Raw genomic sequence first — 61,220 nt, forward strand, 5'->3', positions numbered from 1 at the left:
TATATAGGAAATGTATTAAGCATGCAGGTAGATATCACAACTAAGTGACCTATACTGCGTTTTCTCTCAAATCTTAACTTATGATTTCGACCTGTAAGGTCAGACTATATTGCTCTTGAAGGCCCGTAACGAATTATCTCTATAAGCGTACAAGAGACACAAAGGTAGGTAACACTACTCCCACTGAGGACCATTTCCAACGACGCCAAAATTATGGGTTCTCAATTTCTGCTGGTACTTAGGGTTGCTCAGAAATTTTGGCACCAAGTCCTGTGTATGTTAGCACCAGGTCGAAGATCTCGAAATGGGGTTTTTGGATAACGAGGTGGATATTAAGACAAACTTACACTGGCCATTAATTTAAATACAACCTCTTGAGCTTCCTCGAATAAAAATATCACTTCTTCAACAGTGTCGATTATGGTAGCGTCCTGACTTACAGCCTTACTCATCCGCGTTGTAAGACTGTTTCGCAGCTGGTGGTCAATATTAAGCTCGCAAGGTGAGCCAGAAGCAAGGAAAGCATGATAGATTCTATACGCTTGAGCTATACTATCATTGATGCCGGCCTTTGTCGTCATATTGAGTTCCTTACGGGCAGCGCGCGTAGCCACCTTACTATTCCGTATGAACTCATCCACGTCTTGGTAGAATGTCAGGTTCTCCTCGCAATATGTGTCTCGGGATTGCTCGCGAAAGAGAAGTCGCACTGACGGATCTGTCAGGATTTTGTCAAGCCGTTGCGTGTTGGAATCCATGAAGATACTGTTCCGTTGGTAGCTAGTATAGTGCTCCGTCTCTGGAGACTGTCGTGGTGAACTTGAGCCATTGATGAGGCGTTTTGATCGTTGCGTTAATTGATAGAAAGCATGCTTGCTGAAATGGAAGATATTGTTCCCAGCGGCTGAGTTCTGGAAAGTATATGCCCTGTCCTTGGTCACACGATCTATTAGGTTGTAGTCCATGAAACGAGTGGCAACCGCAACGGCTTCGCGCTCTTCCATAATGGTGGTATAGTTCATTAGCCAGTCGATTATAGCCTTGCCGGGGAAAGTATCGTTGTAGATCTTTCCATTGGCCTTGAGGTCCGCAGAAGGCTTGACCTCAGTGATACTGTCCCTATATTCGAGTATCGAGCTTGAATCAGCAGCTGCCACGCTTGACATAGCATTACAGCTATCGGCACCGATGAGTCGACGAAAGACGATCTCAATAGTGCCTTGATCATAGTGAAGTTTGTCAGTTTGTAAGTCTCGTTCAAGGAGAACAAGCCGCGTCGCTTTAAGATTAACAAGTTCAGAAACTTGCTTTTTCTGGATGCCATTTCTTGCGCAGAAACGGTCTAGTATAGTGATTCCCTTCGGTGTTAGTTGCCAAACAGATCCTTTTATGGTATACACCTGCTGGTGCTTACCATCGGCCGATTCAATAAGCCGGGCGTCAACGAAGCATTGACAGATAGAGCGAGCCACTTCCTTAGACATTGAGAATGTGATGGCGGTGGTTGTGTTGATAATACGAGAAGAATCCTTAGGATCGGGTAGGCGATTGGATTGAGTGAATTTGAGATACATAAGGTTGCTGATAGCGTTTTGGGAGAGGAAAGTGTACTCAACCTTTGTCAACCGGACACGGTGGGCCGAGAGAGGGAGAAGGCTGACAATGAGCGTAGAGAAGATATCTTTAAAGTCCTGTTAGACATTCAGCTAATAGTCAATATCTCAGCGAGAAATGGGTTTTGAGAACCGTCATAGCAGTGATGACCTTGTTTATACTTGGCCACAGTATGACAGACAGGTGTGTTAAGCGACGCAGAGAGTCATGATATATACCTTATCGAACGGTCGGCCATCATCTCCCATACGAAGCAAATGCAACGATGACTGATGCATCTTGATATTGCTGGGAGATTTGATAAGAAGCAAGAGATTTGAGGGCGATGGTAGACACAACAAGGTTGCTTTGCTGTGTGAAATTCGCTAGAGGGAAGAGACTGGCGGATGTTTGTTACTCAGAGAGTAGTACTTCTTTGTCCCCAGCCCTTCAACAAGGTTCTAGATCTGTTGAATACCGCAAGGGCGCTGTTGGACAGGTGAGGTCGTACAGTCGTTGGCTTCGCGATGCACGCAATGACCTTTTGGATACGACTCAGCGAACACGAGGTGACGTAAAGACAGGAACGGGGTAACGGCCACCGCGGAGACGTCTAGTAACATCAGCGGGAATGAGCAGAGCGAAACCGTCGGCTGAAAGGGCAAAGAATAGTACAAGGTTGCGCTATCGACAGGTAGACGGGTACATGATGGTTTAAATGAAATATGCAGCTGCATCTTATAAGGGAAAAGCTTCTGTGATTAGCCTCAACGTTTTTCTGTAACGTCTTGCGCAAAACCAACACTTTGACCCCGCCGCCTCATCGAGCGCACGGCTAGTGGCAAGGCTGGGTGCTATACCTGCAGCCACAGTTTTGAAAGTTACCCACGTTGCCACTTTACAACCTGGTTCCTGTCTCGCCGGGTGGGTTGCAATGAAATTCACACACCAAAGACTTGTAACAGAAATACGTAACTAGTGACGCGAGTAGTGCTGGACTGAAGACGATGAGCATTTCTGCCACTAACTAGAGTCTCACATGTGCGGAGTATTTTGAGGCCCCACTGTCTCGCGCCCTAATCCCGATACATGTCCTTGTCTTGTCACGGAAAATTACGTCCGGGATCTTAGACTAAATTATACGAAACATGAATACTTAGCCATGCTTAGCTTAGCGTATGTAGGAAAGATGTCTACTAGACCAGGGTGCGCCCTCACTCCGCCTTTAGTGTGCGCATGACGGAAACGCAGCTTAAGCGTAGTCTGAGAGTGAAATGTTAATTTCCACCGGCTCCATGGACAATGAAGAGCTGTTCTAAAACAGTAATAAACAGGAATTGCTCTCCGCTGCCTTCTTGTTATGTCTAATAAAATAAAGCCATACTTAATAGTTAAGAAGCTAAAGAAAATATGCCTCTGCTCCTATACCTAAGGTATATCTATTTTATAACGGTGGGTTTTCCAACTATAGTAAACTAAGCCGTGCTAGGTTTATTATTAGCAGATTACATAGGGCATAGTACTAAGCTTATCGTAGTGTTACGTGTCTTAATGGTAGATTCAATGCGTATTAGGCTTGATCAATATAAAGAAGTTTTATTAATAGCTAGTAAGCTAGAATCTATAAAAGTGCAAATAAATGTGTTCTATATACTAAAGGTGGTTCTTAGGCGATTACAGTTATAGTCGTGATCCTGACGAGGGGATCACGGTCTGGTTCGTGATCCTTTATAGGCGATCACGGTTGAGAGCGTGATTGTCCTGAATCTTCTAATAATAGGTTGAAAAAAGTGGGGTACACGTGACGTAACCGCGGGGGTCGTAACACAATGTCTCCTCTCCGTTGGGTCTTGTCCTCAAGACCTGCATATCACCTGTTAGGCTAATCTCGTCTTGGTAGGTTATAACTTAAACCTATATTAATTTTCCTAGGATACTAATACGATATTAGGTCGCATAATGAAATATTTATCTAAAAAATCTAAGAAACTAATTATCCTGCAAGAGGTAATTAAAACTTTATTTAAGTCTAGTAATAAGGTATCTAAGAGAAGGGATATAACTAAAGATTATGCTTTATTATATCGTTTTATAACTAAGAATAGTCTTCCTACTGCAATACTATATATATATTATTTTAAAAATAAGAAGGAGTGTTATTTCGATGATATTAAGAAGTCTAATTGCTATCTTAAGTATATTTATTGAGGTCATTCTTATAATAGTATTTATATTATATCTTCCTATATATACTTTATTCTTTCTTCTTAGTATTTACTAATCTTTAATAGTAAATTATTTAGTAAATTAACAGGAGAAGTTAAAGGCTTAAGAAGAAGAAGCTAGTAATAAGGTATTAATTCTTTATAAGGAGCTTATAGAGTTATAATTTTCTCTAGCTGAGGCAGTAAGTTAGTTATAACGGATTTATAAGATTAAGAAGAAGGTAAAAAAACAAGGTACTAAGTTATTTAAGCAGGGAATATAAGAGCTAGATAAAAAAGATAATATTCTTCCTGCTTTATAGTCTTATAAGGAGTAAATAGTAAATAACCTTTAATTATTAGGTATTCCTAATAATATTAACTAGGCATTCTTAGGCCTTAGTAATAAGTTTAATAATATTAGGCCTTTAAGAAGTTCTAGGGTTAGTAGAAGTTCTTTAGGAGTTATTAGGCATTAATAAGGTATTTTAGGGGTTTCTATATATTTTTACTTTCTAGGTAGTTTTTCTATTTTATAAGGTACTCTCTCTAATTATTTCTTATATAGGTTTCTTTAATAATTTCTACTTTATAGACTTCTAGTCCTAAGATTTCTTATAATTTATTACCTATTTTAACTTATATTATATTTACTACTAATTTAAGTAATAAAATATAAAAGACTAAATAAAGCTTAACTTTTAATAGTAAATCTAATTTATAACTATTTTCTAAGATTTTTTATAATACCTTATAAGGTCTAATAAATTTATAATTTAATTTATAAGTTAGTTAGTTTATTTTAATATTTTTTATAGCTAAGTAGATTATATCTCCTTCTAAAAAGGTTAATTTTTTTAACTATTTTAGGTTATAATAGTTTTTTATATATTTTCTAATAAATTTAAGTTTTATTTTTATTTCCTTATATAGATTTTTAAGGTTATTACTTTTAAGTATAATAGCTAAATTAACTGATTTTTCTTATTATATATTATAATATATATTTAATATAAAACCGAAATTAGTATAAATTAGTATAAGTTTTATACTTTTATTATATATAGTATTATATGCAAGTTAGGCTATTAATAGTTTTTTAACTTAATTATTTTATTTATAATTAATATAATACTATAAGTACTATTTAAGTACTTAATCTATCTATTTAATTTATTTATTAACTTATAGTTAAAAGGCTATTATAAGTTAATAATTTAGTCTAAGTTATACTATAAGTAATTACTAAAATATTACTATAAATATAAGTCTTCTATTAAAAAGGATTTCTATAGGTAACTTATATATACTAATAATATATTAGTAAAAGATATATAAGAGTTCTTTTATATTTATTACTTCTCTATAGGGTAGGTAATATAAGAATTTTATAAGTTAATTAATAATAACTATAATACTATTATAGAAGATTCTAATTAAGGGTTCTTTTAATAAAGATAATTTAATTATAAAGTCTATTATAATTAAGTCCTAAGGTTATTATATTACTAGCAGTAATTATAATTATCTATAAGGTTTATATCTTTAAGCTTTTATTCTTAAGTATAAGTTATATTATTTAATAATATTTTTTATATCTTTCCTTTTAAACTTATATTCCACCTGGATTCATTTTGCCCGTGAGTGATATAAAGTCCGTAATGAATAGAACTCCAATGCTCTTGAGCTTTGTAGTCTGCCGCAATGGATTGCGTAATCCGCGGAAGGATTATAAGCCAAGACATATAGAGACTTTTATTGATTGGAGGGTCCTTTCTGGGCGGAGCAGTTCATACAGTTGCTCACTGGCAAACCGTGGTTTGTTATTCCTCTTCCTGCCTCACCCTGTGTGTGTTACTGATCTTTCCGCATTTTCTCCACAATATCAATATGAGGGAAGATATTTACTTCTTTATGCCACTGCATGCAGGCATTAGTGACCAATAGTCAGATCACAGAGTTGGACAAGAAAACCCTCCGTTTATTGTAAAATTCATGCCGAGTGGGTGTGACTGGCCGCTTCCGGTCGGTGGGGAAACCCTCCGGTACTTTCCCAGTTACCCGTTGGCTCGAGCCCGGGGGGCCAAGTTAATGATTCGTCTTTTACTTAAACATACTCATGATATATTAAATCTTATAAATATACATTTGTGCCCTCTTGGATAGCTTAAACTTGTTGTTTATCATGACTCCATAGTGAACTCCCTGATCAGCAAGTGGGAGAGCAAGCGTTCCATAACACCCATTTGTAGCATTGGTGCTCAGTTCAATAGACGCTAGCTTCCTGCCGTGTAAGTCCATAGAGATCTTAGTTGGCGCCCAAGAGATGTTACTCGGTATCCAGGAGAACATCACAGTTGACTTATCTGAAAAGATCACAGTAACGTTTAAAACACCGTCAAGCATCGGACCTGAGTTAGTTGTGGGTCCCAGGTTATCTGTCCGTTGCCACACTGGAAAATCCAATGTCGAAACCTCCTTCGGCTTGGAGAATGTTTGCACTATCATCTGCCAGTTGCGGATGCGGCAGTCGAGTTGATAAGGCACCGGCGGTTCAGGAGAGGAGGTAATGTTTTTGACTAGTGGGATATTTACAATGACTGGGCATGTAAAGTTTTTGATCGTATGGTCTTCGTTAAATTCGATAGGGAAGAATGAGGTACTAGATGCTGCTTGATGATTGTCTGCATGCCAGATTTGCCCATTAAGAACGTGATTGGTAGGGCTCGTCCTGTGGGCAAGATTTCCAGCTAGGACTATTGGACCCTTTGCCGAAGGCAGCACGTTGGCACCTTTATTCTGGCCACCGCAGCCGTCAAGGCTAATATAGCCACCATCTGTATACGGCCCCAGAGGGTCCTTGGCGTAGAGGTAGTATATATAGCCAGGACAGTTTTGGCAGGTATATGAATATGTCTGATACCAGTATGAGTCATGGTAAAAGAACCCGCACGCCTCGAGATTAAGGCCTTGCTTGTGGAGGTCTTTTGCTGAGCGAATCAATGCCGATGTGCTGTTGGACCCGACTGTTGACGTCAGGTTTGGCGCCAGCTTCTGCACATAAATATCCTAGACCGGAACAGAGTGGCCTGTGGCTTGATTCTTGGTGACGTTACTCCAAGTGTCAGTGAGAATGTAATGCGCACCGTCAGGGCCCACAGCGACGTCAAAGTCGTGTGTTAGGTGTTCCCCTGTCATCAGAGAAGGTGGCTCACTCCATGGACCACCGGGAGCCTTGGAAGTCGCATAGTAAAAGTTGGACTGATCGTTTCCCCCCATAAAGAGGACATAGTTCCCCGTCGAGTTACTGTACCTAACGAGAGGTTTGGTTACGTTTGCAACATCGATCGCTGGCTGGTAGAAGTCGACCAGTTGCCAGTTGACAAGATCAGGGGACTTGTATGACTTTATGCCGCAGTTGCCATCCTCCCCGTAGTCTCCTCGCGGGTAACTCGGAATAGCCGGCCAATTCATACCACTCACTCTGCCGTAGCTGAGCAGCGAGCCTCCGCAGGCCCAAGTGGCAGCATACATCCAGTATGTACCTTCCCAGTAGCTCAAATGTGCCTCTAGCTGCTGTCGTCCATTTCCATCGGTAGTGATAGGACAGGTAGCCTTACCATAATGCGGGAGGAGAGGATGGGTAGGAAGGCCATCGTCGTTCTCCAGGATGTCCTGTTCAGCGAAGTTGATATAGGTGGCATAGGCAACAGAGGTATCTGAGTCAACAGGCCTTTTCAGAGCCCGGGCTGGAACGTGAAAAAAAGTTAACAAAGCAACTGACAAAAGTTTAAGTGACATCTTGTTACAGTGGATGAATCTTACATTTGTGTTGACTCGGGGTAGAGATGGAATATGTTATATATTTTACGAAGACGTGGTTTCACCTGCCAATTACACCATACAGACCTGCAATCAATAAAATATCCATCCTAAACCCCCTCATCGTGCCAGTGTTTTACGCTATGCATGCCGCTGTTGATGCCGATGGTTGTCTGTAACCCCGATTGCCGCCTAACGCATGGATTCCGCAGCTCGGCCTTTGGTTCGGGTCGGTGTTTATTCCTCATGATTGGCTGACATACGAAACTACTCCAGTCCTTGTAGCCCCACTCCTTTGACAAGAAGATCACAACGCTTTTATTAGTCAGAACATAGAGTCCAAAGAGGTAAGAAATGCATAATAAAAAGCATTTTATATCTTTAAATTTTAAACACCCTAAGATATCAAACTCTGGTGATCGACATTGATACATTTATATAGAAACAAGAGTTGTGTAATCTTTTCCTTTTACTATTAGTATAGTTTAGGTGTCTTACAAAATCATTCCCTGATTGAGCAGATTTTTATCTTCAAAGCAAAGCGTAATGACGTGCCGCATCAGTACCGGGGTTGCTGACATCAAAGTCGAACCGATCAGGTATTTTAAGACCTTCCCTAGCATAATTCGAAGATAGATATCTGACAACAGGAGCACCATCCCTCCAGAGCCACAAATTACCGGTAGACTTCTGCCAACTCTCCAATGCATCACGCATCGACTTCAGTATTTCAGCATACTCTGGATTACCTGCGAGGTTGGCGACTTCTCTAGGGTCGTTCTCACAAGGTCGAACAACTCTTCTGGTGGACGACAGATATAATCGCGAAGTCGTCGTGGCCCGATCATGGGTTCTTTATCGCCGCTTGCGTTACGCATGCCTTCCCACGAGCGCGAAGCATAGAGGTCCATGGCAAATGGAAAATCCAGCTTCCAGCATATGTTGCGGTGATACTTGAAGCGGCGGTTCCGCATGAACCTTGTAGGCCAGTAGTTTGTGATCTCGTGGAACGTGTGAGAACCAAACACGCGATCCCATCCTGGTTGGGACCGTGAACAACCAGCTATGGAGAGTATGGACCTGCCTTTTCGTTGAACAAATCCAGCCTGCGAGGGCATGTTGGAATATCCGGCCCAATCAAGGAATGTGGGGAGAATATCAACGTATGAGACGAGGTTGGGGTTGGCGTTTCCGGGGATTGTGAAGCCAGGTGCACGCATCAAAAAGGGCAACCTGACACCGGCTTCAAATAAGGTAGTTTTGGAGTTGACAAATGGAGGTCCATTATCACTCAGGAACAGCACCAGAGTATCGTCCGCCAGACCGTTTCTCTCCAGAGCCCTCAGGACCATGCCGACACCTTGATCCATCCGGTGTATAGACCTGTAGTACTCGGCGAACTCTTCACGGACTTCGGGGATATCGCTCAGAAATGATGGAACATTGACGTCTTCAGGTTCAAAGATTTTATCATTAAGACGGGGAGAGCGTCTGTCATTTCACTATCCACGCTTTGCACAGGTTGCTCTGTCCCAAGGTTCCCAGATGACGCTGACATCTCCGTCTCTAACTTACACAGAGAATAAAACGACGAGAACTGGTAATTGCGACGCACTACGCACAGCCTTATAATACATAAACAAATCTACCTAAAAATATTATCATTAACCCCTGAGATCTGCATTATAGCCGCTTTGATATTTTACCTTTCTTGCATTATATAATCTATAATTAATTATATTTACCTAAAGAGAGTATAGAGTAAATAATATTAGCTTATAGTAAAGAGGGAAATATTAATAGTCGCATAAAAACCGGTCTTAGATGCGTTACTTTAATGTGTTTCTAGTAACTTAGCTCTTAGAAAAGCCTTTCTAATCTCTGCTGAGAGAGGAAGAAGGAAAAGAATTAGACCTGTTTAGCAAAGTGGGCGATCCTGCCCTTTTATACTTGGCAATCCGTCTCAGTATGTATACCTCATCACCTGTCCTGGGGCCCCACACCACCAGTAGAGTGCCAGACACTTTATCCGACCAGAAAAAACCGGGAACCCTTTCATTCTGGCTCGTCCAGATGCTTCAACCTCCTATACAGGTAATATTAGGACACTCAGTCCCACCTTCATTCGTTCTTGGTTATCATCACATGGACTACTCTTCCGCTTCTGCCTGATTATAAATGCTTAGGCAATGCTAAATAGGATAACTATATACATGCAGTCGGAAATCAACCCTATCAGAACAAGTTAAGCTTGCTATCTACTGCCCGCAGCCCCATGCCTTTTGCAGAGTTTATTTACTATATCAGCATAGACTAGGGTATTAAAGGGCCTCATTCCAAAGACACAGGCAACCACACGCTACAGAAATTAGGAAGCGATAATAAGGTAAGGCACGCAGTGTAAGCATCAACTGGCCAATTAACTCAAGATAACACGCAAGAACAGCCATTTGGGAAGTTAGGAAGTGCAATACTCACCTAGTTGCGCACAAGTAAGCGCAAGAATAAAGTTCTAATTAACATCAAATTAATTATGCAAAGCGTGGATTAGCCACGACGAGAATTCTACCATTGATTGATTAGAAGCGCCTCAAATTGAAGTTGGTGGTGAAATTAACCCAGCCAATTACGCAGTGGGTTTGATCTGACCAACCAGAGAGGATTGTGTCTCTCAAGATGACCCAAGCGCGAGTTAAAGACGAAAAGGTCGCGCTAAGATAAGCATGATCTGGATGATGCACGTGCGATAAGATATGGAGATATCTTAACATAGTTGTACCTAATGCATCTCGAGTTGCTTGACCAGCTTTGGGACCCATTTTCCATCCGACGAACAAGAGCGTAACAGGCGGAGCAACCTGCTCCTCTCTAATTGGCTAACCAAAACTCAGTCAATCTTAAGAAACGAGATCTAAACAATTGATTGGTGGTCCTCCGGTCCAGGAGATCTTCACGAAGATTTAGCTGTACTCACCTTACATTTAATTGCCAGACACCTAGATGGTGTACAGACATCATAACGAGACATCAATCCAGTACACTGTAAAAATCCCAATCAACTCGGAATGCCCATTATAACAAAAACAGTGCCATGCATCTTCCAAAGTACTCCAAATACAGTATTGCATGTTCTAAGGCAGAGGAATTGACGTCAGGAATCTGCTTATCCGCGCAATTCTATTCGCCCACTTTTTTATCTTTGGTCTATCAATGCATAGGTTTGCATTACAGTGGCTCTTCTCACCTACAACCCACTGTAGGTTCAGCGCCCAGCGTCAGACTGAACCGTATGCTGAAGTCCAGCTGTTATTGGCACTTCAACCTACCCATGCTGGGAATGTTCCCCTTTGCTTTGAGGAATCCCGATGTCAGATCAAGCAAAAGACGCAAATGGTGGAGAAACATGATATCGAAAACCCACATTAGTCACTACCTGTTTTATTAAGCTCATCTTTCTTCTCACCTCATTGTGGTATATCATATATGCAACGTCCCATGAGAGATGTTGCGAAACTGCTCCGTATAGCCATCAGCAATTGCTCTTTGTGGCGTAAGCTTGTGGCACTCAGATATCAGCTGGGCTGTACTCCACAGCTTAGTAGTATATTATGAATGAGCAGAGACGATTCAAGGGACATATGGATAAGTTGCTACATCAGAGGAATTCACCACAATGATAGCGGCACCATCCCGCCTTTTGCTTTAGAGACAAAATTCCCAACAAAGATACGGGTGGTCAGTGTGCCAAAGATATTCAATACCTCGCCGCGATGCCTGTCTGTATAAATATCGCGCTCTTGTGCTCCAAACTTCTTGCTCGAAAGACTTGCTGAATAGGAAGTTAGGTATTTGAGCCCTCTCGTCGCAGTCTGGACTGGGTGTTGTAATGAACGGGAATGACATTCAATTACTTAGACGTTTCGCCGAACGAAGTGTGTCAAGAGAAATTGTTGGAGCCAAGGATGATCCCAAGTCTCAGTCATTTATGACGTCTTAGTGAGCTACGTTCCTTGGACAAAATTGCCTAAATTGCGCTGTTAGTGATGGAAGTGACCGAAAAGCAGGGATTGGGGAACGTACTATATATCATCGTATCGCTCAGAATGATACTATTCCAGTACCTTGTCAGCACGACGTTTGCCAGTGAAGCTCAAGCCGCCAATCCGCTTGCGACACCTTGGCTCTCTTCGTGATAGCCTAGAAAAGGATGAAGGGCATACATTCAGGCATCTTGTGAGAGAGGGAGGGCAAAGACCAGGCACGTCTTGTGAACAAGCCTCTAGAAAGCATCAGGGCCCCGAACTTCTATTTCTTCCAATGCCAGACAAGGATATCTAACAAGGAGAAGACACTGAAACTGTGACGACCAGCTAATTCGCACTAAAGTAAGCAAATAAATAAGATTTAAGAGACCTTAAAAAGGTTAAGTTAAATTAGTTAAGTTAAGGCTAATTTATACTAGCCTTATATTAGATAAGGGAAATCAAGCTGAGATATGTACAGTCAGGTTAATCTGACCTGGGGGTTTCCTGACAGAAGCATACCGGCACATCAACTTACCAAATACATCCTTCTGAAGGCTTCGTTGTAGGTTTCTTCTCAAGCTATGCGTTTTTATATCTCACCTTCATCGGCTAACTGAGGTCCATTAGAAACATCAGCCTCATACGTATCTACCTATGGAAAGAAAGCTCCAGCTTCGGCATCATCAGACTTGCCGTATGAAAACAGAATCAGTCGGACAAGGTGTCGTCCCATACATCACCACCCACCCCAAATTGACGCAGCATCGAGATCCTAGTTGCACACGGACGCTACCGGAAGCCCATGGGCAACTGGGCGCTTCCTTCCTGAACTTTGTGCTTTCCATCTCTAGCCTCTGGTTCTATTCTCCACTGGTGTGGATTGGGGGCTGACAATACCGAGCAGTCTCGATGACTCAGTCTATAAAGGTGATTACTGTCAAATATGAGCACCCAAGGGCAGAAAAGAGCCAGGTAACTGTGGTTAGTACAGTAGAAGACAGTACATCGGATCCCGATATACTCAAGGGATCACAAACCCTAGTTCTAGTGTTCGAGAATGAGAGCGTCTGACTCATTTTCATGACAGACAGCCTCATCTCATAGTCAGCCAAGTGCACTCGTAGCGCAAGCTTTGACCGCCGGTAGGTTGAATATGACGAGCTGAGACCAAAGATACACAGCCAGTGGTGCTATAGTAGGAAGGACATAGTTGGGCTGAAAGTGTTACTACTCCTCGCCTCCAAATAACCACCGCGACTAAGAAATGTCGCGTTTTCCGGGGGCTTGTTCCGCCATGGATGCCAGAATCCTTCTTCTGGTACCATGAGCACATCCATATCAAAAAGCTGGTACCCGCAGAGCCGAGAGCACCAAGCCCACACGACGTTAATAATCTCCAGATCCTATGGTATAGTGGCTTTGGGAACCGCATCACTAACGTAAGAACCGAGGTCTGATCTCTTTTTACCAGGGACAGTCTCGTCCCCAGTCCGTCCAGTGTCACGAATTGAGCTTGACTTCGTGGACTGACAGCAAGCCTGCACATTTATTTCTTACATGAACTGATGCGTTGCTCTTGTACTCGATTGCGCGCTGTGAAGGTTCAGGGGATGTTGCTACTGTGTTCTCCCTAACAGGACAGTGCCATCACGTCGCACAGAGTGTTTGTGGCTTCGACGGCGGAACTTGACCGAAGTCTTATTTATCGAACTCCACATGGCTATCGCAATGCGAAACAAAGAGTTCTCCCAAGTGTTGATATCTCGAGGAGCAAACGTTGATCGCGTACTCCGCGAGCATACTCTCCTCACAATGGTCATCGAACTGTTTATCTAGAAACCGCTTGTGAGCCCCTGGCCTGATGTGACTGTTGTTTTCATGAACGAAATATAGTTAGTTTTGACAAATTCCAGAACAGGTCAGTCTCAATCCAATGCTAGGGCCTGATTGCAGCTGAGGACAGGGCGTTACCTATAAGGAATCCCTAACCCAAGGCGAAAAAAGAGTGGCAGTCCGAGATATGACAAACAGAACAGACTAACAATGGAAGACGAGGAGGTTCACGTGTGATTGCGCCACGCTGATGTCATTTGCTGACGGTGATGGCCGCAATGCCGGAAAATCTACGGCTCAGATCAGCCCGACTAAGCTTAGTTTTAGCGCGATCTCCCCATCTCAAGATACTCACTCACGCTCAGCCATTTCATCTCAACTATTTTAAGATATCTTAAAACCCCACTCCCATCTCTGTTCAGTCCAATCAGCGTTATAAACATCACAGCAATGCGAGCCTTTATCCCACGGCGAAGACCACCTGATATGTTCGCCGATGACGTTCAGAATTTCATACATGGCTTGCGCAAAAAGATGGCGTCTGATCGCTTGCGGATTGGCCTCGACCCGACGGACTCCGATGGCGGATATGAAGGCCGAACTGCTTCAGTATCTCTTTTCAACTTTGCTTTGTAGTAGATACATTACATAAGGCAGGACACCTCGTATCAAAATATTCTGGGGGGTTCGCGACTTTCGTTAGATCTTGCAATACCTAACCTGCTGGATCGGATGCATTAAAGTCCCTCTAAACTATCCTGTCCACACAAAAGAAATCATGAAAGCAACTTAAAATTTGGTGGCTTGGTAGACGATACCAAGGTCGCTAAGTGTGAGTATTGGGTTCTTGTCCAAGTCGGATTATCTTTTTCCTCTTGGTAGACAGAAGGCTATTTTGTTCTGCCCAGAAGCGGCAAACCTGTCGGTTGATATCTGTTCAGGGTTTGCCCAAAGCTTCTTGATATCTAGGTTCTCATAGTGACTTCAAGCGGGCTGTCAAATTCGTTATGATAGAGATTGATAAGCCAGATTCAGAATTGATGCGCTGCTGTTGTTGCCTTGCGTGACCGCGTAACCAAGCACTAATCAGAAATCCAAGTCAACCCCTATCAAACTCAAGTCTACACCAACATTGGTCCGTTTCTCGAAATTTGATTCTCCCACTTATGTAAAGGAGAAACTGGAGAGATGGAGATTGCCAGGGCTTAATTGTTTTCAAGTTACAAGATCTGAGGGTTTTCTTATCACCGCTGCATGCAGGAGGATGACTACTTAGATACACAGTGTGGGTGGACCAATGAACAACTGACAAGTGTTTCAACATAACTGAGGGGAACTCACACTAAGTAAGTGACTCTGAACTGAAAAGTTGCCTAGTTTCCCCTAAATGAAGACACAATCTGTCTGTAAATTGCGCCCTTTTTTAACTATCTTCCCTAACATAATTATTATCCTGATAATGGAGCTCGTATCGAACAAGGCGTAAGTATCCTACCTATAAATAGTAGAATTACCACCACGATGCTGACCAGCGTCGCTAGCGTTGCGACCTCAAAACCGTTTAGATTTCTGATCGGCCCTCATCAAACAGAATACACTATTCACTCAAGTCTTGTCGCACACCAGTCACCAGCTCTTGCTGCCATGGTGAATGGAAAATCCCAAGAGTCACGAGAATATTCTGTCAAATGGGACGACGTAGATGAGATGGTCTTCAACAGTTTCTGGCAGTTTGTCTATACAGGAGACTACGACACTCCAGAACCACTTCGGCCCACTCGGAAGACTTCCGGCCGAGAGGACCATAAATCAGGTACTGCTCACGAACCTGCAGAAGTAGAAGCAGAAGCAGAAGCAGGACCAGCAGCAATACCAGAAGTAGGAATAGAAGAATTACTCTCAGCTTTCCCAGATTGGCCAAACGTATCAGCAACAGAAACAGAATCAGAATCAGAATCAGAACCAGAAGCACAAGCACAAGCACAAGCACAAGCTGTTTAAAAGTCGTTCCTGTGGGACAGTTTTCTCCGTCGTCGGGAATCACCGCAAGAGGTCATTGATATTATCGACAAACCACAAAAAGGCCAGGCAAACCCCTTCGTGCACCACGCTAGAGTCTTTACGCTGGCTAACCGCTATGGAGTCAAAAGACTCGCAGAAGTATCTCACGGAAAGCTTCATCATGACTTAGTAGACTTGGAAAGACAGGACATGGATTCTAAAAATGTGGTAGAGCTCGTGCGATATGCTTTCGAAGAGCTAGTGCCGGATCAGCTAAGAGATTTAGTTGTACACTTCAATGCTTGTGTGGTTGAGAGAATTTGGGGTGATAAGATATTTCAGGAGCTCCTGGAAAAGCATGGCATCTTATCAGAAGCGCTAATAAGAAGGCTATTATGTAGACTAGCAGAGCCTCCTTTACGGATCTACGAAGGTTAGAGATAAATATATAACTAGGATTTTAATTCTTGAGGACTTGTATAAAAAGAGAAAGAGATGGATCAATTAGTTGAAGAAGGAAAACAAGCCCTAGTCAAGCCGATCCTAGCATTGGCTAAGGTACAGGGCTAGAACATCTCCTTGTATCTCTTGGCCTGATTCAGTAAAGTAGGCAGACAATATAACTGTACTAGAGGTACTTTATAACTATTAGTAAACTAATTATCTTTCACTTCTTATCAATCCTCTAGGCCTATAATATGTCCCTTGCTGACACTGCTTAGGAGCTATAGTAGCTAACCTCTAGTATCTCAGTAATGGTAGAATCCTGAGAGCTCACTATTAATTAACCCAAACTGGAGCCTAAAGGCTGTCCTATCGCTGAGAGACATCTGAACCTTATGACCAAGACACTAATAATAGCATAGCCATTCTGGAGTCTGCTGCTGGAGAGGCCACTCAGCAACATCCCGGGGATGTCCCCTAACATTCCCTGGCAAGCGGGCTCCCCTAGGGGACCTGTGGCATCGGTCAGTCCCTGCATACCTTCCATGAATATCTTTACGAGGAATTCTGCACCATTGAAAGATCTATGTACGGTTCCATCATCTATGGCGTAGTGGAGATTTCTCGACTACCATCGCACTAGATGACGAGAAAGGTGAGCATGTCCCATATACATAGCGGAGAGTTAAGGATACAAATCGATAGTGCCTGCTGAGTTTTAGTAATATATCAAGATTGTTGCTAGTGGCCATGGAGCTAGACCAGGCTGGCATAGCACATCTGGTGTGTATACTAACAGTATCGCCACGAGATGTGCTACTAGAGGTACAATAAGGCTGTTACCTTGTTATACTCCGATAGTCGGTTCTTCGGAATGGGAGTAGACGCTGAGGGAGATGCGATAACGGCGAGGGCTGCGTCCGAGATGTCAAATATTGCCTCTCATAGGGATCGATGCTAAGTGGGAGACTTGGCACGCGTCCATATACTGGTGAATTAGAGCATGGAAATGGGTCAAGGCTGGAACTTAGATGGCTGCCCTCTGCGCCATCTCTTGTCGTCAGTGGTACCCTCTACCTCTTAGTCTCTGTTACAAAGCAGGTCTGGAGTAATGCGTTTCAGCGAGCGCGTTTACTTTCATACCATGAGGCGTAAAGGGCTCCTTTTTCACCATGTTTCCTTCATATTGTGGCGGGCTCAGTCGTCCATCCGTAACGACCTTCCTTCTTTCCCATGGGTTGGTCGAATGCTATTCTGACCAATTGAAGTAGCGACATATCTAGAGGAAATAAAGTAGCGTTTCTATCGACGCATTGGATCCAAGCGTCCAGGAGAGCAGAAATGGTTTCTGGGTTGTCCGTGATCTAACTGTGAAGTGTGAACGGCACGAGATATCCACGGTCTTTGTTTCTTATATTAGCAGTAGCCAATCCTGTGGATCGCCGGCATGAAATGGAAAGGTGATGGCCTACTAACAGCCTGTTACGTAATACAATCGAAGCTTGGATGCCCAAAATGCATCAACTGTTGACATGCCAGCATGGGATTCGCCTCCAGGGAACAGAGGACTCTGTTGATCAAGGCATTTGTTATCGGCGAGAGAGTGATGACAATCTAAGATAATAAAGGCATCAGTCAACAGACTTGAACAGATGCAAAATGCTTACAAAACCTACCGCTATTGTTCGAAAGCGGCAGCTGCGTCTCGTACCTCACGAGCCGCGGATCAGTTGATTCAACCTAGCAAGGCTCTGCGAATCAAAGTATATGCTGTCTTTCATGATCCACGAAGACCCAAGGTAAACGCGTCGTCGCACGGTCCAAGAGGCTTGCACATATGAGCCACCCGAGATAAAAACTGCAGTGACTGAAAAGCGAAGGCATGGCCAGCATAGAAACAGGAGATGGCATTTTATCGAGGATGTCAATAACCCGCCATTCCAAAGCAGTCGACATCTTCCCATGCAGTCGGCAGGGGTGTCGCTAAGGGAAACTTTCACTGCCAGGCCGATCAGGCTGCCGAGTCTCGAAGACCTGCGTGGAGAACGATCTTTCCCCAAAAAGTCTCTTCGACTGATCAAAGACTCGGAAAAAAGGCCCCTTCCCCAACCGCTTTGTCAGCAGCTCTCAATGTGACTCCACGGTAGCGACCTTTGAGGCTACTTCAGACGTAGCCATCGGCCTGGGACAGGCCAATTCAACACCAGCGATGGCACAGACACTCTCCTTAGAAGGCAATATTGAAACAGAGACTCATCTTAACGTCCCGCCTTGTTTATAATAAGTGCGAGCAGGCCTCGCGGTATTGTTGCAGTCGATATTCGAGCACTCTACGAAATGACTCAAGGCACTGACATGAATGAGAACCTTCTACCGACGTGATGTGAGTTGTTAGATGTAACTGAAAGCATGATGACTAGAACGCGTCGCATGTACTAAGGCATTGCTTCTGAAGATATCTTATTGTTGTCGTCCTTCGTGGCGAACTATCATAGGGGCGTTGTTAGTAGATCTAACTGTGCAACGAACGACGGATATGCCCCACGGCTGATATGATGTTACCTGTCGTTGGACAATAGTTGAGGGAATAGTCACAGTCCACAGGCTCACACTCAGCTCTAGTACCGACTTATCCAAACTGAATTTACCGGTTTATGGCTCAGGCAAGTTAGTACAAGACATCAGTGGGCCAGCTCCAATAATGAGGCAACTGCCATACATCAGGGACAATATTCATGCACTTCCTCTCCAGGTATAAAATTGAACATCTTGGTAATTTAGTTGCCGCTAGAGATATCGTTTTAAGAAATAAAAGGAGAGAAATAGACTACCTCAAGTGCTCCCAAGCCTTCGTCAATTTCCCTCTAAATTGTACGGACATTCAAGATCGAACATATAGCTTTAAAAATACAAAAGACAACCATATAGTGACTGCTATCGCAAGAATTCACGTCATCCTCAAGGCTCTAACATAATAGCCTCGCTGTCAGGCCTATGACAAATACTGACATCAGAATATTAACCAAATCCTCCATAAAAAGGCGAATATTAATAGCAGGTTAGAGGTCATAATCCCGGCGTCAGAAGCGAACAGATTCCCTGTGCTATTGCTCCTTAAAGAATATTGTGCTCTTGGCTTAAGAGTTGAAACCGCTAAGTGTAGCAAGTCGCAACGCCGTCATGCCAAATGCGAAAACAAACTTAAGGCTTCTGCAAAGGATAGAAAACTTGGACCATCGTGGTCTTAGGCAACCTTACCTGGCGGAGTTGTCTATGATACTAGTTCACAGCTCCGCAAACTGGGCAATACTAATCCAACAATCGAATTCCAGAAGATTAATGGCCAACCACCATGCCTCACGATGGAGGGTTTTATTAAGAAAGCCGACTAGATTGAGAATTATACAATCGACATATCAGCCGAGGATATCCAGCTCTTTCCAGTTAATCTAGATATCGCAAAGCCACCACAGCCAGTATTTTTGCTTGATTTGTCCGCATCCTATACATCACCATTCAGCATGGGGCTAGTTTTGGCAAAGTTTCCAGGATATCTGTCGCATTTTCAAAGGTGTGGCCGCTTCGAGGCTATTCGAAGTTAACCCAGATAGATCACATATGCTCTTCTCAAATAAGCATAGATCATTTAAGACAATTACAATAATCTAGTTTATAATTCTAAAGTTCTATAGGAAGATTATTTTATACTTTAGAACTTTTCTACAGATAACACATCTGTCTCATTATTTAAGTATTACATCATGCCTAGTAGTTTTATTTACATTTAATAGATTAGATTAGCCCGTAATCATGGGTTAACCTACTATCTTAATAGAGAATTCTTAACAGTAGTCATCGCAAGACAACATTTAGCTGTCTATTAACTATGGTTAAGGAAAGTCATCCAATTTTAACGCTTGGATCTTACTCTCTGCTACAACCAACAAAGGATCGATGAAACTGTTCAGAGAACAGCTGTGTTGAACAAGCTTCTTGGGCGCCTCTTTGTTCTTAGCAGGAGATGAACTAAGCGGATCGCTTATTTGAGGCACGGTCCTTGTCCCAATAAGTTCTCCAGAAGTAGCTGTGGTGGCAAAAGCAGACTGAGGCGATGTGCTTCTACCAAAAAGTCCACCGGTTGTTTGGGGGGTAGTTGAAGTGCTGAACCCCCTAGACTCAACTCTAGGAGTACTAAAGAGTCCACTAGAAGCTGAACGTGGATCAGAGGTATTTTGAGCTGTAGTGGAGGTAGTGAAACCTGACGAACCCGACCCAAAACCAAAACCAGAACCAGACCCAAAACCAGAACCAGAACCAGACCCAAAACGGCTTGAAGTTGATTGGGTGGTGGCGGTATTCGACTGGGAAGCAGGTGGAGATGTTAGCTGCTCATGTAGTAGCCATGTACCCGAATGCTTTCCTGTAAGGCTCCCTGTTACTGAACTGTAATACATCGATGGCTGCATGTCGCGCAGGGAACTGATAATCGAGTCGAGTCTAAGCGAGTAAAAGGAAGATTCGGGTCGTGGATACAGGGAGGTTGCGGCCATGACTTGTAGCAAAGATCCTAAGAGCAAAGCTCTACATCCTTCGCTACATCCCAGCTTCCGCTGAAGAAGGTCATCGTGGACCTTATATAGTCCATCGACTAGGTACTGCAGGACCTCTGTCCTGCATTCTTCAATGCGCCCTATCTTTGTAAGCATAAGCTATCACGGACAAGGCGACATACTTAGAATATCTGCGCAGATTAGTAGATCAAATGTAGGCATGCCCTCGCAGGTATACCGAGCAGCTCTTTGTATACACCTTTAAAAGATATCTTTATTCGCAAACACAAAAGACACAAGAATAAGTTGTGCCAGTGTCTTATCCATTGTTTCCGGCAGTTTACAAAACGCACCGTGTGACCAAAGCCATATATCAGTGCAGAACGAAAGTGCATCATAACACTCTAGATCATCAACAATAGAAGCGATTTTTGATAGAAGATCTAATTCGGCAATCTTAGGAACTCCGCGGGGTTTTCCGTATATGATTTTTAAGACCACCTCAAAGGCTTGCACATCGAAAACATCCCCAAAGTTCCAATGATAAAGACCATCGTCTTATTTGGAAGCTTCTTTGAAGGCGCTTGAGAACAACTTTGAAGCACGACGCGATGCAAGTGTCAAGTGCTTCTGAGAGCAGAGAAAATGTTTCTCGATGAATATCGGTGACTTGGTAGTGCCAGCAGGTTCGGTGGGTTCTTTGGAAGGAGGAGGGTCCTGCTTGGTTGCAAGGATGACTAGAGTGTCACCATTGGGGTCGATTGCAACGCAAGTATTTGACATGTTTGCTTGGTTAAAGTAGTGGTGGGTAATAATGGTAGTAATGGCAGGAAGCAAAGAATAAAGTTGAGCTTCGTCCTGGGAAAAAGTCCTCCCCCTTTTAAGTGTAGCTAACCTGTCAGATATCAGAGTCTATATTTATCCGCCAATCATGCCGTGTCTTAAGACGGTGACGGCGCGTCTTGAGCCAATAAGGACCTAACACCACAGTTAACACAGCGGCTACAGAGATGACTACCTCTTTAAGCTGGAAGGCACTAACTAAATGGCACATAACAATGTACAAGAGGACTGGCACATAACAGCTAGTAGAGCGACGTAATTAAGTGTTTAGGCAGATAAATTCATAAAAGCAAAGGTATGTCTGTAGTTTAAATCTCATAATTAACCTAGTTAATGCACAGCCATACACAAGTCTGCCTCTGCCTTGGGCGCTAAATGACTCTAGACTATTGGTTGTAGATAAATATGTCATTAACAGTCTCTTCAGATGGCCCAAGCGTGAGGTTAAGATGGGAAAATTACGCTAAGATAAGCATTATCGGGATGGTGCACGTGCGATAAGATGTGGGTTCATCTTAAGATATCAGCTCAAATATGAACCATAGGCCATGATATTAATAGCATTATCAAGGTACTTGATCGGCAGCAACTGCGATTTGTGCTCGGCGGAGCGGCATTCCGCTCCCGGTGTTGATGGTGCCTCAGGCAACTAGCTCGTATATCAGCCGGACCGAGACCTAGGTTAGCCACAGTCAATACACACACATCCCTCTCAACAGAAGGAGCATCAGCGCAGAGTGGCGCATCTAGGCCATGGTCTTTTTCGAAAATAACTCCATTTCAGCCAGCCACTAACAAGCATTTACATTAATGTTTCTCTCTTGGCCAGAAGCCCACTTACTTATCTGTATTTCTTGTTCTACCCTTTTAACATGGCAGGTCTTGGAAAACCGTGGAATGTAATCTTGAGTCATTTAAGGCAGCATCTAGCTAACTTATTATTTCTTCACTATCCTTACTATGGAGGGAAGTAATCTTTTTCTCTAGTTTCCTCTGCTTTATCTTTATTCACAGACTTAACAGGTCATTCCGGTAGCTTGTTAAGTATTGTAAATATAATATTTAGATTAAGACCTTAGTACTAAATTAAAAAGCTTACTATTCTACTACTCTGTGATTTTTATTACCTAAACTTTATTTATTAGCTTTAATCATTTAGAGATATTCTAGAGCATTTTAACTCTTATCCTTGAGTAAGAAATAATTATATTTACATATTACCTACCTTGCCGTAGTTCGCTTTCTATTGCTGTAGTTTATTAGTCTTGTATGCTTGAGTATATGGCTGTAATCTATTTTATAAAATCACAATCTTTTTTATCTATCTTTTTTCACAACCTTAGCAATTTGTACACAAACAGTAACTACAATCAATTTACCATACTGACAACAAATGGGTAGATGGCTAAAACGCCTGTTCCTTAGTGTGTCTCGTCCACAACTATTGCATTATATACTACAACTATCTCGATCAATGTGGCATTCATAGTAGAAGGTCACATAAGAGAGGTTAAAAGAGCCTTGATTCTTATCTAAAAGGGGGCGGGCAGAGCTCCTTATGTATCAGTCGAGCTTTGACACACTGGTAGCTAGTCGGGCCAATCATACACATTCTACATTTTGACAGTCAAGTTAGTAGTAACTCTCTTGGGTAGCAACGGGCTTGATCTAGATCGATCTGTTTGCTCATCAAATGATCAGATGCTCCAATCAATATTAGGTGTCAAATAGTAGTGGAGTCTTGTGGGTTCAAGTGGGGGGGAAATGCGCCCTGTTTTAAGCAAAAATTAGTTGAGGACAGTGATTCGTTTTGGTATACGAGCAGCAGGTCATGGGTTTGTGATACCTAGATGTGGATTATAACAGGCAGTGAAGTATATTGGCATGGCCACATAATTGCATTGAGATGTAGCGAATAGATTTATCAGCAGCATTTTAAAATATACTTTCCTCTTCCTTGACATGACTATGACCCAATTTTAGAGACATGGAAACCCTGACAGCTCAGCATTGGTGGCTGGCTGAACGTCTATGCTAAATTGTGTGACTGAGCCTATAGATACACCGGTTTCCCAATTTGAACAGGATTGCATTGCATCGAACTATTGTATGCAATTATAGCGCAGATAATTGTAATTAACTTTATTGGAACACGCGAATAAAACATACATACGTGTAGAACTTGATAAGCCAATCAAGATCAACATGGGTCTTTAGCGTGATAGTGGAACTTACATGGCTGGCTGAATACCCTCGCTAGCTTCCCTGACACATATAGCTAGGAAGGCCAAAGGCCCTAATTTGTGGCATATGACTGGCTGCACAGAATCAGACACACTGGTCTCGACTCTCCAGTCAGTGTTCCAATCTGAAGCAATGCCCAAGTTGATCTTGGGTTATAATTGGCCCGAGAGCGAAGTGATGCCCGAGCAACATTCCAGGCCCCTAGGAGATAGCATGGTATGCTGATAACGACCTAAGCATATAAAGAGGGTGTTATCCGGAGACAGTAGAAGCACAATAGAAACCATCTCATCCAGACATTTACTCAGAAACGAGATATTTCTTCTTCCGCAAGTAACCAGAAATCACCCCCAGGTATGTCAAATATTCGGTCTTAACTTAAACTCAACTGCTGATGATATTAGAAGCTATTACTTTTTATACCCATTCATCCAATATGCCTGCCCTTGCCGACCCTGTTAAGCTGTGGAAGAACCGATGTGTCCCATATGTTGATAATATTAGCTTTATGCCGCCTCACACTAAGAAAGTTCGTGAGGTGCTGGATGAGTGGGAGAAAGCCTGCGGCATATCTTTTGTCCCTCGTCGGTTTGAGGATAACTATGTCATCATCCAGCCGGGTGACGGCCAAACTGCAATTGGAATGCAAGGTGGGCCTCAGGAGGTTTTCTTTCCTGACCCAATGGATAGCATGGCATATTTCACTGGGAAAAGGAGAGGTAGAGCATTGCATGAGCTGGGTCACACGCTTGGCCTGATTAACGAGCAATGTCGCAGCGATCGGGACAGTTTTGTCAACTTTGAGTGGAAGAATATTGCCAATGGGGAATCAAATGATGACTTTAAAGTACGCCAAAGTCATAATCTGACTGAGTATGATCGCGATTCGGTCATGAACGATCCCGACCCCAACGAAGGCTGGTCATCCATGGCGAATCGCAACGTTGCCCGGACGATACGCTGGAAGACAGACCAGACCTTTATCTTCAGCCCCGAGAAGCTCTCTGAGTTAGATAAGAAGGCAATCAAGGACAAATATGCTGTTGAGACTGTTCCAATGGGTCTGGAGGTTAAGCTTTCGAGATGGTTCAACCCTTACGCTGTCCAAGTCCCTTTCTCGATTGGTGGCCGACAATTCATCTACGCACAAAATACCGGGACAAAGGACTGGTTTACCGCCGAACTCAAAAACGGCGATAGTATTGTCGATGTACAACTCGGTCGATGGAACAACGCATATCGGATCGCTGTTCCCCTCAACATCGAGGGCCAACTGTATCTGTTCGCTATGAATACAGACAACAACTATTGGTTCATCCAGCGTCTTCAAGACGATGGTAAAATGGGAACAGAAACTGCTAATGGCTTCTGGAAGAATACCTACGAGTCATTGTGTTCATTCTCAGTTGACGGCAAGACATACATGTACGGCCAGAACCGAAGCAACAACGAGTGGTTTATTCAAGAGCTCCTACCTGGCGGCAAGATGGGACTACAAACCAGCAATGGCACCCATAAGTATTCCTATGATATGCAGTTTCCATATTCCGTCGCTGGTAGGCAGTACTTATACCGCTATCGGGTAGAGGGGAATTACTGGACTATCAGAGAACTTCTCCCCGGCGGAAATTTGAGCGAAAAGTTCACTGACGGCAACTTGGATGAGAGATACCATGTGCAGTTCTCCTACTCTATTGGCAACAATGTCTATCTCTATGGACAGAGCAGCAGCACTATGAGCTGGTCGATTAGACGATTCGAGGGAAACAAGGTGGGAAATATGTTGCAGCGCGGCTCTTGGGGTCAATATTACGCTGTGCAGTTCCCCTTGGCCTTGCCGAATGGACGCCAGGGCTTCTATGGGAACAATGCGTCTGGAGACAAGTGGTTTATCCAGGAGCTCCTAAACATTCCTGTCTAACTACTAATATCGCTTTACCTATATTTAGACATAAAGTCGGTAATCACGAAAGACCTTGAGCCTCACCTTAAGGTCCCCGTGCTCAAAGCCACACGATCTATTTCTGGGGACCAGGTGAAACTCAAATACATAGATTCCGAGACAGGGACTCCGGTCTCCAGAGTTTTAAAAATTTTCACAGATTTTTGGAGAGTAGAAGTCCACAATACAGATCGATGATCTATAGCAGGCTGACTAACCTCATAAATCTACTCAATATTGAAAGCAGTCTAGTATCGTAAGAGCTTCTGGGTAAAGCGTTTATTGGGGAAGATGGTGTCTTGTATCATCCATCACCGGTGTTTGCAGCTCAAGCTCAACTCTACAAACGGTAGTTAACCATATAGAAGCTAAACGTACGGTAACTTGTCTAGTCATCAAAGACTACAGAAAAATGGCCAATCTAACGACCCAAGACCTTGAGCACCATCTAAAAGAGACCACCTCGAAGTCACGGACTATTCCTTCTTCCAGTGCCAATGTCGATTACAAAACCACAGAACTACAATCTCGGGATACAGATAGCAGCGGATCACAGAATGGTTCCATCCGGATTAATGCCTTGAGACTTAACCCACTCGGGATGGCGAGTTGCTGGATGGAACTTTGTAGATTCTTTCGTCATACTACGAACTACCACGTAAGGCATAATCAACAATTTTGCACTGAAAAGATACAGCAATGGTCCGGCGACTTAATTGGGTGCCTTGGAAGTATGATCCCGATCTCACCTACGCCCCAGTACAACCTCGCTTCAGGGAGATACGGAACTGACCAAATGAATCGGACAAAATAAAGGAAGAGAACCAAGCGTATAAAATAAAACACATTAAGTTACTTTTTATGAAAGAGAAATTTAAGATAAGAGCACAAAACCAATAGAAACAGGATTTGGCTTCGCTTGAAATTAATGAATGGAATCATCAATCTGTTAATATGTACTCCGTGGGATGAGCTTTCAAGCATAACATGCCAATATGACAGCAAAACAAGACAAAAACTTGAATCAAAAACCAAGCGCAACCACAAAAACACCAACGTACGATCAGAGACGCCCAAAGACTGACTCTGCTAACCACTAGCGATACGTTCAGCCTCTTCATTATGAACTCTCCTCTCGCACAGCAGCAGCCGCCCCTGTCTCCTCCTCCGTTCAACAAGGACACCGTCGTCCACCATCTTCACGGTCTGGCGAACCAAGTCAACCTCTTCGAGGACTAAAATCAGGACCGGGTCATCCTCGCCCAGATCCTTGAGCAGATGCAGGCTCTCAATCGACGCGTCGACGAAATGGCAACTGGAATCAAGAAGCTCGAGAGCTTCGCCACCAACACGGACGCCCGGGCTAAAAATGCTCGCGCTTGATTGTTTTGTGGTCTTCCTGTATTTTTGTTGGACTTTTTGGAGTTAAAAGGAAAGGTCATATTGGACTGCAGTAAAGAGAGATGACATGGATGATACCAATTTGGACGTTTATCGCTTTTTGATAGACTCAGGAAGAGGAAATCACGAACAAATTGTCGAGATGAAATCATGAACCTGCATGTCTTGCACAGCGTAATGCGCGTGACTGAATGTTATCGCCTTATCCCAGCTTCTTGTGTCACAGTTCTGTGTATGCAGCTGTGATTCACCCTCCAAACTGCTCAACGTGGCGCGCCGTGTGAACATTGCCTTGCGGAACAACTCCGTAAGCCATGATCATGAGTTCACAAGTACTCCCTTCGCTGCAGCCGAGGGGTTCTTGAAAGATTTGCAGCACAAGAGTGTAGCGTGAATGCTGACCAGAAGCAGTGAGTACCTCAGTGTTGGTAAAGTTTAGACTTACTGGGCGTCGCCGCTAGAGATTGGTCACTGGTGCAATTGAAGGCTACAGCCCCCTTGCAGACTGTCGCACCAATGCTGAAGTTGCAAAACTCCGAGCAGCGGATAGTCGCAACGCATCGTTATGAGACTACCGATCCATTGCTCTTCTTTGGCGCCGTTTTGCAGGTGTCGCTGCGGCCCGGTCCTTTTTTAAGGAGTAGCTAAGATACTGATGTACATTCACCGGTATAGAGGTAATAGAATACCGCACGAGATCTTGCCATTTGCCTTTAATAGGCTTACGCGGGACTGGTGCGAGTATTGCATACCTTATGAAGCTAGTTTATACTACCAGTAACTTTCTGTTGTTCTTCATTTATTCTAATGACAGTGGCCTCTTATCAGCGGTGATTCCTTCTTACCAACAGCACTCGTTCTGGTCAGCAGCATCGGCAGTAACCTATTCTTCTGTACAACAACTCATTCTTACAAACAGTAGACTTTTGTTATCATCAGCAATCTTTCATATCAGCTGCAATTCCTTGTCACTAGCAGCAAACCCTTCTCATCAGTAACTCGAAATCATCGACAGTAGCTGAATCTCACCTAAGGTCCTTGTTTCTGAGTTAAATTTTCTTATCAACACAACACGAGCAATAAAGCCGGCCTACCATTCAACACAAGGTCATAGCCAGAAATAGCTTGAGAACGACATCTGCCTAGCATCGCCCAACTGCAAAAGTCCACGGCATTGACGATAGACCCTCCGAATTAGATGACAGTTCCATTCAAATCCACCGACATGATCTGTCGCGAAAGTAGCGCGCGATCCATGTCATGTCACAGACGAATCAAGGTCCTATCATGAGGCACAACGACTGGCAGAAAGGCCAACCCTGTTGTCACCAGAAGACTACCAAATGTGCCAGAGACAAAGAGTTGTTTCGTCACGGCAATCTTGAATCTTGGTACAAGATGGACTTGTCTCTCAACCAGTCTTCATTCTGCTTTGCCTGCATTTCAACTCTACGTCCCTCACCCACGTTAGAGCCTCCTCAGGGAGCTCACAGACGCAACTCACCCATGAGCCACCTTGACAAAACACCCGAAGGCTGCCTCTCTGCATTCTTCGCAAGATTCTCCGTCATGATTAAGAAAGACCAAATCCGCAATCAGCTCAGGTCCTGCGCCGAACAAATGCAAGAGCTTCTTGATCAACTGAACCCTACCCACAAGATCTCCCGATCCCTCAAGACCAGCATCACTCAAATCCAGCGCTTCAACGAGATCGATCGGGCTGGCGTACTCTGACTATGGCAGGATCTCCTCCACACGCCTCGAGCCCTTTCTTTCCGCGCTGTCGAGTTCAGTCGCCGAGTAGAGCTCGCGAGTCTTTTCGACAGACGGGTTGACCGCAACCCGGATATTCCGATTCTTATCGTCGATACCGAACATATCTGCGAGGAAGGTCTGCCTGAAATGAAGAAGAAATACGACGCTCACAATACCGTCGACGAACTGCATGATCCGGCGACAAAGTGGACGGTCGTAGGAAAGCGAAGGTATAATAACGATGACGAGCTGATTCAGCCTGACAACGAACGTGAAGAGTTTCTATCTGGAATGGAGAGGAAACCCCGAATTCACAATATCATCGGCAAGATGCATAATCCAGCAACAAAGTGGAAGGTCGTAAGAAAGCGAAAGAATGACAACTATGACGGCGACGACGAGTTGAACCAACCTGATATAAAGCGCCCCAAGCGTTCTAAATAACAGGGGTGCTTTCATTTCTAGCAGAATCAGAATATTTGACACACAACCAACGGCGAAAGATACAAGGAGCATGGCCTGCAACTGGTGGGAGACTCAAAATTGCAGCAACATGGATGGAAAGCTCGGTGGGGTCACGGAAAAGCATACCAACAGCGGCGTTCTTTTGGGATTATGGAATTCGAGAAAGTAAGAAATCGAAGGTTCTGTCTCTCGTTGATACATCTCTTTACTTGATTATTCATGTTGACGGCCCTTGAGTGTCGATATCAGTCATAAACTGTGAAAAGGCTGTCAGGTTTAAAGGAGACTTTATTCTGAACATAAACATAAGGTCACAGAATCCAGTCACAAATATATTGACTTCGAGTAAGCCCCTGCCTTCCTTCACGCTCAACGCGAAAGCATCTCACTACCAGGAGTCAAAGCGCCAGTGAGATCTCGGTACTGCCAGAGCATAATGATTCCCAGGAAATGATTGCAGGGGCTCATTGGAAATATCTGTTTTTCCCTGGCAAAGAAGCACAGCATCAGACATTTTAAGGAGATACAGCGGCAAGTTATCAGCATCAATAAATAACAGCAAGTGAAAGGGCCTTCGATACGATCTTCTAGCTTCCCAGCTGTCGTAGATTCTCCAATTTGCCCGTCAATTCCTCCCGGTTAAGCTGCCAAGCTGAGGCTAGTGGACCTATGCGATATATTTGTCTAAGATGCAGACTAAATTATTGCGGAAGAACTTGAGAAGTTATACTTGAAGAACGATGATCATGAGGGCATTGAGTATAGCGAAGAGAGCGAGGAGAGCGAGGAGAGCGAGGACGAAGACGAGGATGAGGAAGACCTGGTATGGAACCCTATCAGGAGGAAATATATGTAAATAAATGGACAAAGAGACATTACCTATATATTATAACTGTATTTATCCGAATTGAAATATCGCTTTTTGCTTAATATATACTTATTTAATTAAGCTATAGATCCTTTTATACGAGTTAATTAGGCCATTTCAATACGTTGACCTTCCCATGATCAGCTTGGTGGAGTCTATGTCATACTGCACCTGCCGCCAAATCGCTAGAAGCCTAAAAGCAATATCTTTATGTTTAGCGACGCGTATAATCCCGCAGATCTTTCAAAGGTCCTACTGTATAGGCATCACGCCACTTGACAATATCCCAGCATAAACAAAAATCCAAGTAATAAACCTGCAAGTCTGTTCTTAGAATATGGCTAGTTTATCCTTCTTGCGCTATAGTAGGGACTATAATAAGCTTGATAAGTTTTGAACTTCCACTTTCGTTTTATTTAAACAAATACATCCTCTATCATCCAATCTGACCCAGTTCTTGCTGCTTGGATAGTCCGCAATACCACGTTTCAAACCCTGTTCGGAAGCCAAAGAATTCATAAAGTACCCCCACAAAGCTCCCCGAACCTCAAGGAGTGCCGAATTCCACGCCCCACTGATTACACGAATGAATCTTGAGACCAATGGACAAAGAGCCGAGTTGATCGCGAGTAGCGAATACTACCAACCATTCAAAGCATGGCATTTGCATTTTTCCTTTATATAGCCCTGGAAGTTAAGTCTGCTGTTCCAACTTATCAAGTTCTCCTAGCGCCTTTCATAATCAACCTAACTTCCATTTGCTTTCAACATACCACTCCGCCATGAGCCTCGACGTGCGAACGAAATTCCTTGTAGTGGGAGCAGGGCCGGCCGGAGCATCCCTTACATCTTACATGGGCTATAATGGTAATTCCACTCAACTGGAATTATTCACAACATGCAGTTTACTGACTGGGGCCTAGTACTTGAGGGAATTGTCATCTCCGAAGCTTCTACCACGGCGGATACTCCAGGGACACATACGTTCAATCCCTTTGCATGTAGTGAGAATGAAACCGCCGATGAATCGGAAATTTAGCTTTAATGACTGGACTAGAATGCTTAAGAGACATTGATTCGGAAGAGTCTGCGTTGGTACTATCACTACGTGGTCTTTCGATCAGCAGGCAACTTTGTGTTCATGGCCGCGTACATCCCACTCAATTGATAAGTCCTTCTTGTTGTTGAACAATGGATTGACTTCAGCTCATGACTAAGTACATTGCGACCAGCACCAGATTGATTGCTATCTCTTCTTACACACTGTCTGGTGTGTCGGGCTAGATGAATGCGGGCCTGGCAGAAACCGAGGAAGAAGCAGGGAAGATAGGGTGCGATAATGAAGGAGTTAGTGTATCAGTGCTGCCTAGGGTAATATACCAACGAAGTAATCAGTTCCAGACAATGACGGATGATTTTGTCGATGTCAGAGCTAGAGTAGGCGATCATCGCAAAACTTTCCACGATTATCGATCTATAGCAGGGTATTTTTAAGCTAACCTCAAGCTATTTATAAATCAAGCTTCATTAAACTCCCTTAAAAACAGTGGGATTCGCGATGCCCCTGTTACTCATTTACTCCTTATCTTTCCCCAGATCCAATGATATTATGGGTATCAATGTAAGCCTGTTTTCGTGTCCATTCCGCTAATTTTGTACGCCCCGTCTGATGCGGTATTCCAATCATTACGCCGTGCAAATATGATGCTTCACAAGAAAACGTTCGGGCCCCAGCCCTGAAATGTAAAAAAGTCGTCAATTGTCGTGAAATCGTTCCATCTCTACCGAGCCCGCGTTAGCAAATTCCCCATCATATCGTGGGTGCGATTGCAGAACCAACCTCGAGTGTATTCATCGCAAGCTCAAGTTTTTCCCGCCCGCCAGGGATGTTGTCCTAGTCTTGTGTCTCTCGACGCTGTTTCACGACCTCGATAAGGGACGTGACCCAGTCCCCTGCCTCGTCCGTGGTGACTTCCGGCTCTGTCTAACTGAGCTCCTGGTGTTTCAGAAGGCACAGCCATCGCCTCAGCCCAGCCCATGTAAGTACCTCGCCGCCCGTGATGAGGGTCGGGTCGCTCAGCTTCGGAAGACGTAGTGTATGGTGCCTGGGGGGATATACACCGTCTGCCCGGGGTGAAGCACCAGGTAGCGTGCCTGGCCCTTGAATCGCATTGGGTCCTGTTCCCACCTTAGCCGGTCCTACCAGCTTGGCCAATTGGATGAGCTATGAGCAACACGTAATCTCAACTACGTCAAGGCATCCCTGCAACACGATCTGAATCGCGTACGCGCTAAACATCAGAGTATCTAGACGATCGTATCTTCACCAACCATAGCCGACATTATTAAGGCCGGACCAACTCCGCCCCCGCAGTCAACAAAGAACAAGAACAAGATCGGTGCCGAACGAGTCCAACGGGCCAAGGAGCGAATATGTGCAGCAGCCGGTTCTGAACCGTCGCAGCTCTTTAGCAAGCATGCTCCTCAGAGCTGGGGACAGAGCCTGCTTGAGCAGCTCGCCACTACCTTCAAGCTGGCCCAGAGTGGAAAAGCTGGCATCACAGTGCAGCAATTAGTAGCTCGCCTCAAGGAAGAGGCGAACCGGGACCAGACTGCCAAGGGTGTAGTCAGCAACGGTATTGTCACCAGGATTAAGTTAAAGATCGGGGGGAAGTCGCAGGGATGTGAACCGCCAGACGGCGAGGATGAGGTCGCAGACTCTGACGGGGATGCACACATGACCTCATCACCATCCAAGGGTCGACCTCACAAAAGACACCGCAAGAACCCCGAGACCGAACGTGAGCCCCAGGCTGTAGCAGGAGGCACATATGGCAGAGAGGATGAAGAGGACGCAGAAGGCTCTCGAGGCATCGTCTCTTCCAGCGCCGAAGCAAGAGGTCCCGTAAGTACTCATACAATTATCCCGCGCTGAGTAGCTCAATCTAGTCCTCGACAGCTACAGATCGAGGAATACCAGAAGCGCATCACTGCACACCGACAGCGCCTCCAACTCTTCGAAACCGACCGCGACGCGGCACAGGCCCGCATCAACCAAACAGATACTCTGAGGGAGGCCCTTCAAGAAGCCATCTCAAACCGTAATATCGCTAGCGCAAAAGCCCAAAAGTCCGCGGTCGCACTTACCGAGCTTGAGGCGCTGGTTGCCCGCAAAACAGACATCAGACGAGGCGAACCGCGAAGCCGAACAAGCAGAGGCTGATATGGCAGCGGCTCAAAAGAGGGTAGATGACCACGCAGATAAGGGAGCTGCGCTCCAGTATACAGTTGCGCTAATGCAGGAGGGTGTTGCGGGTTGTGTGGAGGATATTACTGATGAGGAGAAGGACTTGGGCGCGGCGATATGCTTGCAGAGTCTGCAGCGTGTGAGCTGGAAGACCTTGCGGGCTAGGTCGGTTGAGCAGGTGAATGACTTGCGGTCGCTGGTTAATGACATTTTGGCGTCCGGGGAATGACTCGCACAAGATGTAGACGTTTCTTGATGATATGTTGGCGTTGCAGGGGCTTGGGGAAATATTATTACAATACCCAGTATTTAGTTAGACTTGGTTGAGTCTTGCGGAGTTCTGTCTACAGAACTGGTTAGACTACCAGCATTAGAGCTTGTTCAACAGTGCTTGTTGGCAGACATTGGGTCGGCAATTGAATGTTGCTCTACGAAGACGTTCTGCTAATGGGATTGCGAGGGGCATAATGTTACTAGATCTTTTGACAGCATATTCGTGGGGACATTACAATACCGCGGGTCTCGTTAAGCAGGTATTTGTTTATTTCCAAATTAAACGCAAGTTGGCGCAGGGTGCGCTGTTATGACAGTCCGTTGAAGATGACATCCTGTGATGCATGAGTGCCCGCAATTGTGGTGTTGAGGATTTCTGATAGTTGTGCTGAAGGTCATGGTTCGAATCCTGCTGAGCGCCGCTTTTTTCGAGGGCGGTGTGATGATAATTGCCTATCCTGGAACTGAGCTCTTGGCGCAGAAAAATTACTCCGCATCCTGGGAGTGGGACTAATATCTTAAGATCCACAGTATTTAAAGAGCTACCCGAGACCCCATAAAGTAATAGCTAAATTTATCTTAAGATATTCCTTATAAGATGTATTTTAGTTAGTATTTATTTTTAAATAATAACTTATTTATTTATTTATTTTAACTTAATTTAATGTAACTTGAGAATTTGTTTATTTTATTTTCCCTTTCCATTCCACAAAATAACACAACAACGAAGCTAGCTAACCACTATTCCTCTTCTTCTTGTCAGTCTTCTTCTTTCTCTTAATAGTAGCCTCTCGTTCAGACTCTGATTCTTCTGACGAGCTCTGCTGGCCATCGTTTCTAGGGGCTTCTTCTTCGCTGCTTGAGTCATCTGATGACTTAGAGATATTGTATTTTCTTCGTTTCTTGCAAGATCGCTTTGTCTTTGGCTCATCGTTTTCGCCTCGATTATGAGACACTTCCTGGCTCCAATCGTCTCTGCGGCGACCCTGCTGTTTCGCTCGGTCGGCTTGTCCCATCCCCAAGACGGATTTCAGGTAGTTGTCAAACTGGCTTGAAGCCTGCTCAACAGTATCAAAGTGCTTTGCGCGTAAAGTTGGAGCACGGTACTTCTTCTTTTCTTTCCTGTTGGCTTTGTTTATAGCCTCATTCTCGGCGAGCGCGACGGCAATGTGAAAGGCGTTGCGGATCTGTCTTCCGTTCCAACGAACGCGCTGGTGGTTTCCCTGGAAATGATCATACGCGAATTCTTCGATGCTAACGTTATCGATCTTCATCTTATCCCCCATACGTTTTTGGGTTCTCTGAATGTTGATTTTGAATATGTCCAGCGTGGATTTCTCATCCAAGGGCGGGTAGTAAAGGCTGACATGAACTCGAGACCGAAATGCTTCATCCATGCGACCGACTCGGTTTGTGGTAAGGAAGAGAATTCCTTTGTAGTACTCGAGAATACGAAGGAAGACTTTTTCAATGGTTAGCCGTAGCTACATTCGAGGTGAAAGTTAACAGACCTGAGACAAGACTGTTGTGCTTAACATCATTAGTTCTTTCACTCAGAAACACATCTGCCTTATTACGACATTAGCCAATGCTGAGTGTAATTATAAACACAGGGTTTACATACTTCATCAAGGAGAAGAACACATTCCCACTTCTGCGCTTGAACGAAAATTCGCTTCAGTCGAGTTTCAACTTGCTCGGCGGTAATACCGAGATCACCACAAGTAATCGGATAGAGAGGCTTTTGGCACAAGTCTGCTACACATTCTACATCTTATGTTAGTTTCGTAGTCACGTGGATAGGTAAGTCTAGTCCTACCGGCAGTCGAGGTCTTTCCAACACCGGGGGCACCATGGAGGAGTACGATAAGGCCTTTGCCTGTAGTTGGTGAAAGAAAGGTAGGTTAGTAAGAGAAGGCCTCAAGAAGGTAGAAATATGTACCCTTTCCGCGGATCAAATCTGCTTGCATCTCAGCCTCCGCAACTCCTAGGTTCTTGCTTCGAAAGTGTGACTGAACAAGAGAATAGACCATTTCCTTGTGGCCACCGGGCAGAACGAGGGATTTCCATGCCTCGCTCGTGGACTCGGGCAATTCAGTGATATTGTTGATGTCCACGACGGCTGGTAAGAGATGTTAGCAACAACAAGGAGAGGAAAAAGCGGCACTCTTAATCCATGCAACCTACCCCATTTTCGATCCTTGAGGACAAATGCGAAGAGTTGACGTGGAAGAAGAATTAAGTCATCTTCGGGGATATGGCGAGGGTCATCCGTCAGGTAACGAGTATCTGTCGTCAAAAACTCGTTTTTTGCGAGGTAATCTTCCAAAAAGGTGCGATCTAGGTCCAAGTCGTTGAAAATTTTATCATTTTCGCAGCACATGGATTCTTTGCAGCCACCTCGCGAAATCATGGTCACCTCGGCCTCGTTGGCATTGGGCAGAGTCGGTATGCCAAACTTTACTTGATATTTCTCCTTCCATCCATTGTCCTCCTCCTGGTTATCCCATAGGGCGGCGCGGAAGTCAATGATAATTTCGCTATCGATCTCCTCGGCTTCGTGTAAGTTAGGCCCGCGATATAGAACATGTCCGACATTGGATAGCTTGATGAAGGTTTTGCCGTTTCCAGAAAGCTTCTTTGACAACTCTTCTGGACCTTCAGCAAAGCTCATGGGGTATATGGGGAGCAACCTGATGTCTTGAAACCCGTTGTACTTCTGAATGCTGAAGGATTTAGCAATAGGGCCAAACTTGTCTCCATCAAACCCAACTTGGTAACACGTAATAATAAAATCGCTGGACTTTGCTGGAACCTTATATAAATTCATGCCAGTGGCTTCCTCATCGTTTTCCTTGTCCTCTGGTGGTGAGAGGTAGGGACGACCACCAGTAACATGCAGTACTCGGTAAGCCTCGATAGGCGTAGTGGCTGTGACAACTGTAACGCCAGCCTGGAAGATATGCCATAGATCAGAAAAAGCGATCTTCGTGGCTGTGGAGTCTGCAAAAGATCTGAGAGGAATGAGATCCTTGTTCATGAATTCAACAAGACAGGACAGCTGTCTGAAGGCTTGTTTTGTCCCATATTCATCCAAAAGCGAATTCCAAGCTTCCCCGTCATCGTTTGAGTATCGGCTGCCAATGGTCTGCGAAGGTTCTGGCCTGTTTGAACTTGTCGGCGGCTCTGCGCAGTCCCGAGAAAACTTCTTCTCTAGCTGTTGATGGAGGTTTCTGATCTGTCCGTCATACTTGACAAGAACTTTGAAAGGTTTTAGAAATACGATAGGACTGGCCAAATCGACTTCAAGGGCCTTCTCAAGAAGTAGCTTCAAAGAATTTCCGTTAATGCGGATTCGGTCTGGGATCGGGGAATACGCATCCCGGGGAGGTTGGCCTGTAGTTGTGGATTTAGATGGTTCGACCCGGGTCTTAGGATGAGCTGCGTTGGGATCGTCGAAGTCGCCAAAAATGAGTTGCTCTTCGAACGGAAAAGGCCTCATTCGGCGCCTAAAATGGACAAGATGCTGAGGATGCCTTCTTGCAACCTGGTCGGTCCAGACTTCGTGCGGAATCACGGGATTATCCATCAGTACGTCGATGACGTGCTTCTGGCTAGGCTCCTTATTTTCCTCGAAGTTTCTTTTGAATTCTGACCATGGTACTCTATTCAACGTTGAAATTGTGTCATTTGCCTCATCATCGTCATCTGAACCCTCGCCATCTGAACCCTCGCCATTATTATTGTCAGAGGAACTTCCTCCGGACGACGAGTGGCCATCCTCAGGTGACTGGCTCTCTAGCGAAAAAAGCCTGTAAGATGGTTAGTGTTAGCTACTAACAGAGTAAACCCATTACCTGTCTTCCAAAAGCCGGAAGTACGCCGTGATTACGAAAGAACGCTTTCTCGCTTGTCCAATTCTCCATTTGAGAGGCATTCTTGCTTCATATTCCTGGATCAGGTCTTGCGCACGGCCAACCCTCCTTGCGCTGCGGCTATACTGATTATGGGGATAGAAACTCCTATCTAGTTGTTCGAAAAATTCAAGAAATGCTTTATGAGCCTCCTTCGATCCCTCGAGAAGGTCATTGTCAATATTGTTTTCGATATCAGGCTGCTGTTGATTATCCTTCTTAGACGCATCATTTTCTGGACAGTGATTGGCTTCTTGATGCTCTTCTCCATTCCCTATCTCCACAGATGCTGTCACCTCTTCGGGCCCCTGTGGCAAGGTAGAAGTATTGGTCTCTCCTGAGATTTCTGTATCCGCAGACAATGGTAATGCTATACCCGCTCCTGCTTCCGCAGGGCTGGCGGTAAGCACATCACCGGGAGACGTAGACATGGTTGCTTGATCGGAGGCTGCCATCGGTAGATCCCTCCGTAAATAGTAATGTTTATGCCCAGTGAATAAAACCTGAACAATATGATCTTTTGTTTACTGTTAGCTAAAAGCATTACTTAGAACACCTTAAGTATCGCCGGATACCGGGTAAATGCAGCAAGCCTGAGCCGAGCCTGATTGCCAAGACTGCAGGTTGGTCATTCGGTCGGAACGAATGCATTATCGTCCCCCCCCAGCCAGGAAAGCCACTGAAGCAGAGATTGGTCAAACCCTGAACGGTAAACGAAATATTGGATGACTGCATTCAGCCATGCCAGGACAGAATACTTGCGCAAGTAACTATTCGCCTGTTCAGGCCAACGACTATCACATCAGGGCGGCCAGATTTCATTTGACCAGCGACGCGTTTCTAGTCAATTGGCTCTCCAAAACAGGGCGAGCACCTTGCAGTTAAAGGGGTGGTCAGCGAGTGTATTTGTGCCTGGGTTGGTCAGCCTAAAAGCTAATCCTAGGCTCGGGATCTCCGCCAGCCGCCTTATCTTTTCACTCCCAATGGGCGACTGTGTAAGTGGCCTCAATATTTATGCAAAGAACTTTTGAAACGGTTCGAACATGACTCACTGCCTGCATTCCGTCGATGACTGGATGGTCATCAATTTTGGTCGGTGGGTATCGTTTGCCGAGCCTGATGAGTCCCCCGAGAACGAAGTTTAGGAGGCTCAAAAATTCATTGTTGTCACTTTCCCCCCCTTAGCTCTCTCTCATTCCTACTTTCTATCCCTCAACCGAGATGGATACTGAAGCCAACGTCCCTGATAATGGGCGATTCCCCCCTGGGCCCGGATTGCCAGACCCTACCCTCGAGTCCCTCGAAGTGATCTGGTTATCCCTAGTCCCCGAGCTCCAAAACGATCAATCGTTTTATGACGAGGCTGTGGGGAAATTTGTCAACGAACAAAAAACTGCTGTTGAGTAAGAGCCATTTCAGCGCCGCTTTTGATGTTTGACTGACCATAATAAGGAATGCTAAGCAGAGAGCAACAGAGGAAAACAACAGCTTCATTAAAATATTGGAACGATGGGATAGTGTACAGGATGAAAAGGACGATGAGAAAAAGTCCAGATGGCCAAAACCATTCAGCAGAGACAATGACAAGTTGATGGCAGAAGTACGTGCAAATATATCCAAGCAGCACAACTGGGAGGATGTTCTGTCTGCTCTCCGTGAAGGCGAGAGTCACTACTCAAATCCTACCGGAATCAAGATCGTGCACAAGTGGTTTCGCAAGGCTACAGATAAGCCAGCCGCTATTGAACCTTATATCGACTTCATTCCCAGCGGCACGTACACGTCAATTATATGCACTGGCCTCATATTCATTTTACAGGTGAGGAAACCCTGCTGGAAACCCGTACGAGTATTACTCACCTCTTCTCCTGGACAGGCATGCGCCGCCGCCAAGAAATTCCGCGAGGAATCGTTCGACCTCATCAACAGGCTGCCTGACAGGATTGACTTAGTTAGCCAGTATTCAGAGCTGTATAAGGATGATTTTAGCCTTCAGGTAGCAGCATATGATCTCTATTACGAGATATTACATGCAATCGAGGGCCTGATCCACTGGCTGTTAAAAGACCATACCTGTAAGTCCTGATTCAATTATCGCGTTTCTTACTTGTGCTAAGTACAAGAAGTTGAATTCTTGAAAATCCTGGGACAGCAAACTTCTTATGACCCTTTGAAAGGGCGCCTGGAAGAGGTAGGGAAAAAGTCAGCCCGATTCGAGGAAGTCATCGGCCTTTGCAATACCAAGAAGCTAGCCGAAATTGGCAAAGGCGTAAATGGTATCCGACAAGATCTGACTGCGCTGAAAAACCAATTCTTGATATTTATGCGAGTTTCGTTCCGCAATGCCCAATGTGAGTATCTTTTCCTATCTTGATATTTCTTGCCCACTGACTGGTATAGGGTTTGAGCAGCTGTTCAAGGCCAAAAGCCAGACTGCAGATCTTAACCATCAAGATTCGCCGGTGGCTTACATTTCTAAGCATGAGTTGCTCTCTTTACTTCTCCCAAAGCCTTCATATAGTCCAGAACAATCACTTGTTGTGTCTCCCTTCGAATTGCCACTGGACCAGATTCTTCATGCTGGGTTCAGAATGGATGAATCAGAGCAGGCTCGAACGCGCTGGATGATGAACAACAGCCTATTGAGCAAGTGGTTCCAATCAACCAAGTCGCGAATGTTACTTGTCAATGGCAACCATTCGCTGGAACGGGTTGCTCCAACCTCTTTCTTTTGCTCCATGTTGGCCAAAAGCCTGAAAACAGTCGAGTCTATTGTTGTGTTGACTTATTTCTGTGGCCTCAGTACCCCTAGTGAGAGTGAGCCATACGACGACGCTGGACTACTCCGTGATCTCATAGGCCAGTTAGTCACACAATGGAGATTTGGTGACTTGACATGCCTTGACCAAAGGTTTGTAGGGAAGTTGAAGAAACAGAGCCCCGAAATACAACTCAAGACACAGCGACGTCTGCTCCATAGGCTGATTGCTGCACTGCCCCAGAAGACTCCAGTTTTCGTTTTCATCGACGGAATTAACTACATCGAAACTGAAGACTTTGTTAATGAGACTAAGAAGGCTATGGAGGGGCTCAGCCGGCTTGTTTATAATAAACGTGTAGGGGCGATGGTAAAGGTCTTTGTGACGAGTTCAACGAGAGCATGTGATGTAAATGAATACTTCGAGGACGATGAAGTAATAACAATTCCTGAGGATGCAGAAACAAACACTAATGGACTTATCGATGTACAGTTTAAGTCAGGTCTAGGGAGTCAGATTGTCAAAATCGGAAGATAAATATAGTATCTTAGATTTAAAAGCGTATCATCTCTTCAGGCAGGTATGAAGGTCCCGGGATAAGGTAGTGGGCCTGTATGTTACCGAGGTGTAGCTTGCTAAGCACCCAGGAGTAGACTTGAGCGTAGTCCGGGTTGTCTGGGATATTGTACTTGTTGTAGAGCTGCCCGTTACTTGCCATCAAGTACCGCGCTGCCACTATATCTGCGTAGGCAGGGAGGCGGGATGATATGTGTGGCGAGAAGCGTGAGAGGCTGATATAGTCCTGTGCCTGACAATCTGCCAGTCGGCGTGATGCCACCGGTTCACATTAAAGGCTGTGGATGAACTACCTTCACTGTGATATAATGCGCTGATTGAGGCCCTAGACAAGATCTAACATGCCTGCTGCCATCTCGGCTCGCGACTAAAACCCGCCCAGTCCGGAGTGGGCTTCTTTTTTGCTACTGTGAGAGCTTAGTCATAAAGGGGTTACGAACGTGAGCGAGGGCGGCGGAAAAAGCTACGTCGCCCATAGCCAGACTCTCACTGAACTTCCAGGCATTGGTGTACGTCAGGCCCATGAGTGCGAGGGCACAATACAGATCAGTGTAGAAGTTGCTGTGGGTGAAGCCCCCTTGAAGTGGATGGGGCACGAGAGTCAGCGTGAAGGGTCCTCGGGTGATGGAAGCCGTCGCTTCGCCAGTGACCGTACAATGCTATATAATAGTATAGCTGTCCGTTCCACGTCATGTAATCAGGGCTTGCATCCTCTCCTCCTCAGGATCCGACTCCTATTCTCTGGCTGTTAGCGTCTTTTCCTCCAGCAATGCACCTAGCTGTAGTACCGTGAGCTTGCTACTAAGACTTACCAAGGCATCAAATGAGCTAGTGAAGTTCGTGGACAGTAGACGGGTTTCGCAAATCTCGTGCCCGCATACAGAGGCCATAGGTATCACTATGCTTTCTTTTCACATAGGGAGGCAGCTTGGCCATGACTTTCTTTACTTTTTCCGGTTCAATATTGATAACAACCAGAAGGCCACAAACATCTTGGTTTCTCACTACCTGGGTGGCGATACATATAGCAAGGTTAAGGAGAGGATTTATAATTAGATAAAATACCTCCTAAGCAATAACAACTCAGTACCTATAGTAAGGTTTAGTCATCGGGGCGCTACATCTTTAAACCCAGACAAGATATAAAAGTATATAAAGCCTATATTTATTATTAGCAGTTCGGGCAGTGAAAACACACATAATCATCTACGTACCCAGTAATTACCTCTATGCCCCTCTTCTCCCAGCACTGACAGAGTAAATACTTGCTAATATGGTGATACTATTTTAGATGAAGATGGTCACTCACCTGAACACCAGATATATATACAATATTACTCCTAAAACCCTGCTAAGGACCCATTTCTCTTAACGAAGTGGCTAACCTTTCTTAGGAGTGCATAGTTTAACATTCCTAAATAAATATAACCCAAGATCAAGGAATTCTACTACCGCATGCTCAAGGGAATATATACAGCGTAAGAACAGGCCATAATCCATCAAAGCAAGTAACACAACAATCTAATTCCGCTATAGGATATTACTTATAGTCTTACTTCTGAGTTAAAAGGGGAACTTCCAAATAACTATAACCTTACTGATACTTAAAGGGGGGTAATTTGCGCATGGCTAACCAAGTCCACAGTCCCTGAGATAAGTCATTCCGATGAGCATTATATTAGCTAGCCCGTTCTATATATGTTCACTTAGATGCTTAGTGGGCTAGACACTGAGCCGAGTACAGATCCAAATAATCCCTCTTGTAATGTGGTGGCTTACGTATGTGAAGGTAGAAGGATAGAGAATAGTCACTGAAATTATATAATGGACTCGCCATACGCACAGGAGATTCCCACACAGTTTTTTAAAGGGGGTTTTAGGAACCGGGACAGTAATAGATACTGATCTTACGGGAGGTACCTCTCTCAGTTTCTTACATCCAGCTAGGATACTATTTTACTATTAACCAGTAGTGATAATAAAAGCGAAGTTAATAGCAGCGATAAAGGCGGAAACTAGAAGCTAATTCCCACTATTATTCACTCACCAGCAGCACCCGGACCATTAAAAAAAGTCTTTCAGGATGCGTTTGCGTCCATGTATATCAATAGCTTTATTCTAGTGCCAGAATGTCTTCCCAAGGACGGCGCCCTGATGCCCAACGCCACGATCCCGACCGACAGCCTGCTTAACTTCTTTGTACTATCTTCAGCTCAGCTACTTACCACCACCGCTGGCTTTACCATTAGAAACAGTCATGACAGTGCCCCTGGTAAAGGTAGATATCTTATAAGACTGGCTTCATAACATATTCCGGCGTGCCCCTCAGTCCATCACAGTGCATTTTTAGCCCACAAAATAGCCGTTCAATGGGTCAGCGTGCGCTAATATAGACCTCTCAGTGGCCCTGGATAAGCATCTTAGCTTCTAGGTAAACTCCTACACAGCGATAGATATCCTCAGGCTAACTCAGGCAAACATTAACGCCATAATCTCTCATTCACTAGTGTTCCTAATAGGCATCGCTTTTAACCCAAAGAAGTTAGGTATGAGCTGCAAATGAGTGTCTGTTATTATGCAAAAAGCTAGTAGTGATGTCTAGACCTTATTAGATGTTACTCATCTCGCGGGCATTGAACACCCTATTACTAAGCACCTCGGCCCTCTGTCGCTCTAGCCATATACTAAAGGGCGTAATATACTCTAGTACACAGAAAATTCCCCGTGTTAATATCATCTTCCGGCTCAATCTCAAGCTTAGCAGTGTTTCTTTCTCAGCCAATATATCATTTGGCCGGGATGAGGTGACGCTGTGTCTCCAGGGGGATAAGAGAATAGATAGGAGTTTTACGCTTATTAATGCAGTAGATTGGGTAGGGAAAACTCTTTGTTTACAGGGCATGGATAAGTGTGACTCTCCTAGGATAAGGGAAAGAGTTTCTCAAGGCTGTGAAGCCCAGAGTGTTAGGGGTCAGGTTTACATTCAGAGTGGATAGTGGTTTAGGGGGTAATTTAACGTATAGCAGCAACCATGTAAGTGGAGTTCAGTGCTGGGAAGACACATGCTCATCATAGTCTCGTGTTCTATCTGACCTTTGCTTATACGCCTCATGGCGGAGCTTCCTTTCGGGGTAACCTTTAGAACCGAGAAATCTATATCGGGTCTATCACACACTAGGGCATTAGAGGGTTGTTGAGGTCGTGTTCCTCTATCAAGGAGAGCACAGCAATAAAAAAGATACACAGTGAAAAGAGATGAAAGAGGAACAGGAGATAGATGTGTTAAATTCGTCTACTTGCTGACTGTCTGCCATTCACGTTGCGCAGAGCACTCTACTGCAAACCCAAAGACCCTCGCATACCATCCTTGCGCCCACAAACTCAGCTCCATGCAGTGGGGTGCTCCAAGGACGAAGCTGCCATCAACCCGAAGGCTACTTGAGAATGATTCAGTAAATACTTGCAATCTCTCCTTCGAGACAATAAAGAATGGTTCCTGCTCTGCTAAAGCGTACATGACGGGAACTTGAATATGTGCCGCCCATTTTTCCTTCCAGCTGGGAAGCCAGGATTCGGGCAAACTCTGAATTTCAGCCAATGGTATTGGTGCATCAAGCTGCTCCGTAAGCTTGAGGATGCTGGGGTCCACGGTATTTGAGCGAAACATAGTGGCATCTTTCTCCTTGGGAGAATTCAATGCGTGGCCCATGGGGTCAAGCGACATCTTGAGAAAGTTTTCCATCATATGAGGCTGCCAGATATCGCCCAGGCCGGAATAAATAATTCCACTTAGTACATAAGAGGGACTTTCGTCCTTGGCATGCATAGCTGCTGTCGCTATGGTAAACATACTGCCAAGGCTATGACCAAAGAGCACAATGCAGTTGCATTCACTGGGGACCCCATATTCAGCCCAGAGTGCAGGTAGAATATATTTGTGTAGTCGAACACTCGTCTCCATCACAAAGTCGGAATCAGCTGGAACAGGGAGGAACGAAGTTGATTCTCCATAGCATGGACGATCGATTGACACAAACGGAACACCATAGGCATTGGCCGAGATAGCCGCGGTATGTTTAGAGTCGGCGTCGAAATAGTGGCAATCGTAGCCGCCACCATGGAGGGCAACAATTAAAGGACGAGAGCTGAGGGGAGACTCGGAACGAGCAGGTAAGCAGTGAATGCCTGTGACTTTTTCTCCATGTTGGAGGGAGATGGTAAAGTGTTCCATAATCTAGAACCAGGGGTAGAATGTGGTATGACGCGAAGGAAGAATGAATATGTTTTAAGCAAAAATGAGCAAAATACGTAAATTACTGCTATTTTATAGCATTTATTCCGCTACTGTGGGACGAGACAATTAGAGTAAATCGTATCCACTGCTAATTACCACTACTCTAAAGTGTCGGTGATAACTATAAACTCCGCGAAACTCCACAAGCAACATCGCCACTTCGTACCGAGAAAGGAACCTCCCGGGTGACCAAGTCATTGTAATGGGTCAAAATGGCTAGATTAACAATGATGATCGAGCAATACCACCTACCCCCACTTATTGGACTACCAAAATTTCGATTTTCCATACAAAATCCGGATTTTTAATGACACTGCATTTAAAACTAGCTGTCACAAGCGCTACTGCTCCACCACAGACATCAATGGCCTCATTGAAATCATCATAAGCGCTTAGTAAGTGACCGAGCCCATTGGTAAGTGCTTTGCCGGATGACCAATGACTGCTAGACATCAGACATCTGGCCAAGGTCCTTATGCAGACCGAATGTGAAAGGGACATAAATAGAGAAAGCCATCGGAGTCAACTGGATACCATCGTAGTCTAAACCGTAGAAAATGCCTACTATTCGGTCTCTTATGAGTAATGGGACTGTCGCGAGAAGTGTTTCCTATCGTTGGTTACCAGGATGAATAGGATCAGACTTGCTTATCGTTGATACAAGCCTAACCTAGCGGTATATATGGTTCAGCTTTTTACAAGCATCGTTTGTTGGCGGTGACTACTACTAATTGACTCATTGGTGAGTTTTGTGTATTTTCTCGTCGTCTTCCTGCTTCTCTAGTTTCAGATCCAGATTTTACAGTCTACTCAATTTTGGAGCCTGGGAGCCGCTGGAGTCTGTCGAGAAATGGATGGCCGCTGGGTAACCAAGAAAAAACGGTGAACAAGTGGCCCCCAGCATCGCCAATCAACGAGAGGTTAGCTACACGGTGTAGACATAATATATTGGGAGATTTACTTCCCGGATCGCTGGATGTCGCTAGCGAAGACCTCCCCTTGTCGCTGTGGGGCCCACTTTCAAAAGATTCGTCCAAAATCTCAGAGCGGGATAAAGGTTCGCAACGCAATGGAGCTTGCACCTTTCATACTCCTTTTTCATCATGACGTTGCATAGTGGTTGTAGACTGTGCTTAGCTTGTGTAGGAATATAATGCTACAACCGCCATCAACGGATGTCTTACTTCACGGTTCAAGGAACGCAGTGAAAAGATTGCTGAAAAGACATCCCGATGTCTATCATTCGTCGCAGGCCATGCTAGGTATACTAAGAGCTAGGCACCGCAGTTGGACCTACTGTCTGCAGTGCTGTGCTGCCAGCACAAGTGCAACGCCGCCTTTCTTTTCCAAAGGGCCTGAAACAGAGATCTGACGGAACTGGGAACGCCCAGAATACGCTGTGATATCTTCAACTGAGTTCGACTTAGTTAAATGATACAGAGAGGTCAAAGACTACCTCTGCATTGGTTGCGCCAATGACCGCCGCCTTGTTCGGAATATCGAGACACTCAGGCCATTCTTCTCATCTCTCACTATAATTACACTCAAGTATACGGTCACCAGAAGATACTCACGACAGTTCGGACGTTCTGACCGATCCAAATATCTATGGGATATGGCCAATCAGCCCCGATGCGGCGCCGATAGCCAACTCAACCCTTTAACGTCTTCCATCGTACTGGATCGTAATAGCAAATTAGGAATCAGCCAAAGACGACCAGCAAGAATGATAACACATTTATAGCCAATTGCGAACTGTTTGGCCGTATCTTGAAGCATGGCATTGGAAAGGTTGCTCCTCGAGGTCTGCCAATGGCTGAGGCTGGCTGTGCGGGAAGTATCATTGGCATACCTACATATTTCTTATGCGTGAATTCAACTTCCTGACAATTGACCTGCTGTGTACTAGTCTAAAATCGGTATTTGTAGGAAGGCATGTACATGCCGAGTAGGAAATGAGTTAGAACTTACTCCTCCGCTGGATAAAATGAAAGAGCCGGACTAAAGCAGGGCCGCCGGACCAGGGCAAGAGCAGGTGTAACTTGGTGACCAGCGGCAACAACAACGACAACGGAAGGGGTAGGGGCAGAGGGGTTGGGAGCAGCATTCTTGGGGCAGGCCGTAGGCTCCGTAAAACTGCCAAAATGAGGGTTATGGCCAAGACACTTGACACAATTGTGGATGCAGTCGCTTGGGCTAAGTTCAGTATAGGTAGCATGGGCCGCGCTGCATTCGTCAACGTATTTGTTAGCCGTAATGACAATTCCGAGGGCGCCGATCAGTAGCCCGAACCCGACGGAGTGGTTCATTTGTAAGTGATAGGTGCAGTGGGTGATTGAAGGTTTTAGATAGAATAGGTGGTGGGGACAATAGATATATTTTCTCCTATTTTTGTATCTGGCTATATTAGCATATAGTGGCCTCCCTTGTCCAGAGATGTCTTATCTAACCCGGCAGAGCTCTTGTCAAAGATGCCTCTAGGCTTTCAGGTGTAACAGTTGACCGGATCGTTGATTTTGGTATTTCCTGAATCCTACGAAAAATACTCTGTAGCTATAATGCGAGATCGTAAAGATGGCGATAATTCCTTACCTTGAGGCAATTTTATAGTGTTGTTGTGCGCAAGAGAGTGATGTGAGTGATGTGGAAAAGCAGTATTGAAAGCGTGGCCCAAATCGAGCTAGGTCAGGTTGCCCTATAGTCAGGGGATGTGATGTGGTTTAATTAACTTTCTGAATGAAGCTGAACCTTGACCCCAGATTTGGTTCTATTCAGAATCCAACAAACACCATTACAAGACTAGGAAAAGTTCTTTGGTGTTATAAAAGCAGAAAGTGAATTAGGGAGGGTGCAGATACATACAAATATGAAGTAAAAAAGGCTGTGTTGATTCTAGTTGACCTAGGTTTTGATATTTTTACCGTCATTAATAACAAGTCTATAACACTACTCTGATTTTTATTCAGTGATAGGCGCTTATGTCCATTCAATATCTCCTCTTGTTCCATATATAATTCATTTTTTCCCTAGTTTTACTTCAAACGGTGTAATGTTCTGAATGTGTATTCACATGGGTACCCTCCCCTTGCTTTTTATGAACTGGTGAAGCTATTTTCTTTTCTCGGGCCTTCCAGGTCCTTGGGTACACAAATTGACCAATTGAACAACCACCTTATTATCAAGCATCTTCAAGGTCCTCTTCTTGACTAGCAAGGGTCCTCTCTATTCGCCTTGCATCTGGACGCAAGATTCTGTACATCCTCGAGACCACAGGGATTGGAAGTAGTGCATCATTCTCATCACCGCCTCTTCCTCTGCATACTTTAATAAATTGAAGTTGGCGACCTGCTATGTACCAAACAAATTTGGCATGTGTATGATGCCTCTTAAAGGTGAGACTGGCTTTTAGAAGATCCCAAGATCCTAAATCTCTCGAGCGACACACCCCATTATCGAGTGAGGATGCCACCAGAGATGCAACTAGCGACTCACTTTGAAAAGTCGGTAAGATGTCCTTCCACCGTTCATGGACAGGGACGACCTTGGTAAGGTAGTGTTTTTTGCCAGACATCGTCTTCACCCAATAGTTCTTACATGCATCTATTTCATGAAAGAGACTTGACCGGAAGTCTTTGAACCATGTGGAAGATGGATCCAGTCGTGATGTTATCTGATTTGCTTGGTTCTCAAAATCGTTCCAATAGCTGACAAGGTCTGAATCAAACGTGGTAAGCACCGGCTTATCATATCCAATGCCAGAATCTGTTCGGTAATTAGAAAACTCTCTAATCCCATCATGTATCCGCTGGTGTATTGCAAGCTTGAGGTAATCGATAATATGGTTCGAGGTAGCTAAAGCTGTAAAGTCGTCGGTTTTATAAGCTGGAGCTTTCAGGAACAATTTGCCACCACACTGCTCTTCCTTGATGCGACACCAGATGTTCTCGTCAAATTCGAATCCGCTTTTCTCTTGGTCCACAAGCGCACTTAATAGCATGCTCAGTTTGACGACGGTCTCATTTCCGATACTGCCCTCATGATAAGCTAGGCTTTCCTTATACCCTGTGCAGGTGCCCATGTAAGAGGGACTGAGATGAAAGTCGAAGGCTTCTTCCAGAAACATGTCCAGATAGTGAGGCTTGCCGTATCGGGATGCTAGACTGCCTAGCGTCTGAGTGTTGGGCTGGAAGTACTCCTTGAAAGTGTGCGGCGACGGCACATCAGTACTCTTGAAATTGTCGACTATATCTGGGTCCCAGCAAACCCAGGCCTTATCTCCGTCATAATCGCCTCCGGAGAGCTTATTTGCTAGTGGCTCATCACCTAAGGAAGAGAATACGATGACATTTTTGAAGTGTCGTAGCTCTGGCTTGAACACAGCCTTTACCTTTTGAATATCACTTGGTAGATGTGCTGGGCAGCGACCAACGAGCACGTCAAATCCACCAAGGTCATCAAGGGTCTGTTGCCCATCATCAAATGCTGGTGAAAAGCACAGCTGGACTTCATTTGGTGCCAGAACCCTCTGGAAGTCGATAGCCATCAGTGCGGAAGTTGACTTGGCAATCCTGATATGAAGTTTGGTTTCCATCTGTTCCCAACGTTTTTTTTGATGACTGAACATCAAGGAATTTAGGAATTCGAGCCTCCTTGGTTCGAAACCGCCATCAGCAAGAAAACTCATCGTCTTGGGCCAGTCTGCAGGCAAACCTCCCACAAACCATGATGTGCTATCTTGGCTGTCAACAAATGTGGGGGAGGAAGTTTCATGGATCCATTTTCGAAAGGCTTCTGGTATTTCCATGGCTGCTTTGGCATTGCCCAGGTCGTTACGAATGTGCTTATCTATGCGTTCGCAAAGAGTTGTGCGCATGAGTTTTCGATCAATTGCTCGCTCTTCCAAGATTGGAATGAATTGAAGGTTTAAAAAGGCTGGTCCCCTATAAGAAGAAACGGAAACCACCTCCAAGATTCGGTGGGCGGGATCAGACCAGTTGCATTCCCATTTTCGCTGCGATGGATATATCTCGATCCAGCGCTCGTCTGGGGGATAAGGAGTTGAATCCATCATCCAGAGCCCTTTAGCGCCACCAATCCTAGCTTGAATAGCTGTTGGGAGAAAGTCCAGCCCCATGATATCCCGCACCTCACTCAAAAGCAAGTGAGAAATTCTTCCGATGCCATCGTTCATGGGAGTTCCATTTGGAGATTCAATATCTGTATGTATGTGCCGAATAGAGTTTTCCATAAGCATCACAGTAGGGGTTGTTTTGCTTAGGCCTGCAAACATGATCTGGTGTATTAGCAATGATATCAGTAGAAAACATACAAAGGGCATGGTGATGCTACCTAATGAAATTCGATGAAAGAGCTTAATATAAGGTTGATCTGCGTTGGAGTCCAGCTGTAAAAGCCAGTCCAGTACATCATACCTGTCGCAAAATGAATCAACTGACGTCAAAGCTGACGGATGATTGATCTGACTAGCTCTAGCAGACATAGTAGAGCCAATGTTGAGTCCTACCACGTGCTCTCCGAACAAAACAACGCGCTTGCCGGTTATCTTGGGTGCAACTGAGCTGGATTTCCCTTTTTTTGATCTTATTTCCTCGATGTAACAAGCTACCCATGTCTGAGACAGAAATGGATGATGCTCTTGGACTAGCCACCTGGCTAGTGCTCTCCTTTCGTCTTTGTTTTTGAGGATTGTCGCGCATCCATCGTCAAAGAGCAGCTGAAGTTCTATAAAACGATTAGAACCAAATTTTCGGCGAAGTCTGGAGCTTTTTCCAAGCACAGGTATTTCAAGCTCCAGCTTTGGTTTTCTGTCAGGATTGCAAAAACGTAGATTGGCCTTATACTCTACAGCTCTTTCCTCGTTGGGATTTTGTCCATGGCCTTGGTCCCATACTTCTCTATTGCACTTTGCTGGGAAAGCCTTATCACGGAAACAGTTGTGCTGTTTCAGGTCTTTCCAGAAGACGTCTTGATCTTTCCATTGTGAGAGATACTTCAGGGGTACATCTTCTGGGCTCAAAGAACAATGGTATGCAATACGGCAAACTTCCCACTTGGCTATCATCGGCGCGTTCTTCATCCCTGAGGGGCATTTCGCTGGCTCATGATTAGTGTACGTGTATACCACAGCCGAATAATAAAGGAGAGGCGTACGCCATGTGAAAACAAAAGGTTCTGTCGGCATAATTCCCTCGGAGGTTTTGTGATCTTCTTCTACAGGACGATGATCTCTTATCTCGCAGTTCCGCATTACCGAAGACCTAGTGAGCTGACCATATTTGGGATTGGCTGTAGTGTTCCGTGTTTCTGTCTGACTGTAATCTATGAAAAGCTCCTCCATTGCATCTATGAGTGAAGATGATGGAGACATGTCTTCGTCGAAGCTTCTCGGAAGTGGTGACTCGTGAGAGTATGCATAATCTCGATCACCATCATCCGGGATAGATATTTCAAGATGAAAGGAACGCTGATGGTCCTCATTCAAGCGTATTTTGTCAACACTCTGTTGGGTCTTGTATGGATTCGAAGAGGACGTTGAGCTGTGAACAGGAATTCTATCGATAACAGCTAGTGCCTCTATCCGTTTCTTGCGCGCTTCCATTTTCTGGACGGAGTTTGAGAATGAAAACAAATTATTCCTTGTGCATTGGTGTTATAAACGTTTACTATTATATCGATATATTGAAAGAAGTAGGGGGGAAGATTCTTCTGTTAATATACTAGGCAATTATGCTCCATCCCCTCACGGAAGCTACCTCCACTGCGTTTCTGGTGGGCCTCCCGCAGCATGAGTCGTATGATCCTTTCGCCAATACACTTCCAATAAACGCGGCTCCAACATCTGGGTGGCCAATAATTAATTACGTACTAAAATTCCTTGTTCAGCTTACTACAGGCATGACGTAGGAGGAAGCGGGGTCGTTGCTACAATAAGTGACATGATCAGGACAATCTATTGAAATCCTGAGGGACGGCAAGGCTGAATGCCGGGAACAGGGAAAATTTGTATGCATTAGCAATAACGATGGGCAGTTTTATAATCACATTTTCGCGCCATGTTTTCCCCGAACGGTGATCTCGAGCGGACGTACTATTGAGAAGTTGAGCATATTTAACCTGTCGAGAGACATCATCTCCTCCGCGTTCACAGTATAAAGTATCAATGGTAGCGCTGAAGCAGTGAGCGAGCTGGTCTGATCTGATTGATTTGGTGCGAAGACAATCCGGAATTCCGTGAGTATATATTCCGTGTCTCGGATAATTGTGTAAGTTTTCAACGATCTTTAGTTGGGGAGAAAGACCTATGCGGCAGGCAGGTGTACCTACCAGTAGCCCAAGGATATCCCGGCCGGAATGTTGCCCATGTGGTTTGGATGCTGATAGATGGTGTGACTTCATGCTAAAGGCAGAAGACCTGCATCTGGGGCGAGTTAACACCCGACACTTGAATCCAGGCAGTTGAGCGCTGTAGCTATTGATATTGGTCCTTTTCCGAATCCCGATATTCCCTTCTTCCGAAGCACACGACCCATTCGGCTCAACAGCAGCTGGATCTGCTACTACATCCTTCCTGTGAAGTTCACATGTCCGAAGTAACGGCATCAACAAAGCGACAGACATTCCACTACAGTCTCTACAGCAGCATCGGTTGGAAATGCGTCGTACGGTACTCCGACTCTCGGTGATGGCTACTCCTTTCACTGCAGTCACAACCCCAGCTTGACACTATAATCACCATCCCTGGCCCGTGGGGAAGAGCAATAGAGGCTTCTGAGCAGATCGCGTTATGTGGAACCAGTAACTCTCTTTCTTAACGTTGAAGCTCTTTCGCTAATGTGACCGAAGCCGGTTCGATACCCTCTTGATCAAATCAGCGCTTACTGGCATGGTAATAGTATAAAGGACCTTCACGGCTAGTTTCCACTCTATGGCTACTCTTGCAGCAAGTATCATTGCAATGCTTATTTTTCTTCAAGGCCAGAACAGCCTCGGCGTTCTGGCTGTTGGAACCACAGTGGTGAGAAACGGCGTTACATATCGCGTGCAAACGCTGCGCGCCATCATTGGGCGACTCATGGGCGCTCAAATGTTAATTCACATCATTCCGACGTTTCTATTCGTCATCGATCACATTCATCTGAGCATGGCAGGCAATATGCATCGGAAGAATCTTACATAACTTGGATCATTTTCTATCCGCCCCCCAATCCAGCAAACGGAATAATAATCATGCCGGCGACTTATTACCCCGCTACTGCAAACATTCCGAAATCCTCGACCATCAGAATACAAATCCACACACAACCCAGTATCATGGCCTCCTTCACAAGACCTGCCTCAAACCTTATCGAATTACTAAGTGATAAGTCGCAGAGCCCGAACTTGACCATAGTAGATACAGTTCTTTTTCACCTCGGCATCGCAGATATATACTCATTGCACGCATCATGCCGATCTCTGCGCTGGTTGGTGGATTACATGACGGAGTCACCATGCCTGCTCAACATCACGAGGCAATTGCAAGCTTTTGTCAACGACCCGATGCGCTTCCGAAAGGAGCTTGGAGAACATGACGGGCTCATTGCAGGAGACTTTGTCCGCAACTTCTTCGAATTTCATCGTTGGGAAGTTAGCTCTCTGCTTCTATATATTAAACGGGGACCCAAATGCCAGGGTTTTATTAAGTATCTGCTTGCCCATGAAGGATACAGAGCCGACTCGGAACAAAAAATATTCCGCCGTGACAATACCCCGGATCTGTATATTGTCATCATGGCTACGCCCGATTCTCCCATCGTGGAAATCATCAACAAAGCTCTTACGACGGCTGGTTTGAATGTTATATCTTGGAATAAAGCCTACTCCCTGCTTCCAGTTCCAACCGTGGTATTTCACAAGTTTTACCATCTCAAACCCTTCGACAATGCCCTTGGCAAATCACTCCGGGAACGGGCCAAATGGGGTTGGACGACAAGGGACATGCTTTGGCCTGATTTGACAACTCGACTCATTTCTCGCAAGGAATGTCATCAGATTGGCGGACCAAGCTCTTTAATCATCAAACTTGGAAATGAACCACCAGGAGACTACACTCCTGACCATGTCCTCGAGGGGAGCGTCTATTCCGTGGTATGGAAGTTGATGGATACTGATCGGCACTTATCTGTTACTATGCAGCCCGGGCCTGTTTCCTGTGCACTTCGTTATGCATACGCAAATGGCGAAATCGGTCGTGGGTGCAAAGACTGGGAAAGATTCTTGTGCGACCGGTTAGACCGTTGGACTTATGTCGAGATAGCCAAGATGGACCGTGATCAACAGCCACAGGGGTTCTACCATATGGCACCAGGGAATTATCGCGTCCGTATTCCTGCCGGATACCAACTGCCCGAAACGTGGGACTATGCAGACGACCAGATAATTCCGTGGTTTCAAGAATGGGAGGGAAGTTGGACAATGAATAACCAGTACTATGGAAGATGATTTATAAGCTCTTATTAGATATTTAAAGATTATAAGTTGAGGAACTAATAAATCTAGAATACTGATGCTTATATTTAGTAAACTTGTTATAAGTTATCCTTTAAATACTAATATATTATAGGATCTTAAACCTTTAGGCTAGAAGACTCCCCTTTAATAGTGTATAAGTAGAAATGTCTTTTACAACATTAATTAAGATAATACGAAGCCCGCATAACCTATTAATGGCGCCACAGTATATCGGTACCCCCATGGAGCTACGCGAGTAGCGCCTCTTGCTTAACAATTCTAGACGCTGGAGCTGGAGAAGACTTGATGGGCCACTTAACAATATTGCCTTCCAACTTTGGGCTCCGAGGTATCTGAGCCACTGAATCCCATAGCTAGGCTTTCTGGTCACCCAGCTTAATTCGGAAATGAGTAGCGTGTGGGTGGAGAGCCAACGGCCATGCAGGTGAAGTTCGGCAAATGCGACAGACTGCAGATAAGCAGGCTGAAGATAGGTCTCATGGTGGTGGTGCTTTCCATCGTGCTTGCGGTTAACCGTTATCAACTACTCACGAAAGCCTGTCGATAGCTGATTCAGAACATTCATTAGAAGTCAGGTAGACAGTCCGCTTCTCAAGCCTGAACGAAACTCCGGTGGGAACTGGATGGGGCTAAACTGTTTCGCCGGTCTTGGTCCTCTAAGGAGCCGGGAAGCTATCTATTGACAAGGTGTTATGTAATGACTTGAAGTAGGTTATGTTTCAAGTCAGCCATCAAGTATTTGTATTTTGGAGGTGTCGGTAGAGTGGCCAAGGCCTTCTACGCAGTGTGCGACTTACATATATCCAGTATATCGTTCCCTCGCAGTTTCTTTCCTGGATGTCGTAGCTCATCAAGCATATCGGGAAGCCCGAGTATGACACGCAGAAAGCTTTATTATCCGTATGTACTATGTAGATATAGCCTCCTTCTATCAGAGACTCTAGTTGTGCCCTAGTGAGCTCTTGATTAATAATCTCTCCTCCTGAATATAGTGCTTATTCTATCCAATCTAGACACAGTCGATCTATTAGTATGATCCGTTTATGATCTGTTCGGTAGGCTGGAGCATAGTCCGACAGCCCGCAGTGGAGGCAATAATGGAGCAAGATGTTTCCGGATCTCATAATCAATTGTTATACGGCGGTAGGGAGGTAGAGTGGTTGTTTTTCATCAAACCACTCCACGATGTCTTTAGGTAAATCGACTATAAGTCTCTAAGGAAGTAGAAGAGCTATATGCGGTAGACTGAAAAGCTTTTTAGTCAGAGGTGTTTCCCGCCTTGTAAATTTATCTGAGCAGGTCTAGGTATCCAGCAGCTTTGCGCAAGAGCAAAGAACTTTAGCCTCGAGCTGCGACACCTCCCACAGAATCCAAAGAAAGCATTTAGCTTCTAGAGATTCGCTAAGAAAGTCGTTTGTGCCAGCCACTCGAGAGACAAACTGATCCAGAAGTCGTGTGTTATCCTGTGACCAAACAGCAAGAAGCACGCTATTAGTCAACGCTAGAAGCAATAAAGTAACGAATCTTGATAAAGCTTGATTGCTTCGAGCGTGCCAGAAACGGGTGTTAATCAATGCCGCGGCCTTTGCAAATGGAAGATCCTCAGAGTCGAGAACCTGCTTCATACGTTGGAGACCTTGTGCAGTTTTTCTTAGCCGGAACTTGGCCACCTCTTTCATAAGGTTCTGAGAAAAGTCAGGCCATTGTGAAGTGCAAAGTGTCACTCTGCGAAAATGCCTTATTTTAGGTCTTCTTGCCCTTGCTTGCCTTGGTGGAATGGGGCCAATTTGTGTGATCCTGTTGCGTACTAATTCCCCTAGGCTTCTACCTTGGTCCCCTGGCCCCAGAAAGCGAAACATGAACGGCGCCCTACCACTTGACTTTATGTTATTAAGAGCAGCTTGAGTGAGGGGATCGGGCTGGCCGCTATATGAGTCATGAAAGCGAAGCCACAAACTATACCTCCTGTTGGTACTAGTACTATATCAGATTTCATTAGTTCTTGACTTGTTTGCACTATCTCAACGTACCATTCCAGGGTTTGACCCTGAAAATTTACGATTCTCTTATACTAATATGCCAGATACTCTATATCATAACTTTCCAATTTTAGAAAGATGGCACTCATTAAGATAAGCTCTCGACGCTTGATCACATCTTGAATAGGCCTGATGCCAGGACTATTACACAGAATCTCAGAATCAGAGCCACTTCTATGCAAAAGGTAGCAGTGGCTTCGGATAATTTCATATCTACGATAACCCAGAGGGAAGATTCATAGAAGGATTTCATATAGTGCCTAGATAGCAGAGTTATTTATACGCCACCAAGAGACATGATAAATTACATACCTCCCAAGAGACGGCAGAAAAGAAGTGAAACCTATGAAAGACACCGAATGGATCCTCAAGATTAAAACTGTTCCTCATAAAGAAATATTCCATGAAAGGCTTTCTAGCAGAGCTATTGATATCAAAGTAAGCTTCCCAGACACTAGTCACATACTATTCAGAGGATAACTAACTTTAGGAAAAATTGCTGCTTTATGGTAATAATATTCAACTGAGATACAAGGTCCTATCGGATTTGCTCAAGTTTTTTTTTGAGTGGAGAGGCCACCTGATCTTATAAAGACAGCCTCGTATATTCGTTTCACGATGTCGGCCGAGGAAAGGGCGGAGATTTCTGATTTTTTCACGAAACTCGCTCAGTAGTTGGTTGATTGCTCTTGATTCTCGACGAAACAGATTCTTATGTTGTGAGTCATGAGAGAAAGATGAAATAAATCTACTCGGCTTCTCGAGATCGTAGCGTACTCTTTCGAAACGCTCAAATTCGTCAACTGCCTCCGCATGGAGAAGCGAGGTGACTTTCCAGATGCCTTTGCCAGTGACAACTCTCCGACGCCGACCCCAAATGACATATTTGACGTTGCACTCAAAAGTCTTAGGATTTGTGAATTGCGGGAAGATAAACTCCGGTTGATTCATTTAATCAGAACCAAGGCCCAGCTTATGAGGATGGCGATATAAGCACTTATACGTTTCACACTTGTATTGCCTGTCGTCCGGCCACAGTGCTCTTTTCTGTAATGGTGTGCTGTAGTTTGGTATCCTTTGAGCTTATGTAATTATGCGTTAGCGCGTAGCAGAACGAAGTAGCCCTTCTTCAGGTGTAATAATTTAGTTGGCCGCTAAAAGTTTTATGTATGGCCAAAGCGCGTTTCTGGTGCTGCATCATAGACGAAAAGGGAGTATTGCAATATCAGTCAATCTTTGCCGGAGTAGCCGCTCTAGGCGCAGAAAGTTGACTTGGATTGGCATAACTGCAGAGGGCTGGGTCGCTGCAACCTGTGGATTGTTTTCCATGGGGGTTGAAAATATGCAGCCAAGTCCATTTTCATCTATGCCTAATGCGGCCGCGCAACCAATAGTCACGCTTTGAGAATATCACGTCCTTTGTCAATCAGGACTTGCTTCAACGAACAGTCGTGGACATGCCCCCAGGGGTACATGTCAAGCAACGTAATCGGCTTATTGTCAAATAAATCTTGGACAGAAAAGTACCGCTCGGAGAGCCCGTACATGTAGGCATTGTATAAGTAGGTCCAAGAAGAATAATTCTCTCGCGGGCTATAGGCCTTAAAGCGGGGTAAGAAGATGTAGTCTTGTGCGGCCTATCTGGCAAACTAGTTGCCTTGTTTTCAGGCCAGATCGTTTAGAGCAGATAGTAGCTTGCGAACTACGCAGTTGCGCATAAATCTTGTTGCAATACGCGTAGCCGAATTAACTGACATCATGAGGCATAAAACTGGAGGTAGAGTTGCCCAAATACCACTTTGTTCTTCTGTCTATTACACCATGATTTAATACAGTATGGAACCACTAATAGGTCTCATGTCGGGCCTTAAAGACGACAGCAATGGTAGCAGTTCTCTAGCCATCCCCTCTTTCAATTTTATCCTACCTAGCCGACTGAATACTCCCTTACCCCTTGGTGAGACCTCATATCTGGGGTCAGCAGGCTTACTAGATAAGTCCGTCAGTCATAAGCTGAGCCTCAATGACCCAATATGGTCTCTATACTTAACTATAGATAACAGTAAGCAGCTAGAAGCTTTTAACAGTTCTGGCTTTCCTGCAGGAGTATTAGGACCTTTATTAATACTACCAGAAATCAAGTCACTAAAACAGCAGTTAAGAGGCGCTATATGCTAATACGCCTATAAAAAGTCTAGAGGCTTTCTTCTTTTAGATAAATTAAATAAAATAGTTATAGAAGACTCTATATCTATTATACTTAGAGAATATATATTGCATTTATTGTATAATAATGCATAGTTCTATGTAAAGATAATATACCTAAGATTGCAGCGAAATTACAGAGAACTATCCTTCTGATATATCTTTGCCATATTAATATTAATTTAGTAACTATAAGAGGTCTTTACTTTTATAGAAAATAATATCACGGATCTTAACCTGCCCCTTGTTAAGGTTTAGGGAGAATATAAGGGTTGATATAAACTAAGATAAAAGTTCTAGCCTGATAGACCTTTAGAAGGTCTTAATAAGCGGTTACCCTTCTTAATAGACTTATTTAAAGGGTGCTAGTGGATGATGATGTTGCCTTTTGTCTCGTGGGAGAATAAGCGGGCTATCTGCACCTATTTCCTTGCCGACTAAACTATCCTCCCTTTTATTAAGGATTCTTCTCGTAATATTAATATAGAGGATAATAAGGATTTCTAATGAGGCTATGGATCCATCTTTAAAGTTAAGATCCACCTAGTGCACCATAACTTCTATTATATTGCTATATTTATAAGACTCTGACTGCACTGACTAAGATTTGCTAATTAGTATCCTGCAGGAAGCTTATAATTCTGACTCTGCCTTTGCGGTTAAGCGCCTTTATTCTTATAGTTATAAAATATTTTAAAGAGAGGTAGATACCTTTAAGCGGTTAAGCGGTTAAAAATATATAGTTTTGCTTCTTACTATATTTAAATATAAGAATAGCTATTATCTTTTATTCCTATAAGTAAATATAAACCTACAAAGATATTAGGCTATATTTCCCAACCTATCTATTAATTGCCGTTATGGGCTCTAGGTAGCTAAATAGTGTAAATGTATAGCTAAGGGGTTAAGTATTATCTATAAGCCTCTGCCTAACCAGAGTGATAACTATGCCTATAAAGCTGCCTTATAGCTATACTACCGGTAATTATAGTTATTATAGTCTTATGGCAGATATAGGGATATTAAATAAGAAAATATCCTTTGGTTTTATAACGGGCCTAATACTAATATTAAAGTCTTAGAGATTGCTAATTTTGGATTTATATGCTTTTATAATAGAAGATCCTAATCTAATGTTTCTCCTGCTGGCATAGGAAACTCTTTAATATATTGCGCTCTAGAATTTAACATGCCTAATAGACTCTTATTAAGGTCTTATGATATATAGGCGTTGGGGTGTGTTTATCTTGAGTTCCTTATGTGGTATTTGATAGGTTGGGAGGGCATTATGGAGTTTTTCGCCTTAAGAGAATATAAGTAAAATAACCTCGAAGCTGATAATACTTATTTTAAGCTTACTAGGGCTCTAGAAACCGGTAATATATATAGCAAGGTTAAGCCTGAGGTAGTATATATAAGTATTAACTTAAAATTATTAATGCTTCCCCTTCTCTCCTGATATCTAATAGTAGGTAGTATTACTTTATTAATATTAGGCTTATTTGCTGTTTTTTCACGATTTTCTCGACATCATTAAAAACAGCATGCTAGTTGTTAAAACAGATAGTGAAGTTCTGGTCTGCAGAGTAATAGCTGCCGAGGTAAAGTAAAGCCTGGTTTGGTTCTATAACCGCTCTAGGTTAAATATAATATACCTATATAAAGAAAATCCTTTAAATCTCCCCATTAATACCAGTTATATCCATAAATAGGACGGTGGGGACCCAACCAGTCGTGAGAACAAGAGGCGATTAAGCACTGGTGCTGGCCCCCTAGAAATCGGTATTAAGTCTAACTTGCCTGTACGACCGACTTATAGGTCCTGGGCTCAGACTTTAGTTCTATCAAACAGAATGGCCAAAACTTATTATGTAGGTCGGCGAAGCACCACTGATGGCAGTTATGATTCATCGTCACTATTTCAGCGAGGATCTGGGTTAAATTTCTTCGGTGAAACCTCTTATAGTTTAGCGTTAACTTCTTCCAGTGATTAAAGCCGTCGCCTCGTGACTGCAATGCAGAAGACTTAGGACATAACAGGCAGTAAGATAAAGGATAATAACCTCCCTTTAGCTTGTCCTTATTTCAAATATAATCCTAATAAGTATAAACAGACATATTCCAGGGGCTAGGTCCAGTTTCACAGATTGAAGTTAGTATCCTTCTTTAAGGGTTATGCTGGAAAGAATGCTAATGGTTTTCAAGGGAGTATATATTTCGAAAATACTGTACTCTACGATATAGATGTTCCTGCTGTCTGTTATATTTTGATAATAGTGCTGGTCTTGAAGAACATGTCTGCTTAGTGGAACCTTGTATCTTGCGGGAATCTATCAACCATTCAGCTACGACTTTGCATGCTAGGTCGTAGAAAATGCCATAGAAAAAAAAA

General features: G+C 44.3%; 16 protein-coding genes across 16 annotated transcripts; 7 read left to right on the plus strand and 9 right to left on the minus strand.

Annotated features, from left to right (window-relative positions):
- Nucleotides 1-174: 174 nt before the first annotated feature.
- FOIG_16270 (uncharacterized protein) lies at nt 175-1,892 on the minus strand (the record flags this gene model as incomplete). The annotated part of the gene is made up of 3 exons (XM_031217704.1): nt 175-270; nt 348-1,691; nt 1,833-1,892. 3 exons carry the CDS (start codon nt 1,890-1,892, stop codon nt 175-177), a joined length of 1,500 nt encoding a protein of 499 aa, XP_031052568.1.
- A 4,974-nt stretch (nt 1,893-6,866) lies between these two features.
- FOIG_16271 (uncharacterized protein) lies at nt 6,867-7,598 on the minus strand (the record flags this gene model as incomplete). The annotated part of the gene is made up of 1 exon (XM_031217705.1): nt 6,867-7,598. One exon carries the CDS (start codon nt 7,596-7,598, stop codon nt 6,867-6,869), a length of 732 nt encoding a protein of 243 aa, XP_031052569.1.
- Nucleotides 7,599-8,150: 552 nt separating this feature from the next.
- On the minus strand, nt 8,151-8,989 carry FOIG_16272 (uncharacterized protein; the record flags this gene model as incomplete). The annotated part of the gene is made up of 2 exons (XM_031217706.1): nt 8,151-8,339; nt 8,369-8,989. 2 exons carry the CDS (start codon nt 8,987-8,989, stop codon nt 8,151-8,153), a joined length of 810 nt encoding a protein of 269 aa, XP_031052570.1.
- A 5,947-nt stretch (nt 8,990-14,936) lies between these two features.
- Nucleotides 14,937-15,478, plus strand: FOIG_16273 (uncharacterized protein; the record flags this gene model as incomplete). Its single annotated transcript, XM_031217707.1, has 2 exons — nt 14,937-14,959; nt 15,019-15,478. 2 exons carry the CDS (start codon nt 14,937-14,939, stop codon nt 15,476-15,478), a joined length of 483 nt encoding a protein of 160 aa, XP_031052571.1.
- Nucleotides 15,479-21,030: 5,552 nt separating this feature from the next.
- On the minus strand, nt 21,031-21,255 carry FOIG_16274 (uncharacterized protein; the record flags this gene model as incomplete). Its single annotated transcript, XM_031217708.1, has 1 exon — nt 21,031-21,255. One exon carries the CDS (start codon nt 21,253-21,255, stop codon nt 21,031-21,033), a length of 225 nt encoding a protein of 74 aa, XP_031052572.1.
- Nucleotides 21,256-23,995: 2,740 nt separating this feature from the next.
- Nucleotides 23,996-25,480, plus strand: FOIG_16275 (uncharacterized protein; the record flags this gene model as incomplete). The annotated part of the gene is made up of 1 exon (XM_031217709.1): nt 23,996-25,480. One exon carries the CDS (start codon nt 23,996-23,998, stop codon nt 25,478-25,480), a length of 1,485 nt encoding a protein of 494 aa, XP_031052573.1.
- Nucleotides 25,481-26,496: 1,016 nt separating this feature from the next.
- FOIG_16276 (uncharacterized protein) lies at nt 26,497-26,740 on the plus strand (the record flags this gene model as incomplete). The annotated part of the gene is made up of 2 exons (XM_031217710.1): nt 26,497-26,558; nt 26,602-26,740. 2 exons carry the CDS (start codon nt 26,497-26,499, stop codon nt 26,738-26,740), a joined length of 201 nt encoding a protein of 66 aa, XP_031052574.1.
- A 1,560-nt stretch (nt 26,741-28,300) lies between these two features.
- Nucleotides 28,301-29,101, plus strand: FOIG_16277 (uncharacterized protein; the record flags this gene model as incomplete). Its single annotated transcript, XM_031217711.1, has 2 exons — nt 28,301-28,627; nt 28,691-29,101. The coding sequence occupies 2 exons, from the start codon at nt 28,301-28,303 to the stop codon at nt 29,099-29,101; spliced, it is 738 nt and encodes a 245-aa protein (XP_031052575.1).
- Nucleotides 29,102-32,209: 3,108 nt separating this feature from the next.
- Nucleotides 32,210-33,213, plus strand: FOIG_16278 (uncharacterized protein; the record flags this gene model as incomplete). The annotated part of the gene is made up of 3 exons (XM_031217712.1): nt 32,210-32,227; nt 32,302-32,895; nt 32,956-33,213. 3 exons carry the CDS (start codon nt 32,210-32,212, stop codon nt 33,211-33,213), a joined length of 870 nt encoding a protein of 289 aa, XP_031052576.1.
- A 1,031-nt stretch (nt 33,214-34,244) lies between these two features.
- Nucleotides 34,245-37,855, minus strand: FOIG_16279 (uncharacterized protein; the record flags this gene model as incomplete). The annotated part of the gene is made up of 7 exons (XM_031217713.1): nt 34,245-34,972; nt 35,022-35,079; nt 35,135-35,277; nt 35,330-35,389; nt 35,453-35,632; nt 35,698-37,322; nt 37,368-37,855. The coding sequence occupies 7 exons, from the start codon at nt 37,853-37,855 to the stop codon at nt 34,245-34,247; spliced, it is 3,282 nt and encodes a 1,093-aa protein (XP_031052577.1).
- Nucleotides 37,856-38,645: 790 nt separating this feature from the next.
- On the plus strand, nt 38,646-40,720 carry FOIG_16280 (uncharacterized protein; the record flags this gene model as incomplete). The annotated part of the gene is made up of 4 exons (XM_031217714.1): nt 38,646-38,827; nt 38,877-39,499; nt 39,542-39,775; nt 39,825-40,720. The coding sequence occupies 4 exons, from the start codon at nt 38,646-38,648 to the stop codon at nt 40,718-40,720; spliced, it is 1,935 nt and encodes a 644-aa protein (XP_031052578.1).
- Nucleotides 40,721-44,051: 3,331 nt separating this feature from the next.
- FOIG_16281 (uncharacterized protein) lies at nt 44,052-44,990 on the minus strand (the record flags this gene model as incomplete). The annotated part of the gene is made up of 1 exon (XM_031217715.1): nt 44,052-44,990. One exon carries the CDS (start codon nt 44,988-44,990, stop codon nt 44,052-44,054), a length of 939 nt encoding a protein of 312 aa, XP_031052579.1.
- A 1,801-nt stretch (nt 44,991-46,791) lies between these two features.
- Nucleotides 46,792-47,362, minus strand: FOIG_16282 (uncharacterized protein; the record flags this gene model as incomplete). The annotated part of the gene is made up of 2 exons (XM_031217716.1): nt 46,792-46,879; nt 47,025-47,362. The coding sequence occupies 2 exons, from the start codon at nt 47,360-47,362 to the stop codon at nt 46,792-46,794; spliced, it is 426 nt and encodes a 141-aa protein (XP_031052580.1).
- Nucleotides 47,363-48,719: 1,357 nt separating this feature from the next.
- FOIG_16283 (uncharacterized protein) lies at nt 48,720-51,672 on the minus strand (the record flags this gene model as incomplete). The annotated part of the gene is made up of 3 exons (XM_031217717.1): nt 48,720-48,767; nt 48,790-50,346; nt 50,383-51,672. 3 exons carry the CDS (start codon nt 51,670-51,672, stop codon nt 48,720-48,722), a joined length of 2,895 nt encoding a protein of 964 aa, XP_031052581.1.
- Nucleotides 51,673-53,384: 1,712 nt separating this feature from the next.
- On the plus strand, nt 53,385-54,554 carry FOIG_16284 (uncharacterized protein; the record flags this gene model as incomplete). Its single annotated transcript, XM_031217718.1, has 1 exon — nt 53,385-54,554. One exon carries the CDS (start codon nt 53,385-53,387, stop codon nt 54,552-54,554), a length of 1,170 nt encoding a protein of 389 aa, XP_031052582.1.
- Nucleotides 54,555-55,885: 1,331 nt separating this feature from the next.
- Nucleotides 55,886-56,263, minus strand: FOIG_16285 (uncharacterized protein; the record flags this gene model as incomplete). Its single annotated transcript, XM_031217719.1, has 1 exon — nt 55,886-56,263. One exon carries the CDS (start codon nt 56,261-56,263, stop codon nt 55,886-55,888), a length of 378 nt encoding a protein of 125 aa, XP_031052583.1.
- Nucleotides 56,264-61,220: the final 4,957 nt, after the last annotated feature.

The sequence above is a fragment of the Fusarium odoratissimum genome (assembly GCF_000260195.1).
Source record: "Fusarium odoratissimum NRRL 54006 unplaced genomic scaffold supercont1.73, whole genome shotgun sequence".
Taxonomy (NCBI): Eukaryota; Fungi; Ascomycota; class Sordariomycetes; order Hypocreales; family Nectriaceae; genus Fusarium; species Fusarium odoratissimum.